The 72,089-nt window shown below is 37.8% G+C and overlaps 3 protein-coding genes across 6 annotated transcripts; 2 read left to right on the top strand and 1 right to left on the bottom strand.

Moving 5' to 3' along the window:
• Window positions 1-29,785: 29,785 nt before the first annotated feature.
• Window positions 29,786-35,494, top strand: TPX2 (targeting protein for XKLP2). 2 transcript variants are annotated; one of them, XM_086582333.1, is made up of 23 exons: window positions 29,786-30,032; window positions 30,154-30,236; window positions 30,322-30,362; window positions 30,447-30,540; window positions 30,624-30,685; window positions 30,778-30,860; window positions 30,963-31,146; window positions 31,240-31,336; window positions 31,430-31,543; window positions 31,648-31,746; window positions 31,846-32,010; window positions 32,091-32,153; window positions 32,234-32,317; window positions 32,419-32,495; window positions 32,597-32,675; window positions 32,762-32,893; window positions 32,981-33,061; window positions 33,143-33,262; window positions 33,338-33,504; window positions 33,615-33,723; window positions 34,858-34,917; window positions 35,015-35,109; window positions 35,206-35,494. In XM_086582333.1, the coding sequence occupies exons 1-23, from the start codon at window positions 29,879-29,881 to the stop codon at window positions 35,300-35,302; spliced, it is 2,340 nt and encodes a 779-aa protein (XP_086438459.1). In that variant the 5' UTR covers window positions 29,786-29,878; the 3' UTR covers window positions 35,303-35,494. The 2 variants fall into 2 exon arrangements, with proteins under 2 accessions (XP_086438459.1, XP_086438458.1); XM_086582332.1 differs by having other exon boundaries at window positions 30,957-31,146.
• Window positions 35,495-36,153: 659 nt separating this feature from the next.
• Window positions 36,154-37,152, top strand: DYL1 (dormancy-associated protein-like 1). Its single transcript, XM_086584136.1, has 3 exons — window positions 36,154-36,360; window positions 36,491-36,698; window positions 36,850-37,152. The coding sequence occupies exons 1-3, from the start codon at window positions 36,255-36,257 to the stop codon at window positions 36,887-36,889; spliced, it is 354 nt and encodes a 117-aa protein (XP_086440262.1). The 5' UTR covers window positions 36,154-36,254; the 3' UTR covers window positions 36,890-37,152.
• A 3,491-nt stretch (window positions 37,153-40,643) lies between these two features.
• On the bottom strand, window positions 40,644-46,366 carry DEG15 (protease-like protein). 3 transcript variants are annotated; one of them, XM_086582626.1, is made up of 14 exons: window positions 46,204-46,366; window positions 46,079-46,128; window positions 45,779-45,950; window positions 45,653-45,703; window positions 45,512-45,574; window positions 45,252-45,398; window positions 44,053-44,181; window positions 43,810-43,913; window positions 43,009-43,094; window positions 42,830-42,924; window positions 42,013-42,748; window positions 41,596-41,797; window positions 41,196-41,287; window positions 40,644-41,107 (listed from the first exon to the last, which is right to left on the bottom strand). In XM_086582626.1, the coding sequence occupies exons 1-14, from the start codon at window positions 46,267-46,269 to the stop codon at window positions 40,842-40,844; spliced, it is 2,259 nt and encodes a 752-aa protein (XP_086438752.1). In that variant the 5' UTR covers window positions 46,270-46,366; the 3' UTR covers window positions 40,644-40,841. The 3 variants fall into 3 exon arrangements, with proteins under 3 accessions (XP_086438752.1, XP_086438753.1, XP_086438754.1); XM_086582627.1 differs by lacking the exons at window positions 46,079-46,128; window positions 46,204-46,366 and having other exon boundaries at window positions 44,053-44,291; XM_086582628.1 differs by lacking the exons at window positions 45,512-45,574; window positions 45,653-45,703; window positions 45,779-45,950; window positions 46,079-46,128; window positions 46,204-46,366 and having other exon boundaries at window positions 44,053-44,291; window positions 45,252-45,461.
• Between the last annotated feature and the right edge of the window lie 25,723 nt (window positions 46,367-72,089).

Raw genomic sequence — 72,089 nt, 5'->3', positions numbered from 1 at the left:
AGCAGAGATCGTACGAAGATTTTGGGAAAGCCTGTGAGATAATGGAAGAACACAAACACTTAAAAGCAGATGTGATAGAATTAAAGGCACTCGTGGCGACCAAAGATCAGGAACTTAAACGTGCGCAAAAAGAGGCAGAGAAAAATAACAAGCGAATGACCGATTTAAACGAGCGGCTTGGCCAAGATCACGTGCAAATGGCACATTGTGAATCGTCCGTAAGACAATTGACAGAGACTTTAATAGAAACGGGAGATGAACTAGAACGTGAGAAGATGAATTACAAAGATTTGTACGAGTTGTATATGCGAAAAGTTTGTAAGGAACCATTGGATTTGCCCAAACCAATGAACATGTGATTTTGCGTTGGTAATACCATAGAGCTAAAAATTATTTTTGAATAAAATAAAGTATGTGTTGGCAATTGAATATCATTGTGTTGTTAGATAACATACCTATGGGAAACTGACAATGTTGTTGAATTATATAGATGACACGAAATAGAATGAAACGCCCCCAATGCTAACTTTAAGCTTGCAAAATTAGATTGAGCTAAAAAATGCTCCGACGCTAACCCAATTTAAACGAACGGGTAACGCCATCGATGATGACATAGCGTGAGTAACTCGACTAAGCGAGCGTAAAATCATTCAATTTAGATTTGACGAAATTAAACGCGTGGTAATTTTGCCATATTTTGTCGAGCGATATTAACGACCAAGCGGCGTAAAAGTGTTCGATTTTAGATCGAATCTAAAATTAAGCGTGGTAATTTCGTCGAGTTTGTTGTAGCGATAATACGACTAAGCGGCGTAAAAGCGTTCAACTTAGACCCGAAATTAAACGTGGTAATTTCGTCCGATTTTGTTGTAGCGATAGTAACGACTAAAGCGAAAAAAGCGTTCAATCTTAGACCGAAATTAAACGCGTGGTAATTTCGCGGATTATGTTGTAGTGATAGTAACGACTAAGCGGCGTAAAAGCGTTCAACTTTAGACCCATCGAAATTAAACGTGGTAATTTCGCCGATTTTGTTGTTAGCGATAGTAACGACTAAGCGGCGTAAAAGCGTTCTTAGACTCTGACGAAATTAAACGTGGTAATTTCGCCAGATTTTGTTATAGCGATAGTAACGGCTAAGCGAGCGTAAAAGCGTTCAACTTAGACTGACGAAATTAAACGTGGTAATTTCGCCAGATTTTGTTGTAGCGATTATAAGGTTCGCTAAAACCAAAATCATACCATTGGAACTGAAGTGAAATAACTGCTTCTTTATTGATTACCGAGTCTTAAAAAATGCAAAGATAACAACGGAAAATACATGCCTGAACTGGAAACAAACTAAATATTGTATTATTTTATTTCTCCAGGATAACGGAAAAACACAACTAAAATCTACTTATAGAACTTGCGCAGATGAAACGCATTCCACGGCTTATCGAGAACATTCCCATCTAAATCTCGGAGAAAATAAGATCCTTTGGTGGCAGGGCGATCTATGATGTATGGACCTGTCCAGTTTTCTCCAAATTTACCGGAATCTATCAACCTCGTCTTTCGACAGAGTACCCAGTCATCTTTCTCAAATACTTTAAGTCGAACTTTCTTATCATATTTTCGTTTCATATCAGCTTGATAACGAATTAACTGTTGAAGACCAACATCTCTTGTCTCATCTATCAAGGCTTTGGCTTGAGCAAGTGCTTGATCATTAGACTCCAATTCCACGTTAGAAGTTCGTGTGGTTGGTGTCATCAACTCTGTAGGCAAGACCGCTTCCGTACCGTAAGCAAGATTAAACGGAGAAAATCCAGTTGAATGTTTAGGTGTGGTTCGATAAGCCCACATAATCGCAGGAAGTTCCTTAGCCCAATTTCCTTTGGGCTGTTGAAGTCGTCGCTTGAGCATTGCAAGAATGGATTTGTTAGTAGCTTCAGCTTGTCCATTAGCTTGAGGATGGTATGGTGCCGAGAAATTGTGATTAATCTTCAAGTCAGAACAAAATTGTCGAATTTCTTCAGCATCAAATTGTTTGCCATTGTCGGAAGTCAATGATGTTGTTGGAATACGAAACGACAAACAATGTCTCGCCATAAGAATTTTTAACATCCGAAGCATGGATCTGGGCTAAGGGCATAGCTTCAGCCCACTTGGTAAAATAATCAGTTGCGACGAGTAAGAAACGAACACTGCCAGGAGCTTTCGGAAGAGGACCGACGATGTCAAGACCCCACTTTGCAAACGGCCAAGGGCTCAATATTGGATGAAGTTCCGTTGCTGGAAGATTTCCCATATTAGCATATTTCTGACAAGGAACACACTTCTCAGACAAACGCTTAACATCCTTTTGCATGTACAGCCACCAGTATCCTTGTGTCATTGCTTTATGAGCGAGACTTCGCCCCCGGGAGTGGTTCCCACATAGGCCTGAATGAATTTCCGCCAGGACGAGCAAACCTTCTGCTCTACTGAGACAACGAAGCATAGGGTTAAGACTTGTGCCTTTGTGATAAAGTTGCAACAGACCATTTGAAGTCGATATGAGACAATATTTCCAAGCATCGCGTTTTACACGATCACCCACTTTATGATCGGGAGGCAAGATGTGATCATGTAAATATGTGATATAAGGAAGACGCCAGTCATCTTCGTCACAAGGTGTAAGTGGAAAACTTAGCTCTATATCAGGAACCTCTGGAGCATTGTCAGCTTCATGATCGTCGTCGGTATGGACCGAGACAATATCATTGACAGGATCATTGTGGTCATCTGATAGCATAAGTTGTAGATTAAGCGTTTTCTCTGCAATGATAGCTTGCTTATCAAGATCACGCTTGCGCTTCCGAGTCAGCACATGAGATATCAAATTGGCATGACGTGATTCCTCAGAAAATGTCTTGATGAAAAAACAACTTTGAGTGATGTACATATCGCGCACATCCTCGATGGACAGATCGATACTCGGTTCCTTTTGAAATTCAATGGTAATCTGGCGAGGCTTATCTGACTTAACTGCCGCGGATAAATATGCGAGAGAATCCGCATGTCGCACGTCATGACGCGGACGCTGCACAATACTGATAGAATCAAAATTTCGAGCAATCCGATGAATTAAGTCCACATAAGCCGCCATTCTATCGTCACGAGCTGCATACGATCCACCGAACTGGCTAGCGACTAACTTAGAATTTGTGAATAATTGTAGCTTAGTCGCCCCCAAGTGAAGAGCAGTGCGTAAGCCGCAAATGACAGCTTCGTACTCGGCCTCATTATTTGAAGCGTCAAAACCCAAACGCACTGACTTCTCAATTTTTTCTCCATTCGGTTGCAAGATTACACACCCAATACCGGAGCCATACTTATTATGCGAACCATCAGTGTAAACAATCTAACAATCAGCAGATACATCTGATAAGTATGACAAATCATCATCCCTGAGAGGTAATGGGGTGTTGTTGACGAAATTCTCTTCGTCTAGTAATGCGTCAGACATAAGAATATCCTCAATTGGAAAATCAGCCATTAGCGAAGCCAAAGCTTGTCCTTTCTCAGCTGTGCGAGTTTCAAACACAATGCTATAAGCGCTAAGGTAACTTTCCCATTCTGCGAGGCGACTTGATTCCTGAGCATTGCGAAAAAGCTTTCGCAGTAGATATTCCGTATAAACTTTGACGACTCGTCCCTAAAAATAAGGTTTAAGACGTAGGGCAGCATGAACCAAAGCCAATGCAATTTTCTCCACTCGAGAATATCTTGTTTCAGCAGTTGTAAGAGTCTTGCTAACAAAGAATATAGGACGCCCATCGCCACCGTTGACAAATAAGACGGCACTTACGACATGATCAGTGGCGGCTAAATACAGACCTATAGGCTGCCCCGTTGCTGGACTAGCAAGAACTGGAGGTTGGACTAAGTATGCTTTCAAATGATGAAAATGCAAGTTCACAGTCCTCCGTCCAAATTGCTGCGTCTTTCAATGTTTGGAAAAAAGGACGGCATCGATCAGAATACCGAGAGATAAAGCGATTTAGGGCAGCCAAGCGTCCTGTAAGTCGTTGAATTTCTTTCTTTGACGTCGGAGAAGGCATTTCAAGGACAGCTCGAATCTGATCCGGATTTGCTTCAATTCCGCGTCTAGTCATCATGTATCCTAAGAATTTACCAGATGATAAACCGAAAAGAACACTTAACCGATTCAAACGCGATGTTGACATTGAAAAGTCAGTCGAAAACAGCTTGCAAATCAGTAAGATGATCAGGTGCTTCTATAGATTTGACAACCATGTCGTCGATGTATGCTTCGACTGTCTTTCCAAGTAGGTCAGAAAAAATAGTGTTGACTAGCTTTTGATATGTGGCTCCAGCGTTTTTCAGACCGAAAGGCATTTACAGTAAGCGATGAAATGCCTTGGTGCGTAATGAATGTAGTGAACTCTTGGTCCTCAATGAATAACGGAATCTGATGATAACCAGAATAAGCATCCAAAAAAGACAAACGCTGGAAACCAGATGTTGCATCGACCATTTCAGATATACGAGGCAATGGATACGGATGAACCGGACAAGCCTTATTGAGATTTGTGAAATCGATACAAACACGTAATTTGCCGTTCTTTTTAGGCACTGCGACAACATTTGACATCCATGTTGGATAAGTCACAGGCCTTATAAAGTTAACAGACAAGAGGCGGTCGATTTCGTCTTTCACTTTCATCTTTCTATCGGGGCCATCCTTCGGGCTTTTTGTCGAACTGGTTTTGCATTGGGATCAATGTCGAAGTTTATGACAAGCCACCGAAGGATCTATACCGTGCATTTGCTCTATTCGCCAAGCAAACACATGATTATTCTTCCGCATTAACAAAATAAGCTTTTGTCTCTCCTCTTCCGGAAGTTAAATTTGAAATAAAAGTAGTCTCTTCGGGGAGTTGGCCAATTTGAACTTCTAAAAGTGGATCGACTGTCGGGGGTCCTTCAACATTTCTATTTGCAGAGTAAACTGAAGGTCCCGGATGCTGTAATTGCTATTTGACGGCGTTGGAACTCAGAATAGTTCGTCCAACAACTTCAGACTTCTTATAATCATCGAGAACATTGTCGTGGCAAATTAGAGATGCCAGTTGATCGCTGCGCACCTTACATACTTTTTTATTGAATTGGAACTTGATGGCTTGATGATATGTTGAGACGACAACTTCCATATAATGAATCCAATCTCGGCCAAGGATGACATTGTAAGGGGATTTACAATCCATCAATAAGAAATCAATATTGACTTCCTTCTACATAAGAGTGACCGGGAGAGACACCTTTCCAACGCAATGAGTAGCGGTACCATCAAAACCAACGATAGGCGCATTTTCAGGGGTGACCAAGTTATCAATAAAAGGAATACTGCGATAACACCCAGAAAACATGACGCTAGCTGAACTACCAGTGTCGATCATTATACGTTGTACACGCATACAACTGATATACGCAGTTATCACGACAGCATCATAATGAGGAACATGCACGCCCATTAGATCTTGTTCAGTGAAACATAATGGTTCATCTTCAATAGTCTCCGATAAAAACCTTCCACCGAAATTGATCCCGTTAACCGTACAAATTAGACGGATATTTGACTTTAGAGCGGCGAAAGCGGTTTTCGGTGAGTATTGGACAATGAATCAATGATGGCATGTCCAACCTTAATGACATTGTGATCAGTGATAGTTAAAGCTTGAGTTGTTAATGGGAAACTTGATCAATATGTGCAGAAGACTCAAGCTTTTCAATTCTTCCCCGCAAAGACCGACAATTCTCCGTCTCATGACCATAATCATTATGAAATTTGCACCATAATGATTTATCGCGAGTTGATTTAGTGTCGTCGCGCAAGGGAAACGGCGGAGTGGAGCAGACTCTCTTATGATTTTGTCGTAAACTACCGCATATTTGGTATTAAGCGGAGTTAATTCAAAATCAGTAAAAGGCTTTCCAGTCCTGCTCGTGGAGTCTTCTTTCTTATACGGAGGCTTCTGACTGGGTTGCTGTTGATCAAAAGTCGGATTCTTCTGTTTATTTCGCTGATCATTGAAATCCTTTCCTTTATTATCTTTGTCACGAGAAGTTCGAGCAGCCGTGTCGTCTTCAACATTGATAAATTGTTGAACTCGCTGGTATAACGCACGTCGGGAAGATGGAATATCCCGAACAAGAGAGTTGTATAACCCATCTTTATCAAACAAGATAGCTTCTTTAAAAGCGTAAACCACCATTAGATCGGATTGCTCAGAAATCTCAGCTGCAGCTTGGCGGAAACGCGCGATAAAACTACGGAGAGTTTCCTCACGTTGTTGCTTGATGTTGAAAAGAACTCGGACTCCATTTGGACGTTTGAGATTATGATGAAAACGCCTTTGAAACTTTTTCGGTTAAGTCCTTGAATCGACGAATAGAGCGGAGGTAATTCGCTAAACCATACCAACGCTTCCCCTTTTAATGTAGAAGGGAAAAGTTTGCATTTTAAAGCATCATCACCTCCCGATAAACCCGGTTTGTTTGTGAAATTAATCACATGAAGCATAGGGCAACCCTCGACATCATCATATTGATCAAACTCGTTGTTTGAAGTCTTTGTTATGAGTAGCCCTTTGACGGCGAGAGAAAATTTGTCCAAAATACCATCTTCAACCGCCAGATTTTCTAGTGTCGATTCAAAAGGATCATTTGTCGGAAGAGCTTTTTAATCATTTCTCGACACGTTGAGGAGTCATCAAACCAGATCTGTTGGATCGTGATCATAGTCGCGATGGCGCCCTATGGGAGCTTAGCGAGCGAGAAGAAAACGACGAAGATTCATCGTTTCCGTGTCGAGATGATTGTGGATGGTACGTTGGGCTTTCAGTACGATAATGTTCGGAATGATAAGAACCGCGTTGCTGAAGTGTTTCACCATACTGTTGGTTCCGATCATGAGTGCCATCATTATTCTGTTCGCCATTCGAATTCCTCGGGACTTGCCGAAAATTTGTAGGATCGTGGGGTGTAGTCGGACGATTATTAGCAGTAACTTGCCTACCGAGAACGTGACCAAGTGGGTGGAGATTTCTCGGCGGAGGTCGGGGAATTCGTCGCCCATTACTCTTAACTCGTTGATGGCTGTTGCGAATATCGCGAATCTTATCCTCACCACTTAAACGATCCCACACACTATTATGTCGTTGGCGTGTGTGACGTTGTAGTGTGACAGATACAACATCATCTACGAGTGGAGCGCGTCGTTTAAGATGGCCTTTGTAGTAATTATTATGTTTTGCGGACGATCTTTAACTTTTGAAGAAGTGCTTCTCGAGACATATGACTTACATTATCCGCGATCGATAATCTTTGGAGAATCGTCGAAGCAATAACCTCCTCACTGAATAATTTGGCACATTGGTGGAACGACGATTATTATAAGGTATTATCTTTGTCGGCCGCCAAGTTGTCCTTGACCATCATGTTCATGATGATCGTCAGTAATCACATCGGGACCTTGAGCTCTTCTAGTATGCGTCATAACTTTCGCAGAACGTGATCGAGGGTGTAGTATAAGAACCGCAGACGGCGCCAATTATGTTTCGACCAAATATGATCAAAACACCAAGTGTTGATGAAAAAAAAGGCGAAAGAACGAGAAAAGTAATTAGAAAAATGATGGTGATCGGGGAATGATGAGATCAGTACCTTTGCGGTTGCCTACGTACCCAAATTATCAGTGGGATCAAGTCTCAAGAACGTAGTTCTTAATGAAAAATAGTTTGGTATTTATATAGGTAGAGTAGAGAGTCCTTGTAGCTCAAGTAATCTTGTAGCTTGAGTAATTGTGATATACTATAACTTTCAACTGATAATTATCTCTTTGATAAGAAACGAATCTGGACATAAATCAACGTACATTAGTGGCAAGCCATGTGGCTAAGGTTCAGCTTTAGCCACATGAGTTAATGGGCCTGTACATTGATCCATGATATTGTGAATTGGGCTTTAGCCCTGTCGATTAAACGAATAAAGTGGAGACTCCTACCAATGGATGTTTGCCACGTAGGTGGGGGTCGAAACAGTTGCATTGTGAGTTACTACAACCAACATGGATGTTGCACTGTAAACTCTCACTGCAACATGGATATTGCACTGTAAAATTCCATTACAACATGGATGTTGCACTGTAAACTCTCACTGCAACATGGATGTTGCACTGTCAAATTCCACTGCAACATGGATGTTGCACTGTCAAATTGACATCAAATAAATGAGATTGCATGTTAGTTTTGAATTTTAATTATGTTTTTTGTGCACTATCTTTTGGTATTAGTCGAATTGGGCACTAAATCAAGCAAGGAGGAAAAATTGTTAGATCTTAACTTCAAAATTGAAAGAGAAGTTGTTTCAAACGAAGAAGTCATGCGAATTGAAAATGAAAACCTGAAAAGGTTAATTGATGAATAGAGATATAATCAGAAGAAAGACAAGGAAAAGGTCGAAAATCTCAAGAAAGAGGTCCAAGTTTTGAATGAAGAGAATACGAGGTTGAAGGAGGAGAAGAGCGAGTCGTTCAATGATACTTTTATAGATGATGAGAAGCAATCAGAGATTATGCAGTACGATGATAGTGTCGTGCAAACTGAAGAAGAAAATGAGATTAGCAAAAGAGGTCTGGAAAAAAGAATGAAGAAATAGGTTCATTGGTCAAAAGGGTAAAGAAGAGAACAATGTTGGAAACAAGAAAGGAGAAAAAACCTGTGGGCGGTGATAACAAGAGCCCCAAAAAGAGGAGAAAGGCAAAGAAAAAGAAGTGGATGCCAAACCTATAACTGTGGATGACTGGCCTACTCCAATAGTCGACCCAATGTCATTAAAAATGCCTGATGTCACTATAAGCATGACATGGCCTTATTTGGAGAAAAAAGAGAATAAGGTGGTTAAGCAATTTTTCAAGAATGCAAAACCAGAGTAAGTAACAAAGCTTAAGAATTATTGTTTTTGTTGATGTATTATACTGGTGCGTGCGGCACTTAATAAATTGTTTTTCTTTCATTTTTGTTTATTTCGTAGTACTATAGCGTAGGAAGATGAGTGGAAAGAGTTAACACTCAGGGCAGCGATGGTTATGGACCTCATGTTGGGGAGATTCGTAGATAGTCAGGTAAGGATAACAATTATAGCCTCACTACTATTTTAAATTTGATTAGGCTCAATAGCAAACATATAGATGAGTTTTGTTTTGCATTGGATATCCCAATGCAACATGAATGTTGCTCTACTACCTCACATGGCAACATAGTTGTTGCACTGTTACAGTGGCATCAAATTAATGAGAGTAATATGATAATTAGATGTTAATGATTATTAGTTTTTCTCTGCATATTATTAATTGGTATGGTCGATATTTGCAAAAAAATGTAAAGGGAGCTGAAAAAGAGATATTTTTCTTCGATTCTTGTCTTTGGGTAAAGTTTGAACTTGTACTATCTTTTATTCTCTCCAAACATTATTTTATAAGGAGTACGTCTAACTTCATACTTTCATTTGTATTCAAGACCTATGTAAGAGACAATCTCACTGCAAGTGTGGAATCACACTTGATTTCCGAGATAGTCTTTGGGCGACGACGTCATCTTATGCTTTTTCCCTATGATTCATGGAAAGTACAAGAATGACAAAGTGGGAAATCATTGGACTCTACTCGTTTATAACATAATCTCAGACAAATGGGCTCACTACAATTCAATACTTCCAAGAAACAAAGAAGACATTTGCTTACAAGATGCAGAACAATTGGTGAGTTGAACTTAAATTTTGAAATGTAAAGTTGAATTGTGTTATCTAGTATCTAAATGATTGATTTCACCTATATTGCAGCAAAATCCATGTGTCGCAAGTGATCAATGACAAAAGGCGTATGTAATGCTTAAAATTAATAAACCCTAAGCCAACGATAAAGTCTGCAATTTGCACATAACAAGATCTAAAGTCGTAAGTGATTGATGAATTACTTGACTTACTTCTATTGTTAAATTTTGATGTAGAGCCCTAGAGTAGTACGAATGTTGTAATAACTGTTCTTAATTTTTTTATGTGGCAGGGTTGACTGCGCACTCTACGTGTGTCTCTTCATAGAAACTTTGGCAGCTAAGGGACAAATGCCACATGCAGTAAAAAAGGAAGTTATGCACCGCAATCGGGGGTCCAAGGCATACAAAATTTTGTCTGACAAACCATGTTAGGTGCCGAAACATTAATGCAACATGAATGTTGCACTGTGAACTCGTAGTTATTTTGATCTTGTTGTTAGCTAGCTAGTATCGTAGTTATTCGGGTCGTGGCTGTAGGGTCCTTTGTCGGCACATTTTATGTAAAATTTCTTATTAGTGCTATCAGTTTGATGTTACTCCTGTACCACTGGCACATTGCAAGTCTTTACATTGCAAGTCTTTAATACATAAGAGCTTCTACCTTTAAAGGTTCTATTTTTTGTTGCTCTTGTAAATTTCTTACCACATTTCAAGTTATATTAATTTGTCCCCAACTATTGTAAGATATAGTGAATAATCCTCTATTATGAATCATGTGTATTTATTGTAAGATATTATCTTTGGAATCATATACTCATAATCAGGTGGTGACTTGTTCTTAAACGCTAGTATCCTATGTATGTTCACGTTGAATACCTTATGATAAAACATAAAATTAAATAGTCTACCTACGAAATGAACGATGAAACTCAAAACGTAAGTAAACTAAAACTAACTTATGTGCCTATGATTTATCAAAGTTTCTACTATCAATTCTATCGAAATAGAGTGGAGTAACAAATTCGTTCCACTCCTAGTGCTCTAGCATGGAATGTTTTCTAATCTAATTAGTCGGTCTTAAGTCAATGAGAGCTTTACGAAGGGTGTTATACTACGATACAATATGAAATTGATTATGTTGAATTTAAACTACGAATGCTATGGAAATATGATTGTTTTTGAATCTAGATAAAGGATTAGAGGGGAATTGAATCCACCTCGAATCCAACTTAATAACCTAACATAAATTCTTGTATCTCGATTCTTACGTTCTTACGGCAAGAATTTCGAGTTCTAATCCCTAGTGTTCATGGCATTTTTACCAAATACTAACTAGCATGTGAGGTCATCCACCCATTCTCATGGCGAATCACGACCTTCTAGAGTGGAATAGATTCTACAATGCTTCTACACTATACCACTAAGTTTTCATCAAAGCTTCATCAACCCCTCTAATGGAGGTTTTAGCCTTGAATCATTCCGCAACCATTTCCATATGAATCTAAACTAAACATAATATCAAGATTCGAAATTTACTAATCTAAATTAAACGATAATTAAATTCTAATTAACAACTAAGAAATGGTAACCAACAATAATTAAAACTAGATCTAATAGATTGAAATAACAAAAATCGAAATAACAAGAATAATAACTATTTTATTTATCTAATGAATGATATTCAATGATTCAAGAAATTAATCTAAAAACAAGAAATGAATATCTAAAACTAAGTTCTAAAACTCATTAATGGAGGCTAACTAATCTAATTCTAATCTAGGTCTAACTATCTACCATTAACAAAGAGTTAAGCTTTGGTTTTTATATGTTCAGATCCAAAAATCGTGCATGGGCTTGGAGCCATGTTTTGGGCCAGAGAATCAGGCCCTAAACCCAATTCTTTCAGTCCAAAAAGGCCTCTTCAGCTGCAGTTGGCTTCAACAGACTTTTCGTCCACTTCCGCTCCTCTGATTGGATCATGGCTTAAACCATTGGAAAGCTCTTTCCGAGCCGGTCGTTTTGACATAAGGTAGGCCCCATTCCGAGGTCTGAGTCCAAAGATACGGTCTGCGGAAATTCTACTGACTTTGTGTGCTGTTTCTGCCCGCGTTGACTTTGACTTTTCAGCTTTGACCGGGCTTTAGAAAGGCTTTGTCTTCTTGAATCTTGGCCTTTAATCACGGAACTCCTTAGTAACCGACCTTTGCTCCTTTATCTCGCTAAAGTGGCACATTTCTGCACATAATGGACTTCGAAGCCTAAAATGCATAAAAACACATAATCAGTGTTAACTCTTAATTATTACTCACATAATTGGTCTAAAAGTATGACTGTTACAGGGTTAAAACTACAGTTTTGGGCTCTTATCAAACCACCCCAAACAGCATTTTGCTTGTCCTCAAGCAAAGATGAGAAATTAGAATAAGTGACCAAAAATGGAGTTCTATCTACTTTTTTTGAGTGAGCGATTGCATTAACCATATCAACAAGGTGCCTTTAAACCACTAGGAATTCCCTAGTGGACGAAGTTTATAGCCTCGTGAGAGTTTCCCAGTGAAGGTACTCACAAACTTCATCTATACTACAACGACTAAGAAATAAAACTATTGTTTCCTTACTCATGCTCTAAATTAACTATACCTCTCACTAGCAATGCATATAGAGTAATCAAGTCGAAACCTAAGCTAATATATGCATAATAATCAATCTTCTACAATAAATATATATACAATGAGTAATACTATGAAATGCAATAGCAGGTCCGTTTCTGAAACTCGGAATAGTCAAGATACAACACTCTAATTTTTTTTCGAGTTTAAGTTTTACTCTACTCAAGCTTGATGGGCACACTTTACCTTACAATCTCAATGACACACAAGGAAGCCGGAGTCAATCAAACACATCTGCCACTTACTATCACACTAACCTATTCCTAATTGAGCTAGAGGTCTTTATTAGGTGTTTCGGAGATTAGGAGATGGTTTAAGAAGGAAGGAAATGGATATTCAAAAAGGACAAGTCTGAGATAAAAGAGTCTTCATATTATGTAACTAGAGAAAACCTTGTTATTTACTTTTGCTTCTACACTTTGTTTCCATCCTTAGCCATATTTTTTTTTTCCTTTGGCTTTTGACTCCCTTTTATTCTATTTTTTATTTTTTTCTATTTTTTTCTTTTCCTTGGATGGAACTTCTTTCCTTTTTCTGAAGCAACTAACTAATTTTTGTTTACACAGGTTTTTCTCTTCTTCTTTCTTCACTCATTCTATTCTCAGACTTATTCTAGATTGGGTAAGTTGAATTTTTTATTTTGTTTTGTTTTTGTAACGGGGTAAAGGAATTGTGGGTTTATGGAAGGCTAAAGAAAGGCTCGAGGGGCGACTAGCGGAAAATAATTCATAGGGTTGAATTTCGGCTATATCGATCCAAAGAGGGGCCTAAATTCGCTTAGGATATGGCATAGTGATCAAGCAAGTGGACGTGTGATTTCTCTATCCGGATTTTACTTCTCCCTTGTGTCATTTCTCAAATGTTTTCATTTCATATAAGGCTTTAGGCTATATTCTCACAGGATTTGTAGAATAAGTACTCTAGCCTAGATTTCATAAACTTACTACTAACAATCATAGATACTCATGTAATATATTTATAGATAGATGCAAAGATTATTACCTACATATTAACCTAAGTTTCTAAAAATTATTCTAATGCAAAAGCTACTTGAGACTTCTAGATTATTAAGAGCATAGAGAAGGAAAACAATACCAATATTCCTAAGTGTATAACACGAACTTATTTATTTATATTTTTGAAATTTTGACTAGAAAATAAATGCATATTATACCTATCTATATCTTAACAGATGTCTTAATTACACGTGTTTCTATGCCCCCCCCCCCCCCCCAACAAGAATCATGCTTTGTCCTCAAAGCATTTAAATAAAGAGGCTAGGAAAAATACCATTGAAGCATGGAAATTCAGGGAACATCGCAAAACAAGGTTAGACGCGTACTAATATAGGAAATAAAAACCGACGCGAACTCTATAAGAGTTCCACCCATTATGGGGTTAACAAGAATCAAATTGCTTGGGACATAAGCAGACACTAAATGGAATTAAAAACTTACCTTATCTCCCGGACATGCATATTATCTACCCAATAGCACCATGGGTCTTGTATTTTAGCGGGCATGGCAAGTCTAAGAACAAATGCTAGCAAGAACCATAAGCGGTTGCCAGCCTACGTGTGTGATCAAGAATGGAAAAACCAACACCCTACCCCCAAACAAATTTTTGAAAACAGGTTGTAAAAATTTGTTTTAAAACGTGGGTCTTTTAAAGTCAGATTCCCGAGACTTGCTAGATTACTATTTTTATAGCTTTAAACTTTTTTATTTTTTATGAATTAGGTTTAATATAAAGTAAAACAATAAGCAGTAAAGACATAATTCACACCATAGAGAAACATGACTCAAAAACCAAGAAAACATGCAAGAGTGGAAAACGTGAATTATGTGAACCGTGGACTTAGGATCCGGTACTTACAACCACACACTCCATAGGGAGGGCCCAGTTACCTGAATGGTGCATTCACCAATATATGAAAATGAAAGGAATTGCACCAAACACAAAAATTGAGTCGTTTATAGTCAGATACCCGAGACTTATCTAAATATATGTATGAATATGTAGTTTATCATATATCAACAACCGAAATAGTTGTGGATCGTTCCATAAATAAATATCACAGAAAACATATCCAAACACAATCAAGCACCAAGATTTCCTATGACGCAGCCTAGTAGAATGAAAGCGAAGTCGGATAGACTTATAACATAATCGAGCATGCACCTTATGTTTCATCTTTGAACGAGAGGGTGTCCTAGTGAATAAGTGTGGAAAAGTGAATGGTTGTGGAAGATATGGTGGATTGGGATAAGTTTTAGAGGGAAAGCATGGAAAAAATGAGGATGTGGGTTTAGCACAAAACTCATTCATGGTGTAGTTAGGGACTGTCTCAAGTCTGAAAATGAAGGTGTCAAGTGGTTTATCCTTGGGAAGTGTTTCGACCCCCACATATGTGGCAAACATCCATTATTAGGGGTCTCTATTTTATTCATTTAATCAACAGCCCAATTCACAATATCATGGATCAATATACAGGCCCATTAACTCATGTGTCTAAGTCTGAACCTTAGCCACATGGCTTACTACTAATGTACATTGATTTATGTCCAGATTCATTTCTTATCAAAAAGATAATTATCAGTTGACAGTTATACTCCATTACAATTACTCAAGCTACAAGATTACTTGAGCTACAAGGACTCTCTACTCTACCTATATAAATACCACATTATTTTTCATAAGGAACTACGTTGAAACTTGATCCCTAGAGAATAGATCTTGGGTACGTAGGCAGCCATTATTTGGTTCAGTTTCATCTCCCCCAACATCAAATTCCTCTGTTTCTTAGTGCGTTCTTTACCATTGCTCTCGTTGTGTTGAAGCAGGTTATTGCCGAAACATAATTGGCGCCGTCTGTGGGGATTTTAGAATTCATTATCACGTGAAACAATCAAGATGGTAAGCACAAGAAGCAGACCAAATAGTCGACATATTCCTCCTGCTAATAATACTCGCAACCATCGAAATTCAAATCGGCCAATGCAAGAACCGTTGAACAATCAAGTTGCTCCTAGTGGTAGGATCAATTCGCAACATACAACTGTAGCAGCAGCGCCACCGCCGCCGCTACCGCAAACGGCGGTACAAACGCCTCCGAAAAAAGGCGTCGCGGAAGAAAGTATAAGGAAAAACTTCATCCCAGACTGGACCGACCTAACAGGGAAGGCCGACCTCGCAGATTTGCGGAAAATCGCCATCTTAGACAGGTCCTTCCAGACAGGGAAAAAAGGCGTCACGGAAGAAAGTATAAGGAAAACCTTCATCCTAGACTGGACCGACCTGACAAGGAAGGCCGACCTCGCAGATTTGAGAAAACCGCCATCCCGCATGTGTCCCGACCGGCAGGGATGGAAGGTGTCTGAAATAAACTAGAGGGAAGACCACAATCCCGCACAAACTACCGACCTAGATAGGTTGGTTACACACAAAAAAAAGACAATCACCGGTCCGGACTCGAAAGTGTGTACCGCTTAAAATCTCTAACTCTTGTAAGAGGTAATGGCGGTGTCATCTTCCACATAGGCTCTACCGGGCGCCTGCATGCGTTTAAATCTTCCGGGTGAAATGAATTTCACTCTTCAATACATTTTTTCCGATCTGGCTGGAAAAATAATGGAGGCTTATATCGATGATATAGTCGTTAAATCGAAGGATACGGTGATCATCTTTCCGATCTTTAACTTGTTTTGATAGGCTTAACAAGTATAACATGAGACTCAATCCCGCCAAATGTTCTTTTGGGCCTCTCTTCGAAAATTTCGGGATACCTCATGACTCGTAGAGGTATTGAGGCTAATCCCGATCGATATCGCCGTTATTGATATGCCATCACCCAAAAAATAAGAAGGAAATTCAATGACTTTATCGGTCGGCTTTGCCGCTTCTTCATAGATTTATTTCTAAATATTCCGATCGTTGTCATCCCTTCTTCCAGACTTTAAAGGGGGCGGCAACTTGGAACGTTGATTGTGAGATGGCATTGCAACAATTGAAGAAATACTTGGTCAGTCCTCCTATATTCACAAGTTCTTCAACGGGTCAACCTATTGGCATATACCTAGCAGCTACAACTCAACTCGCCGTTAGTCTTCGTTCTTTTCGTCGATGATGGTAGACCCGTCTTTTTTATCAGTAAGACGTTAACCAGAGCTGAGTCTCATTATTCAAAGATGGAAAAAATTGCACTTGCATTGGTTCATGCCGCTCGTCGGTTAAAACCATACTTCAGGGGAGGTTGGTCGAGTTTATAATCGAAAGTATCCCTTTACGCAAGATCTTTTCGTAATGCACAAGAATCAAGCAGATTAGCCGAATGGGAAAGTTATCTTAATGCATATAGCATTGTCTTTGAAAGTCGCATTACTCTTGAAAAAGGACATGCTCGCTTCTTTGGTAGCTGATTTTCCGATTGATGATTCTCCTATTGACGATTTTCGCGCGGGGAAGAATCTATGGAAGACATGCCGCCAATAACCGGGCGGCGAAGACCAACTTGAAAACGCAATTCCTAAACCCATGACCTATGTATTGTTTACTCGGATGGCTCCCATAGTAAAACTGGTCGGAATTGGATGTGTTTTGTTAAACCCGCGGAGAGAAAAGATTGGGAAATCAATGCGACTTGGCTTCACCGCTTCAAATAACGGCCAAGTATGAGGATGCCATTTGTGCCTTGAGAACGGCTTTTTTGACAAAGCTCCAGCTCCGGTTATCTGATTCTCGCCTTGTTGCAAATCAGTTTGGTGGGTCTTTTGAAGCAAGAGATGAGCGTATGGCGGCTTATCTTAGTTTGATACATAGTCTTGCTCGACAATTTGATAGCATCTCTATCACTCAAAGACCCCAAAATGACTTACGTCATGCAGATTCATTGGCTTATCTCTCCGCCGCCGTTAGAAGCGAAGGGCTTAACACATCACTTTTGCAATCATCTTTTCGTCAGTCTAAGTTTGAACGTTTTTACACTCGCTTACTCATTACTATCGCTACGACAAAATCTGACGAAGTTACTACGTTTAACTTCGCTAGTCTAAGTTTGAACGTTTTTACGCTCGCTTAGTTCGTTAATATCGCTACGACAAAATCTGACGAAGTTATCGCATTTAACTTTGTCAGTCTAAGTTTGAACGCTTTTACGCTCGCTTAGTCCATTACTATCGTTAAAGAACAAAATCGACGAGGTTACCACGTTTAGCCTTCGACCTAAGTTTGAACACTTTTATATGCTCGCTTAGCCTAATTTTGTAAAGTTAAGCACGATTGGGGTGTTTTTCTCTACATGGGGGCGCCTCGCTCTATTTCATTTCAATTACATAAATCTACAACATTGTCGGTTTTTTCCTTGGTATGTTATCCGACACAACAACAATATTCAATAGCAAACCCATCTTTATTTTTATTTTTCATCAAAAGAACTTTTAGCTCTATGGTATTACATTCACACAATTACCTAATCAATTGTCTCTATCAATTGTCTTACGGTCGCTCTATTAAATCTTCGTTTTCTTCTTCGAAATCTGCATTTGTTTCGCTAGCGCTTTCGGTTAACTATCTTCCGATTTTTTTAAACATTGTACCGATCTTTCTCCGAAAAATTTTCCGAGCGAAAATTTTCGTCAGCATCATTATTTTTTCTAAGGCATTCTGCCGATCTTTTTACGCCGTCAGCTTCATTATTTTTTCTAAGTCATTGTGCCGATCTTTCTACGAAAAAAATTTTGACGAAAATTTTCGTCAACGTCGTTATTTTTTCTAAAGCATTGTGCCGATCTTTCTACAAAAATTTCGAAAATTTTAAAATCAACGTCGTTATTTTTTTCTAAGGCATTCTGCCGATCTTTTCTGAAAATTTTCGAGCGAAAATTTTCAAATTCCTTCCATTATTTTTCTAAAGGCCAGGTCGATCTTTCTACGAAAAAATTTTAAATTTAAAATTTTCGGTCAACATCGTTATTTTTTTAAGGCATTGTGTCGATCGTTCTCTTTAAAAAATTTTCCTGTTTTAAAAATTTTTCGCCGCCTTCATTATTTTTCTAAGGTATTGTGCCGATCTTTCTCTGAAAAAATTTCGAATTTAAAATTTTTTTAACAGCGTCGTTATTTTTTCTAAAGCATTGTGCCGATCTTTCTATGAAAAATATTCCGAGCGAAAATTTTCGTCAACTTCATTATTTTTTCTAAGGCATTGTGCCGATCTTTCTACGAAAAATTCTCCGAGCAAAAATTTTCGTCAGCGTCATTATTTTTTCTAAGGTATTCTGCCGATCTTTCTACGAGAATTTTTCCGAACGAAAATTTTCATCAGCTTCATTATTTTTTTTCCTTAGCGAGTTATGTTTTTGTTGTGTTCGTCCACTGTTCCAAGTTACGGAGCTTATCACTTCCTAATCTTCATTATTTTTTTTCCTTCGCGAGTTATATTTTTGTTGTGTTCGTCCACTGTTCCAAGTTACGGAGCTTATCACTTCCTAATTTGGATTTAAATTCGTGCTTATCACTTCCTAATCCGGATTTAAATTCGTTGCATGAATGTGGTTATCACTTCCTACCTTTGTTTGCTTAATAGCCCAGGTTTAGGAATCTTTGAAATTCAAAATGTGGTTATCACTTCCTACCTTTGTTTGCTTAATAGCCCAGGTTTGGGAATCTTTGAAATTCAAAAATTAATTTGTCCATGTGGAGACTCGAACATTGTTCACCCCTCTCACCAACTAGTGGGTGTGCCACTACAACCCAACCACTTTCTTGAAAGGAATCTATTTTTTTTTTTTTTTTTTACTTCTATTAATACTAGATCTGCCAATCCGGGTTAAAAATGGATTTTCTTTATCGATTTTTTGTCACCTATTTTACTTCTTGCTTCCCCCTCTATCAATTAATTACATTGCAGCCTCATATAAATTAGTTTAAAATTATTTAACGCACAATATTTCAGGCATTTTTTTCGACATTCCATTTTTCTATCATTTCCTTTCGATGATACTTCGTTATACACTCACGCCTTTTTTTTCTTATTCCATTTTTCCTTGCTTTTTTTCTCTTCTTTGCCATGTGAACTTTGTTCGCATGACAAAAGAAAGCGATGTTCGACCCCCGCGTCAAGTGCAAACATCCATTATTAGGGGTCTCTATTTTATTCGTTTAATCAACAGCCCAATTCGCAATATCATGGATCAATATACAGGCCCATTAACTCATGTGTCTAAGTCTGAACCTTAGCCACATGGCTTACTACTAATGTACATTGATTTATGTCCAGATTCATTTCTTATCAAAAAGATAATTATCAGTTGACAGTTATACTCCATTACAATTACTCAAGCTACAAAATTACTTGAGCTACAAGGACTCTCTACTCTACCTATATAAATACCACATTATTTTTCATAAGGAACTACGTTGAAACTTGATCCCTAGAGAATAGATCTTAGGTACGTAGGCAGCCATTATTTGGTTCAGTTTCATCTCCCCCCAACATCAAATTCCTCTGTTTCTTAGTGCGTTCTTTACCATTGCTCTCGTTGTGTTGAAGCAGGTTATTGCCGAAATAGGAAGTATTTGTTTACTAGGTGGATTTAAAAAATCATGAAGCACAGGAGAAACTAAAGGATCGAGTGCAAACTCGAGGTTCCTTTGAAAAGGTGGAGGGTAGGGAATATTGGTGATGGAAGGTGAATGATTCTCAGCTAGAGCTCTCAAGTCCATATCATCAGAAATCTTGATATATGCAAGACATTCCTCAATAGGTGGGTCAAAAGGATCATTGGGATAGAGATTGAAAAATTCATCTTCCGTCATAGCATCAAGGGATGAATGGTTGTTGGCAAGGGGGGACTCGCGAAGTGGTAAAGAAGCGGTGCAAAAGAGTTGCAGGAATTCTTCTTCGATTTCGTCTACTACCAGGGAGTCATTGTTAAAGTCGGAATTTCCGAAGGAAAGGAATTTGTTATTTGGTTTTTCCGGAAACATGTTTTTGAAGTAATCTTGAGCTAAGCTCTCGATCATGCTAACCTCGCCATTTGTAGATGAATCGGGATATCGCGGTCCTCGTTTTGAAAACATTTACCTCACGAAAGATGGCCAAAAGGACAAGGACATCGAACCATCGCGTGGCAGTTTATGGCTGCGTTAGCGATGTAGAAGGGACACCCTAAAATGATAGGTACAGAGTCGTTAGTGACTTTCGCGGTCGAGGATAACGAAGTCGGTGGGTAGTAAAATTTTGGACTTTAACCAAAGACGTTTTCAACCACACCCTTAGGATACTTAATAGACCCGATCAGCTAATTGCAATGTCATTTTAGTAGGTTGCATCTCCTCTAGACCTATTTGTTTATACAAATAAAGCGGGAGTAAGTTAACACTAGCCCCCGTGTCTAGTAGCGGTCGTCGTGTGAGAATCTCCTAAGGTGCAGACAAGATAAGGCGACCGAGGGGTCCTTGTACTTAACAATTCCATTATTTTCGGATAAAGTTGGGAACTGTTCAGGTTAGAAAGGCGCCTTTAGGTATGTTGGTCTTACGCCTAGTAGTGCACAACTCTTTAAGAAACTTAGCGTGGTTAGGTAGCTTTTTATAGCTTCGAGAAAAGGAAGGTTTATCGTTAGATTTTTGAAAACGTTCCTAATCTCCTCAAAGTTAGTATCCCGGTTAGCATGGCTAATTTCGAGGAACGGTGGTTTAAGCTCTATATTTAGCATATGGCTCGACTTGATGTGTAACCTTGGCTTTGTTTCTTAGGTTGTGGTTTAACCGGTACCTCTAAAGTGGTAGGTTCTTGAGTTTCTATTCGGTATCTAGTTCGATATCCTATGCAAGGAGTATGATGGGGTAACTATAGGCATAGTTACTTTGTTATCAACCACTCTTCCGCAACGTAGAGTGGTGATGGCATTTAGCTCACCTACGGGTTGTAGTTTCCGTACTAGTATTACCGTTTACCTCAAAGGCGTGTTTTCTTTGTTCTAGGGTTGGGTATCGCCTTGGCCGGAAACGCCTTTTGGTTGGGCTTTCTCTTGGGCTAACTGTTGGTTTAAATTATTAACGGATTGTAGAATGTGTTGGTTAGATTGAGCCATGGTTTGGAAAAGTTGTTGGCTCACTTGTATGAAGGTGTCAAGACGATCCGGTTGTGTGGGTGTAGTAGTCACGGGTGGTGTGGATTTGGAACTATCTCGTTGATTATTTATGGGCGGATTGTGATAGTTATTATTTACGGAATGATACCTCTATTAGCATTATAATTATTATAACTACATTGACCTTGTGCTTGACCTTGTCGAGGTTGCGCGCTTGGTTGTTATAATTATTATAATTACCCAGATCTGTCCTTGTTGTGGTGGAGCTTGGTTATAACGTGCGTTGGCCTAACATATTGATTATTGTACCACTGTAGGTGTGACTTATTGGTTATTTCTCCAACCGAAGTTGGGATTTTGTCTCAAAGGGCGTTAGGTTCACTATTAATGGAACAAGAATGTTCATAGGCTATAGGGCGATGGGAGTTAGGGATGCTCGTAACTCCAAGCCGAAACTACATGGATTTGAATTTACATTCATGTGGGGATAGGCTTTTTGTTGTCTGAAATGGCCTCTACCTTTTTGTGAGGGATTCAATTAGAGTTTTAAGCTCGGGATCTGATTTGACCTCAAACATCTTGGTATTTTAACTGTTGAAGAAGAACTAGCTTGATTTGGAGTAATCGTCACTACCCCCCAATTATTATTACGCTTTAGTCCGATCTTCCAAAAAATTTATATGCCTCGAGGCTCCTTTACTTAGGAAACTACCCCCATTCATTATGTCTAGGACTTCTTTATGGTGGTGTAGAAGTCCTTTGAAAAGGCACGAACTAACGTGTCTTTGCTAGGTGATGGTGTGTACACTCTATAAGGAGATCGGTGAAACGATTCCAAGCCTCGAAAATGATTCATGAGGATTTCGCCGAAAGAAGTGAATCTTGGAAAGCATTTCATCCGTCTTTTAGGGGGTGGGTAAAAATGTTCCATAAACAAATTTGAACAAGTTTGGCCCACGAGTCCATTTAATTAGGGCTTTGGGCGAGTTAACCAAGACGCTGCCTTATCGGCTAAGGTGAAGGGAAATACCCTCAATTTAATTTGTTCCGTACCAACCGTAGGATGATGGAATGTTGTAAGGACTTGTTCAATCTTACGCATGTGTTGGTAAGGTTTTTCATGGTCTAAACCATGGAAAACGGGTAACAAATTAAATATGTTTGGGGGAATTCGAAAATCCCCCACTGGGTCTGCTAGAACGATGCAAGATTTAGGGCTATCGCTCAAGGCTTTGTAAAAGTCGGAGAGAGGAGTCTCTCTTTCTTCAGCCATTATGTCCGGTGTGGTTGGTGGAATAGTAGCTAGAGGTGTAGTGATTGGTATACTCGATAGATTTGTTTGTTGACGCTGACTGTTAATTACGTTCGGTGTTTTTCTCCGACCAGACCTTAATCTCATGCAAGTCTAAGTCTAAACACGACAACACTCCAAACAATCTTGATATATTAATATGAACCTCTAACTAGAGATGCGAGGTATGGAAGAAAGGAATACCTGATAGCGTCCTTGCTTCGCTTATGAATAGCATCTTGTTTACGCGTGTTCAGTGTAAATAACAAGTTAGAACACTGAAAAACTTAAAAATCGAAGTTCGAAACAAACCTGTAGAAATCCGGAAAATTTGGCTTAGTGGTGTATGCGCAGAGAATGTGATGTCGCTCCATGTAACTTGAAATTCCAGTGTTTAAGGTATGGTCGTGCTTTCGTGTTCAATAACTTAAAGGGTCGCTTAGAATGGGGCGGCTCAGAATGGGGGCGGTCGCGCTCCGTGTTCCAGGCTATAGGACGCAGGTGCGCTCCTTATAGGCGCGATCGCGCTCAGTGTAATTTTGTCGCGGAATTTTTCAACGCTGAAACGGATAACCACAGTATGAATCAAACAAGGGTGGGTGGGTTTAATGGGACTTAAAAATGACTAATTCTACTATGAAAACAATGCTAAAGTGAACTAAGATGGCAGCGGCGCCATTTGATAAAACATAAAATTAAATAGTCTACCTACGAAATGAACGATGAAACTCAAAACGTAAGTAAACTAAAACTAACTTATGTGCCTATGATTTATCAAAGTTTCTACTCTCAATTCTATCGAAATAGAGTGGAGTAACAAATTCGTTCCACTCCTAGTGCTCTAGCATGGAATGTTTTCTAATCTAATTAGTCGGTCTTAAGTCAATGAGAGCTTTACGAAGGGTGTTATACTACGATACAATATGAAATTGATTATGTTGAATTTAAACTACGAATGCTATGGAAATATGATTGTTTTTGAATCTAGATAAAGGATTAGAGGGGAATTGAATCCACCTCGAATCCAACTTAATAACCTAGCATAGATTCTTGTATCTCGATTCTTACGTTCTTACGCAAGAAGAATTTGAATTCTAATCCCTAGTGTTCATGGCATTTCTACCAAATACTAACTAGCATGTGAGGTCGCCCACCCATTCTCATGGCTTAATCACGACCTTCTAGAGTGGAATAGATTCTACAATGCTTCTACACTATACCACTAAGTTTTCATCAAAGCTTCATCAACCCCTCTAATGGAGGTTTTAGCCTTGAATCATTCCGCAATCATTTCTATATGAATCTAAACTAAACATAATATCAAGATTCGAAATTTACTAATCTAAATTAAACGATAATTAAATTCTAATTAACAACTAAGAAATGGTAACCAACAATAATTAAAACTAGATCTAATAGATTGAAATAACAAAAATCGAAATAACAAGAATAATAACTATTTTATTTATCTAATGAATGATATTCAATGATTCAAGAAATTAATCTAAAAACAAGAAATGAATATCTAAAACTAAGTTCTAAAACTCATTAATGGAGGCTAACTAATCTAATTCTAATCTAGGTCTAACTATCTACCATTAACAAAGAGTTAAGCTTTGGTTTTTATATGTTCAGATCCAAAAATCGTCCATGGGCTTGGAGCCATGTTTTGGGCCAGAGAATCAGGCCCAAAACCCAATTCTTTCAGTCCAGAAAGGCCTCTTCAGCTGCAGTTGGCTTCAACAGACTTTTCGTCCACTTCTGCTCCTCTGATTGGATCAAGGCTTAGACCATTGGAAATCTCTTTCCGAGCCGGTCGTTTTGACATAAGGTAGGCCCCATTCCGAGGTCTGAGTCCAAAGATACGGTCTTGAAGTTCTCACGACTTTGTGTCTTTGTTTTACGCCCGTTGACTTTGACTTTGACTTTTCAGCTTTGACCGGGCTTTAGAAAGGCTTTGTCTTCTTGAATCTTGGCCTTTAATCACGGAACTCCTTAGTAACCGACCTTTGCTCCTTTATCTCGCTAAAGTGGCACATTTACGCATTACATAATGGACTTGAAGCACGAAATGCATAAAACACGTAATTAGTGTTAACTCTTAATTATTACTCACATAATTGATCTAAAAGTATGACTGTTACAGGGTTAAAACTACAGTTTTGGGCTCTTATCACCTTATCAACCAGTTGCTTCCTAAATTCTAAGTTTCTAACAAATGGGCCGGTTTAGCTTTGTCTGCATTATGAGTACATGATTCCAAAGACAAAAACACCAAGTTTAAATGGAAGCATCAAACTATGTAGTTGTAGTACATAGCATGGCACCTGTAAAATGGAGAAGTCACATTTAAAAGAGATGGGTTCAATGAGTCTCACGCATTACGATTGCATGCAATATGAATGTTTCACTCTCAATTATGACTGCAACATGAATGTTGCACTCTCAATTACGACTACACAAACTGCAACATGAATGTTACACTCTCAATTACAACTACAACATGAATGTTTCTCTCTCAATTACGACTGCAACATGAATGTTCCACTGTCAATTACGCCTGCAGCATGAATAATTTTACAGACTATAAATTTCATTATAACAAATGAAAAATAAAACAAACCGACTAGCGAATAATCTCAAATAAGTATCAACATTCCATAAAAGTATACAATGAGTATCAATTTCTCATTAATAACTGTCAGAAGACCAAACTTAATCTCAATTAAGATAACTAAAAACATATGGTTTGCCGAGAACATCAAAACTGATTATAGACTAACGAATCACATTGGTGCTTTCAATTCTTTTCTTCTTGGGTCTACTAGAACCAATCTTCGGACTACACGGATAAACCGCAGGAGAATCAGGCATACATCTTGGCATAGAACCATTCAAAACTGGCTTGATAGAATGTAAGTAACATTGCCTGAATGCGATCACCGTATATCCTTCATCAATGTAGCCATAAAAGGAATCACCCTTACTACCAATACAGGCGATAGCATGTATGCAAGGGAAATTATCGATACGCCAATAGTTACAAGTACATGTTCTATTCATCAAATCAATTGAATGAATAGCGTCGCTATGAACTAGAAACTGATTTTCATTGGATCTAACCACCCTCAAAGTCCTTGTAGCTTCAACCTTGCTAGCCAGTACTATCTCCATTTTTGGACATAAAACGGAATTCCATTTCATAGACTCCTCCAATCTGTTCCAACTCATTTCCATCATTTTTTTCATGATTCCAAAAAGCATAGGAGTAATAGGCAGGAAGCGCTCCTTAGTGATCCATGCATTGAAACATTCAGCTAGTGTCGAGCACATCTCACCGTATCCGCGGAAGTATGCATTTGCCCAATTTTCCAATCTAATATCTGTCAAAAACCTTTGCACAGGAAGACCGCCATATTTCTTCAACTTTTCAGCACAAGTAAAAAATTCATGATGAGAAGCTGCATAAGCACGATCAGAAAATAGCTTCACAACATATTTCCTCAACTTGTTATCTTTACGTATATCATAACCAATATTGTTCTTCAAGTGTCAAAGATAATACGAGTGAAATGACCTCGGAAACACAATTGGAATATTTTTAACTAGTCCAACATGCCGATCACTCAAAAATGTCAAAATTCTCTATCACTTGAAATAAGAAGTTTCAATTGTTCTAGGAACCAAAACCAATTTGCATCAGTTTCAGTAACCACTATAACAATGGCCAATGGAAAAATCCCTTCAACAATGAACAAAATAGAAAATAAAAATAAAAATGGTTAGTCTCATATGCATTAACAAACATTATAGTTAGTTAGTAAGCTTCTCAATAACAATATAATACTATTTCATGTTTATATAGATAACAAATAATCAATGCATTCTAAATGATATACTACGTTACCTTGATTTCCATTTTTGGCGGTTGCAACTAACAAACATTCCTTATGCTTATTCTTCAAAAAAGTACCATCTAAGTACATTATAGGACAACAATGGTTAAAACCATAGCTGGAAGCCTCAAAGTAGGGGTGGGAATTTGGCCCTAACGACCCTAACCCGGCCCTGACCAACCCAACCCTAAGCCCTATAAAGCCCTCACAACTAAATCCCTCACAAAGTTTACGGCAGGGCTGGCTCGACCCTAATGCCTTCTTGGGCAGGGCTAAGGCTAAGGTTCTAAAACATAGGCCCGGCCCTAATTCAGCCCTCATTAGCCCGACCCTAACCAAGCCTTAACCAGCACTATTTCACACTTTCACTATAAATACACATATCATAATTGTTCAATTCTTTGTTAAATATTTTCAATTAAAATAATATTGTCTTTTGTAATTTATCACTTACACCCAAGGGTACTTTCAATAACTTGTCTTATATAACAAAAACTTGTCAACTTAGCAACCATGAAGAACAATGAGCACTAGCCTAATAAAAAATAAAACTTTATTCATTTAATCATCAAGTCAAAGTTCAGAATTTATTATTCTCAATTTCTTTTCCCACTTACTTCTTATAAATTATATTTTTATTCACATCCAAGCCAAGTCTAGAACTAAAGGTTTCCTTCCACACCATTAAAGCGAAATACAAAGTAGACATTTGTAACATAGAAACCAAAAAACAACCTTTGTTAGAAAAATGACATTTGTAATCTCAAACATTTCTCCATCACTTGTTCAAAAACCAATATTTTCATTTCCACATATACAGCTTGAATCACTTTTAAATTAGCAGAAAGGTAATATTATATTTGTTTGAATCTATTATGGAAACAATTTATGATATTGGAAACAGTTTAACAACTTCCCTGGCCCTTAACCAAAGCTATTATGTTTCTTCTTTGTATCTATTACTTCTTCCTTTAAAATGATAATATAATTATTTGTCTATGTATTTCAATGTTAAATGTAATTTTAGTGAGGTTTGAGTACAAGAAATAACAAATTCCAAACTCTCGATGTACTTTAGTTCATTAGATTGTGGATGTAGATTTTAAATTGTTGGACTTATCTAGGATTATTACTAGATTGGTGGGACTTTGAGTTTGTAGATCATTGTACATTTTTGTAATATAAATGAGTTTTAAAACTGATGTAGTAAAAAGAAGAAAATATATAGGTCCGGCCCTAAAGCCTTTAAAGAGGGCTTAGGATAGGGTCAGGGCTTGAGATTTAGACTTGTGACCTGGCCCGACCCGACCCTATACTGACTTTAGGGTCGGGCTGACCCTGCCTTAATATCTGAAGGGCTTTAAATGTTTAGGGCCGGGCTAGCCCGACCCGATCCACTGCCCACCCCTACCTCAAAGCATATGAACATTCTTTCAAACTTTTTTGTAGAGTCATTATCCAGAATAACGCGACTTCAAAGATTACGTACTTTCTACGATTGCATTCTTTAACCATTTCAACTAGTGAAAACACAGTCCATCTATACCATGAATCTCCTCCAAAGCCATCTTTTTAGCCGTGTACACATAGTAATATATAATGTCAAGCCTGTAGTCAGTCTTGAACGTAGTCATCAAATCTCTTGGCTTTACCAAAGGCATACCGCGCACAATCTCTAAAATAAGATTTTCCACTAGCTTGCTCGACATCAAATAACTATTAACATCTTTGCAGACGAATCCACAAAAGTGCTTAGAATGCATAGTTTTTATCACAAAAGAGTCAAATTCATAAATTACATGTACACGCCACAAACAACTAGTACTCTTCCTCTTAGCACAATAAACCGTAACTCTCTCCAGATCATTCTTTAAAAACTGATATTTGTACCCAGTCTCAATAGAATACTGCAATACTTTAAGACGGAAATAATTAACATCAACAAATATTTGACCAACATGTTTGAGATTAAAAGCCCATAATCTACTCTTCAATTCTTTAATAGGCACTATTTCACTACCAGTCCCACTACCAAAAGCACAAGAGCTACCATAAGAATTAGAAGAATTATCACAAGATGTACTACTCTCACCTACTCCATAAGCAAGTTTCAAAGAGACATCAATGTTAACTGTAGAAAAGCCCTTTGCAAAGCTGTAGCACGCTAAAGATTGAAGTTCTGTATCATTTTCTATTACAAATGACTTTTCATCGCAAGTGAAAGAAATATCAAAGCATGATGGATTTAGCTCGGGCCAATTTGTTGAAATTTCATTTCTGAAATCGATAATGGAAGAAGACGAACCAATACGACTTGCGAGAGTCAAATTTTTGTAGGATATAACTCCAAGAACAGTAAAATCCATCGTACAACACAAAATTTCTTTCACTCGAGTTAAATCACGATATGAGAAATCACCATCGCCAATTTCTTTCCAAATTCAAGATGATAAAAACCTAAATTGAGAAAGAAATAAACGGAGTAACAAATTTCATATAAAAAGGGTATATACGGTATTTTGAAAAAACTAATAAGGTGCAGTTGGTTTTTTCTCGCAACTTACTGAAAATGAAACCTTTATTTCACAATTTTAAAAACCGGATGGGTTTAGACGTAATTCATAAAGTCAACGGGCTTTTGACTAATAAAGACCGGAATCAGGGTTTTGAACCTAGTTTTATGTTAAAAGTATGATAACGTTCGTTCCCATTCTAGTCCGGTTTTTTTGTTTAAAAAACCATTCAATTCCGATTTTATATAATCCGGTTCCGATTCCGGTTAAAAGGGTACCCATCGACACCCTTAATTGTTAATTGTATGTAATATTTAGTACAGTCGTTACATTTTTTGTATATCAATCAACATGTCATGTGTAACTAATAGGCCAGACTAAGCCCAATGGGCTATAAATATGGGCCTCCATGTATGTATGGAAAATAGCCGTTGGAACAGCGTCCCTTTTCTTTCCTAATATAATTTCAAATATTCGACCGTTGATCTCAAAACGTTATTACTCAATACTCACTCTCTTTTCTCTCTCTTCATTCCTTCTTCTCATAAAACTTTCAAGACCAAGAAAAAAAAAACACAACCAAACATTTCAAGATGGGTGTGGAAGAATCAGCAAACACAACAATGATTGACGAAATATACGAATTCTCGGCACCGAAATTCTTTGATTTCATTAACGGTGAAACAAATGATGAAATGAATATAGCAGAGAATTGGTTCGGCACTGCTCTTAGCTATGCCCCTTCACGTAAATCTTTCTTTATTTATACTTTTTATTAAATTATTGACTGCCCCTTTTCTTGATTTAAGGTTTTACAATTTTCTTTTTAAGGAAAGTTAAGGGTTTTATGAATCTTGAATTATTGCAGCATTTATGCCAAGAATTAGGGAAGGGAGATCGGTTAAGATTGAGACTCTTTGCGATTTCAGTGAAGTTGAACATACTAAAAAGGTGATTATTTTATATATTTTTTCATTTCTTGATTGTTTGGATATAAATGTATTGAAATTTGAGTGGTGTTTGATTAATTGCGTAGGATGAAGGAGCGTCTTCGTTAACAGAAGAGGAGGCGACGGGGTTAGTGGATCAGTTTTGTTTGATGAAAAGCCTGAATTTGATGAAGAGTGGTACTTAGAATTATTTTTTTATGTTATGATGTAGGCTTCAATCTGAAGATGTAGCTTCAGCGGAAACTAGAGTAGAAAACAAAGCTTGCCTGTATGAAGAAGGAAAGGGAATTAGTATCACTAAAGAGGTATATATGAATTTATTGAATTTATTGTTTGACACTCTATTTTAATTGTCGAATTGTGTTAACAAGTTAGTTTGATTCATCAGATAGTTGTCACTACGAAGCCTTGTAGCGAAAATGGGGGTCACTGTATTCAAGAGAAACAAATGTATGTTTACTTTCTTCATTATCTTAAATAACCAGAAATTAAAATTTAGTTATTGAGTTATGGTAATCTTGCTTATATATCGCTGGTTTCAGTGGCACTGTAAGAGAGGTTGCTGCCAAGGAGAATACGAAACCAGTTGAGGTGATGACTACCACTGAGGTTTATGTAGTCCAAGGTTTGTGTCTTTTCTTTCTAAATATTCAGCTATATAGCCTTATGTTGACACTTTAGTTGTTTTAAGTCATTGTTTTAACTAACTGGATTGTGGCAGGACCAGAAGTATGCACTCCACAACCCCAGATGGTTAAACAGAAAGATGATCCCCAACTCCTCACTGGTTTGAAGAAAACCCAAACAGCTAAAAAGATTGCTAGTTTGGTTAGAAATCCATCGACTCTAAAACCGAAAAATCAATCCCAATTATCGCAAACTAAAAGTGAAAATCGGTCGATTGCAAGAAGGTTGGCACATTGTATAACCGTGTTCTTACGAGTTTTATTTTATTTTTCAAATAAATGTACTCAGTGGACTAATACTTCCTGTTAACTCCATAGTGCTATGACTGCAAAGAAAACCGTCAGAACTCCTGATTTTGCACAAGAAAATCAAGCAATTAAACGTCAGAAACTGGATGGAGGACAATCCAGACAGGTAACTACATTTTTCATGTCTAGTCTTGTTACATTTCTAAGTTGAGCTTATTTTGTCATGTATTAATAATGGGTACATAAATTTGAACTTCAGATTCTAAATGTCAAGCCTCAGAATCTACCTCACAACAAATCAAGGTTGGGTTTAACCAGTGGTGCTACCAATAAGTGTCCTTCTACTAGTAAACCTCGTAAAGAGGATCGAAAGGTTTGCATTGGAATGACTACTTGTATGTTGTACTGCAGTAACATGTCAAATGTCCACTTTTGTGGTGGTTACTAATTTGTATGAAATTCTCTTTCATTATTAAGCTTTATGTTCGGGAAGGATCAGCACCCGCACCTTTCATTTCTACAGCCGAAATGGTGAGGAAGTTTGAGTCCAGTACAAGGGACAGTTCGGTCTTGCATGTAATAATCGACTTCTGACTTTGTGTTTCCCGCTTAACTGTTTCATCCCGTCACTAGCATGTTCAACCTAATGTAAATTGTGTGGCTATTTCTGTACAGGCAAACACCGCTTCTAAGCCAAAACTCACATTGACGAGACCTAAGGAGCCTGACCTGGAAACATCTCACCGTGCTCGGTCTGTCAGGGTGAAAAGCTCTGCTGAGCTTGAGGAAGAGATGATGGCCAATATTCCAAAGTTTAAGGCCAGACCAGTTAACAAGAAGGTTTGTTAACTTTGACATGTTTTTTATTTTCTGTAGTCCACTTTATATTTTTCAGTTAAATTGATCTTTGTTGCTTACAGATGCTGGAAGCTTCAACATTGCCTGCATTGCCCAGAAGTACCCCTCAACTGCCAGAGTTTCAGGTACTCTAGTTTTCTATAGATCTTTCGGATAGGAATGAAAATAAATGGTTAAGGTCATAAAGTAAATATATTCTGTTCAGGAGTTTCATTTGAAAACAACGGAGAGGGCAAACCAGAACGTCGAAACATCATCAATTGTCTCATCAATTGAATCATCTTACCGGGTTAGTTATTTTCATTCTAGATTTCTAGTCAAAGTATCTCCAGAAGTTTTACTCATTGTTAGAATTAACTGATCTGGAAATGGTGTTTACGTATATAACAGAATCATTGGAATCCCCACAAGCTTACAGAACCGAAACCACCACGCCTTGAAACATTACTACGAGCACGTCCTCCCAAGTAAGTTGTCTTGAAATTTGAACTTTGCTGTAAAAAGTTGTCTTCAATTTGGGTTGACATATATGTGATCTGATTTCTAATAATGATATTAACTTATATAGAGTTAAAAGTTCCCAAGAACTGGAGCAAGAAGAGCTTGAGAAGATACCAAAATTTAAGGCTAGGCCACTAAATAAAAGGGTCAGTATTTCTCTCGCACTGTTAGCTTATGATCTGATACAAAGGACAATCAAGAAAGCTTATTGCAGCAAAATACTGTTTTACAGATTTTTGAAAGCAAAGGAGACTTGGGAATATTTTGTAATCCAAAACGCCAAGCCACAAGACCACAGGAATTTCATTTTGCGACAGATGAGAGGATCCCACCATCAAAATCAGTTACTGATCTTTTTGATAAGGTAATTACAAATGGAATGGAAATATATGATCAGATTCATTGTTAAGCCTCCACCATTGATAGCTAAATATAAATCATCCTTTTACAGCTCTCTTTACATTCGGAATCTCGCCATGATCATCAGATCCCTAGAATCACAACTCCAAGTCCATTCCATCTGAGCACAGAGGTTTGTCCAGACAATATCTTTACTTCTGACACCAACTTTTTCTCTGGATCGTTGACTAACTATTTTACGGATTATCATCAGGAAAGGGGAGCTGAGAAGGAGAGGAAACTGGTGGTGGAAATTCTGCAGAAACAGTTGGAAGAGGAGCAAGCTAGGATTCCGAAGGCCACCCCGTATCCGTATACGACTGATTACCCAGTGGTAAAGAATGGAGTGCTACTTCGACATTGCTGCTATTTGGTTGAGAAGTACTTTTCTAATTTCATTTCCATGCAGATACCACCAAAACCAGAGCCAAAGCAATGCACCAAGCCAGAGCCTTTCCAATTGGAGAGTTTAGTGAGACATGAAGAGGAAATGCAGAGAGAAATGGAAGAAAGGCAGAGAATGGAAAAAGAAGAGACTCAAATGAGAAAATTTAAGGCGCAACCAATCTTGAAAGAGTAAGCTTTGACATGATCTAGTATCTTTATAAACTATTCTAGTAGTGTAAGCTGCTGTTATTGTTGAAGAAACATATTCTTAATTGTGCTTTTCTCCGCTCTTGGTGCAGTGATCCACTACCAGTTCCTGAAAAGGAACGGAAGCCCCTCACTCAGGTAGAAGAATTTGCACTGCATGTTGATCATAGGGCTGTTGACAGAGCAGAATTTGATAAGAAGGTAGCTAACCTCTTCATTTTTACTCATTAAGGCACAACTGATCGTGTTTGCTCTGATATATTCAATTTCAGGAAATATGCCTTTATGTTCAAATGTCTAAAGTTAGTCGTGTAGCACCAATAATATGTCACAGCATGATATATTCAATTTCAGGAAATATGCCTTTATGCTCAAATGTATAAAGTTAGTTGCGTAGCACCAATAATATGTCAGCATATGTGCATGTTGTATTTATATGTGTATTTGCTCTATATATAGAGAGAGAGTGTGCAAGTGTACATGTATACTTTTTTTTATCTAGACTTGGACTGTTGAGTTAGAATATGTACGTTTTGTAGGTCATGGGGATGTTTGCATTCACCTAAATTCAGATTAATGGGGTGTCTTTGTTAGTGTGTATGTGCATTCCAAAAGTTTATTTTGTTGAATATCACACATAGAAATGTAGGATAGAAAAGTTTATTTTTTGTATAATGAGTGACAGACGAACATAAATTGTTTGTAGTCGGGTTAACCAGGTGTGAATGAACACTCGTAAGAAATAGGATAGAAAAGTTTCTTTATTGTATAATCAGTAAGTAAGAACACCAAGTAATGTAGGCATATTTTCTTTATTACATATTCGTAGTCAGGTTAAGAAGATGTGAATGAACACTAAGTAAGAAATAGGATGGAGTAGTTTCTTTTTTGTATAATCAGTAACAGACATATGTAAATGTTCTCATTTTGGGTGATCTGTGTCTGCATATACAAAGGTTATATGGAATATAGTTTCATTTTGTATGCTCTGTGTAGGCGAATGAAATATGGTCCTTGTGCACTTAAAAGATTTTACATTTACATAATCAGTAACAGACATACGATGGAGTAGTTTCTTTTTTGTATAATCAGTAACAGCCATACGTAAATGTTCTCATTTTGGGTGATCAGTGTCTGCATATACAAAGGTTATATTAGGTGAATGAAATATGGTCCTTGTGCACTTAAAAGATTTTACATTTATATCAAGGTTAACTAAGTAAGCTTTCGGGACTGGAGTTATGAAGTTTGTTTGTGGAAGTTTTCTCACATTCCTCACATATTCTGTTCAATTTTTCCATGCTTGTTGACACTATTTGAGTTGGTGTTTTCCAGGTCAAGGAGAAAGAAACGATATATAAGAAGTATCGTGAGGAATATGAGTCTGCCAAAATGGTAAGATGTTGCGTACTTAATAGCATTTTCCATACGTATGAAGGAATACTGTGAACGTTTGTATAACATTCTTTTTCTTTACTTGGGGCGTATACAGATGGAGGAAGAGAAGGCACTGAAACAGTTGAGGAAGACATTGGTGCCCCATGCAAGACCTGTGCCAAACTTTGATAGCCCCTTCCTTCCGCAGAAGTAAGTATTATAGTTGGGATTTATGAATTCGTATTTGGGCCATGTCCCTGACGGTATAGTTTGGACGACTGACAGCTAACTGATTATGTGCTGCAGGTCATTGAAGGAAACCACAAAGGCAAAATCCCCTAAACTGCGTGTGCTACAGCGTAAACAAAGGAGAACAAGTGTTGCTGCTTCTCACATGAGATGACAATGTGGCATATTGATTGATCGTGACTATCATCGTTCATTAACTCTTGAACTTAGTCCCCAAGTGTAATTTGTACTGTTCTTAAAGAAGTATAATATCCATATTGTATTCAACATTAAAATAGCATTTACATTTTTCTGTAGTCTTTTCTAAGATCAAATATAGTGTACGAATCTGTGTTATTTGAGAATCTTTTCTGAGCGTGTGTGCAACTCTCGTCTCAGTGTCTCGCTATACCAAGAATATGTGTCTGAACTTTTCAGACCACGAGTTCACCTCACCATATTGAGGAAATTGTCTAAGCAAATGAAAGTTTATATGGAGGCATTGAGCTGTGTACATGGACAGATGGTGATGGACCTGGTTACTGCTCTTACATCACCACCTCAATTACACAAAAAAAGAGTAAAAGACAGAGGACAAGTTAACGTCTTTTCTAAGATCAATTAATCCATAATTGATTGAATCAAAGACAAAGTCGTTGAATGGGACCAAATTTTATATGGACTAAGGGCCCATTTGTTTAAAAAGATGACAAATTCTACACTTCTCTCGATCTCAAAATGGACCCGCCTTACTCGACTGAAAAGGACGAGCTCTGTGCAAAACGTGACACCTGACAAACAACCCTTGATCCACTCTTATGTATGGAGATATTATTTTTTAGCCCCCACCATTTCATGCTTATCCGCCACCTATTCACCTATTTTCTAACACAATACTGATATTGACTGCATGTAGCAAGCTAATAAGTTGCTACCTTCATGTCATCAGCCCTCATCTAATACATTCAACTGCCAAGATCAAGGTATATTCTTATTACGTTACATCCTTACGTATGCAAGCAAACGAAAGAAAAAAGATATTTAGATTATAAAATAAAATAGCTCCACTCAAGATATATATAAGTTGAGCTTGTGTATCAAAACAAAGAAGTAAAGAGAGAAAGAAAATGGTTCTCCTTGATAAACTTTGGGATGATGTTATAGGTGGAGCTCACCCTGATCATGGCCTTGGTAAGCTTAGAAAGGTTACCCCAAAGCCCATAGTTCTCAAAGGTATTATCTCATGTCCATATATGTTACTATATATATATATGGTTTATGGTTTTTCTTGCTCCTGTTTTTTGTTACGTTGTTGTTGGTACTATGCTACCACGTACTAACTTTGGGTGATTTTGTTATAAAGATGATGAAGGACAAAGTAGTAAGTACCAGAGATCTCTATCTATTCCAGCAAGTCCAGCGACACCTGTCACCCCGGTGACACCTTCAACACCTAAGAAAGAAAATGTTTGGAGGAGTGTTTTTCATCCTGGTAGTAATATTGCTACCAGGAGCATAGGATCAAATGTTTTTGACAAACCAGAACCCAACTCCCCTACCGTTTATGACTGGTACGTAATATGCCATTATGCATGCGCGATATCACAATTTTATACGTTCTAGCATAGATCTAGTTACTTAATTATTAACTTCTGTCAAGGATCTTGACCTTTAGATCTGAATATTATGATGAATAATTATTTTGATCTGATGGATTTCCAGGCTCTACAGTGGTGAGACTAGGAGCAAGCATCACCGTTGAAGTGGTTCCAGAATTGTGGAGAAGTTGCACTAATGTCTCCTTGTAAATAGTTTCCTTTGACATGTGTACGTGTTGTTTCAGGTTCTGTTTGTTTAAGCAGGTTTTGTAGTACTACTAACTAAGCTTGTAAAATTGTGGCAAGGTGTTCTGCTTTTGTATGCTTTAGGGGTCATCTGTTTCGATCCTAAAAGACTAGGTGTTTGCATGATCAAGAATTGGAAGAAATTAAAATTAAAATAAAAGGTTTGCAGTTTTCCCACGAATTACGTACAAACACACTACTGTAGTAAAATTGTAAATGAGATCAACTCCTTTTGGTTCTTGTTCGTTATTTAGATCGGTGTTTTACATTTCATCAAAACACTTGAAAATCTGTGAACTATATGGTTCTGTCCTACATTTATTTACACCAATGATGGTGTGTGAAATGATTGATTAATTGTTAAAATGCGACGGACCATTCCCTTTACCAGGACCTTCAGGGTCCTCATCAAACGACAAACATGGTAAATATGTTCCAATGTCCCAATTGGAAGACAGCAACTCGTTGTGCGCAACACTGATTCAGCAAACCACCAGATGTAGCACAAGTCCTAATATAAGTTTTAGCACTCTATAATTCAGATCTAAACGAAAGGCTTTCTCTGATTATTTGAATTTTATTGGTTTGGGTCAATCCCCACCAATTTAATTCCCTACCAACAATTCCCGCGCTGAAGCCGGATATATATGGTCCCGTCCTTGGTGCAATACCCAAAAATAGTTTAGGCCCTAGAAAAATATTTGAAAATGAAAAGCCACGGCAGTACCCAACAATTACAACAAATCCTGAGCAAAATGAATCAGAGTATCACACTTGTGAATCGACCTTAATTGCAAGTCATACTCCTGTTACTCTGTTAGTCCTCTAGCCAAATGATGTCAAAATTATTTCATGTATTATTACTCCACAGTCCACACCATCGGACTTGAGTAGTGATAGCGAGACAGCTCCTCTAATAAATATACATGACAGTCCACTAGTGTTTTGCCACGTTTGCAAGTGGAAACTGGGTACCCCCAAAATGGATGGTCTTTGTTTGCGAATTAAAAAGATTGGCATAGAAAAAAAAAAAGGGTAATTTTGACTTAACCCCCCACAGATGGGTAGCGGTTTGACTAAACCCCTTATTTTTAAAATCATTTGAGTTTGCCCCCCCACTCCGTCAATTTTGTGTGTAACAGACGTTAGTATTTTAGCTATTGACCATTTTACCTTTATGAAATAGATGCCAGATTGCCCCCACATTAACACGTTAAACCTGGCTTTGCGAAAACCCCCCAAACGTTGCCATTATTTAATTCTTGCACTCTCTCTCTCTCGTATTTTACCTATTAACCATTTTGCCCTTTCTGACAAATTAAGGTTTTTTTTTTTTTTTTTTTTTTTCCTTCCTTTAGTTAAAACAAATTAAGAGGTTTACTATTAGTTAGTGTAAACCCCCCAAACGTCAATATGATATTTGCATAAACCTCCCCAATTTTTTAGTTAACAGTAAACAAGAAGAAGAAATCTCACGATTGGGACATAGTTGTTCAGTTTCCAAAGTTATCACAATTGGAAGGGTACTAAGCTCTCATGAACATGATGAAGAAATATTTTCATGGCTTCATACGTGGACCAGCATATGGCAGCTGCAGGAGCATGAAATAACACTCTTGCCTTCAATTTAGTGAAAGTTTGATGATAAATGGATGGATACACCCCATATGGCAGCTGCAGGAGCATGAAATAACTTACGAGCAATTCGGTACCATATTCTGACCTAGACTAATTAGGAGGTAATAAAAGTTGGTTTTGCAAACTGCTAGGAAGTTACCCTACCAGTCATCACCCAAACTTATTCTGAGCACTAACCTGGCAGAAGTGAAACACATACACAGTTACCATTTAATTATGATGAGTAGCAAAATTTGCAAACAGTGGAAAAATGAATATTTAGTTGTCAGTTGCATTCAATAGTTAGAAGTCATTACATCAACAGCTTTTAAATTATACTGACATTTTTACTTAGTATGCTTATAACCTGGATCTGCAAAATCAAGTTAGATAGTGTTGTATGCATTGACAAAAATTGTTGAATGACTATGAGGTTCATAACCAGGTTATCAGACATTTTTTGGAACTCAGCCAGTATAGAATGAATTTTGCCATGATCAGCTTCAATTGTTATCGGAGTGCCCCAAAGGGGTGACCTGAGAACACATGTGACAATTGATATTTTCCTGCGGCACTATCACCACCATCACTTGTGTTTCGTCAGCTCCTATTGGTTGTACTTGATTGGATGTAGATAACGATGCTTCATGTGGTGGAAGACCAAACAAAGGATTTCTGTAATTGCTCGTAAGTTAATTATCATATTGAAGGCAAGAGTGTTTATAACCAAACAAAGGATTTACGTAATTGCTCGTAAGTTATTTCATGCTCCCGCACCGCCATATGGGGTGTATCCATCCATTTATCATCAAACTTCCACTAAATTGAAGGCAAGAGTGTTATTTCATGCTCCCGCGCAAATGCCATATCTTTGGTCCACATATGAAGCCATGAAAATATTTCTTCATCATGTTCATGAGAGAGCTCATTACCCTTCCAATTGTGAGAACTTTGGAAACCGAACAACTATGTCTCTCAATGAGATTTCTTCTTCTTGTTCGCATCGTTAACTAAAAATTGGGGGTTTATGCAAATATCATATTGACGTTTGAGGGGTTTACACTAACTAATATTAAACCTCTTAATTTGTTTTAACTAAAGGAAAAAAAAAAAAAAAAAAAAAAAAAAAAAAAAAAAGGGCAAAATGGTCAATAGGTAAAATACGAGAGAGAGAGAGAGTGCAAGAATTAAATAATGGCAACGTTTGGGGGGTTTTTGCAAAGTTAGGTTTAACGTGTTAATGTGGGGGGCAATGCAATATCTATTTCATAAGGGTAAAATGGTCAATAGCTAAAATACTAACGTCTATTACACATAAAATTGACGGAGTGGAGGCAAACTCAAATGATTTTAAAAATGAAGGGTTTAATCAAACCGCTACCCATTTGTGGGGGGTTAAGTCAAAATTACCCAAAAGAAAATAAAAAGGGGCAAACTTCTGTTTCATCTTCTTCTTCCCATCTCCTCAATGGCTCCATTCGGCTATCTCATTCCTCTCTGCATGTGTTAATAATTGCGAAAACAAACATCTACTTTGTTTGAAATTGAATGTGAAAATATCAAAATTCAAGTGAAAGAAGATTAAAAATACAAAAAAATAATAGTTTGATGAGTGGCAAAAAGTTATTGCTGTCCAAATTTTAACTAAATTAAGGTTTAGGTAAAAGAATATTAAAAACACAAATTCATTTATCAACCCAGAAAAAAAAATTGTTCTTTTCTAAAATTACAAGTCTGGTAATCCAATTTGATGACAAAACTTGGAACTATCAATTAAGACTTTCAATGGATTATTCTTGAATTGAGAAGATAAAACAACCACGCCAGTCACTCTCCTCTTGGTTCTATATGTTTTTTTATTGGATGATTAGTGATTGGGTAGAAGCTGAGAACCGATTTGCAACGTGGCAAAACACAAGTGAGCTGTCACATAAGTTTGTGACAGTGGCTGTCTCGCTAGCATTTTCGATCCGACTTTCATGGTAAAAATAAGTAAATGAAAACACGAAAGAAATAAACTCAGACTTGCACATGCAGTTCTAAAACAAAAATATATCGTACATGGGAGAAATTGAATATTGAAATTTGCTACTCATAAATCGTTACATACATGTGTATAACCCCAGTCGACCGTATCAATGTTATTCCAGATGTGTATTGTTGCTAACAAGATGCAGATACAAATTCACAATATGGGCATTATCAAGCCCGTAAGATAAGGCAAATGCAGTACCACGTAGACTTCCTAGACAGTCACAATTTACTTGAAATTAGTCCCTTAGATGTGTTTCCTTCTTTCATATGGTGATTTGATCCCAAAAATACCTCGCCGTTTCTTTCAGCAATAAACTTGGCGAAACGTGAACCTTTCTTTTCAGTGTTGTTCTCCTGCAGAGATTCTGGCTGACGAAGAAAGGGGGGAACCTTCCTAGGAGACTCTGGTGGCGTCAATGCCCATACCGTAGATAGGTGTTCGTCTGGTCTGTCCAGATCCTGCAAAACTGATATATCCTGCATATCTACTCGAGGAATTGGAAATTGTAATTAGATATAACTTCCAGTTAAGAGGAATGAACCCTTTACCAACTCAAACAATGAGTAACTGACCTTCTGAGAACTTGAAGACAGGTTCTAAAGCTGCACAAGGAATGCTGAAATTCATCTGTGGAATTACATGACCTTTACCGAACCTTGCATTGCTGTATCAAAATCAACAATGCATGAGAATGTGCTGCAACCTTATTCTATTTATGCATTTATATGACAAATAGAGCGTGCAATTTACCCATTTATAAGTTTCATTATGATGCTTCAAATTTCTGAGGTAACATATGATATTTCGGAATGCTACCTCTATGAAACACGTCTTTCCTGTTTCTTAGGTCTATAGGCAGCAAAAGGCATCATCGACACGGTCTCGAGCCTTGTGATGAAAATTTCTTTCTATAAAAACTCTGATGATTCATTTTCTCACTTCGTTATCTCTAAGGTTGTTTAGAGATAGTACCTTGTTACAAGTCCAATCATTTCGCCATTAGAATTAACAATAGCGCCACCACTGCCCCCACCGTACACTGAAGCTGTAGTCTCAAGCATTGCTGGTAAGTATTTGGTAGTAGTCTTCTCCGACCCAGGTTCAATGGGATGGATATGCCCCTGGGACTTAACTACCCGCGCTACTACACCAGAGCAAACTGATGGGGAGAGGTCTGATGAAAAGCCAAAAAACAGAAGCATTTACACCGCATATAATAAGAGTAACATATAAATAAACCTTTTACCGAGCAAAAAAATAAAATAAAATAAGAGTAAAATGCACATAAATATATGCAGTAAGCATAACACGCATATATAATAGATTGTTTTGACTATATCTAGTCAAAAGATTGCATACATTGTAAAGGAGGTGCAGAATGCTTCTCACCTGATCGGGGTCCAAAGAGTCCATGTCCAATAACATATGCCTTTGATCCAGGAGATGGGCAAGTGAAGTCTGGAACAATAGGACACACATTTTTCGGAAAAGACTCGAGCTGCAGTAAGGCAATGTCCAAAGGACCATTGGATATATAAACCACCTTAGCGTCACACCAAATCCAAGGGTTCATATGATCCAGGCGCACACATATTCTTTTAAAGCTCTTGTAAGACCCCAGTTTATATCCACCTGGATCATCACCCAGAGATGTATTTGAATTGTTTACCAAATTTGGAAGTAAACTCTGTCTCTCCTGTTGGCCTTCACTTTCTTCCTGCAACACAGAAGCACAACTCTGGAAAGAGAGAGCAAAAGAGTCTGATGTGGGCACATCACTACCCTGCACATTTGTTTTATGGAACCTCCCTGGCTCCAGAAGGTGTGCATTAGTGAGTATCAGGCCATTGTTGTTAAGTACAACACCTGAAGCCCAGGTCCCTTCACCAACAGTAACAAGAGCAACTGAAGCTATGGCCTTTTCAATACGCAAAGCTAACAAGTGATGGCAATCCTGTTTCTTAGTAACAAAATTCAAGGCTCTATTTGATTGAGGACAGTTCGTTGAACATTCATTTCCAAGAGCATTTATTTTTTCTATGTTACTCACGACCCCTTCTTTTGGAGCTCCATTCTGCAGCAAGTCACTTAGTGCAAGTGCAATAGCTTCCCATGGTATCACCAACTGTGATTAAGCCAAACCGAGTCATCAGTCAACTAGTTAGAATATGAGAATTAAAAGAAGATGTAAGTAACGACTAATGACCTGTATTTCAGCACCGCTAGCTATTACTCTCAATGGTCTGTTCAGAATACCAATAAATTCTGCATGTTCACTGAATATTGGACCGCCTTCCATTCCTGAGACATTCAATAACAATGATATCAGAATTCAACAGCAAAAACTAATCTTAATATCTTTGCATCAAAAAGAGATTTTCGCACCAGCAAAACAACGAATGTCGGCCATCAGTAGTGAGCTGTTATAAGAACTTGACGGACAGAAGTTTGAAATGGATCCCACAGATATACTGTTTAAAACAATAGGTGGAAAATATCAGAACAATGATACATACACAATCATAGGTAGTAATCGAACAGAGAAAATTACACTCTACTATGAAACAGAAATTGTTCAATTGAAACACGCTAAACATTTTATGCAAACAAAAACCAAAGTGTGGGAATGCATTTCCCAGGATAGAGTATATGGCAGTTGATAACTTGATCAACTTAAATGACATGCAATCCAATTTCCATCTTATAAGTGGAACATCCCCTAGCCCACCGGATTTTTATGTACACCTTCCTCACTTTGTGCAACAGATTCGAAGTAGAATGAGCTACGGAAACGAAAAATTCAAACCATTGTGCCTGTTATCACCAATTTTTTGTTCTCCTGGATATTTTATTGATTTTTAAGGCTCCTTGTCACAACAAAAGAAGGAAACATATCCATAATGAGAAGTACATGATGAAGTCAATGCATAAAGGTCTCTATTCAAGCGTAACTAAATTTTTTTGGCCATATGAGTTTCAATACATAGATAGGACACATAATGATTTTTGCGGCACCTCATCACGTAAAAAGAAGAAAACGTACCCACAATGAGAAGTACATGATGATGCCAATACATAAAGGTCTCTATTCCAATGTAGCTAAAACAGTTGGCCATACGAGTTTCAATACAAAGATTTGGAAATGGAAGATCAAGTGCACTGAGAGGGGATGCCTGATGGATATACCTATTAATGAAGTGAGCTGGTGACAGCAAACCAAAAGGAGAACCCATTGCTAGAAGAAGATCCCCTCTCTTATTTGATCGCGATATATTTATGTTCGGAAGACCCTAGATAACCAATGATTCACCCTGTCATGCTTATGAGCACATTACTGAAGTCAAATGCATGAAAATTTTCAAATTCTTGAGTAGCTTCCTACATGTATAGGATTACAAGCTTGTAAAGTAGGTAGATGACGTATCTTACCTCAGTAGTTAATGAAGGGACTCCAAGAAAAGCAACTCTTATGGTTGACATAGCAATATTGGGATTTCTTGATTTACTCTTTCCAGAATGGCTAGGTTTCTCTAGAGGATATCTGATATCATGCCCAACCTGGATGAGTTGAAAACAAGTCCACCAACAAGACAACTTTGAGATCAGAGAGGATGGATTAACATAACTTCCACCAACACAAATCTCCATATTAACACCATTCATTAACACTGCATAGAAGGGTCGTGGGTGAAACTGATTTAGAAACACAGTTTCAGCAGCCCAGAAACTAATAATAGAGACATGATAAGAAGTTGGACTATTCGAGTTTCTTAACCCACCATTTAATTGCTTTCTGCTTAATATATTTCCGAACAAATTTTATTTAGGCACATCTATACAACAAGATACGCTTTTTGCTAGCACTAAAAGACAAAATAACATTTAGGGAAAGACAAAGAACGGTCCAGATTGATCTCTACCACCATCGAATGCCTGCTGTGCAGCCAAATTCCGAGAGATGCGTGTTTAAACCTGTTAGTTAGATATTATCCCGCTAATTTATAGTGTTGCAAGCGGAACCGGTTGTAGCATCAGCTTCTATCGAGTTAGTCACGGGGGCAGGTTTGGCAACGTCAATTTTGTTCATTTTTTTATTTTTTATTTTTTTCATTTTTCAATTGCAACAGCATTAAACTGGAAAATGCTGAAAAAGCCAAAACTGTAACAGTTGGGAATCGAACCTGGTCACAAATTGTCAGAGATGAGCAGCCTTGCCAGTCTGGCTATTATTTCCCAATGCTACTGTTTTACATACTTAAATATATTACCATAAGTAACTGTATGGGTGTGAAGGGAAGCATGCCCAAACCCAAGTGCCCACGGTGCATTTCTATATGTATGGGCAACAAAGTGGAAAATCATAAGCAGCATTCATCTATAACCGTACTATGAAACTTTTTAAGGAAGAAAAGACTATAATCAAGGCACCAACTGGTGTAGCTTTTAAATCATCCAGAGCAACAGTAGTTAAATATTGGGTGGTCTAACATATTCCAGATCTGTTTGCTAATTTAGTAAAGGTTTCATAACTAGATAATACGTGTCGTGCACTAATCTTTATAAATAAATAAATAACAAAATAAGACAATAATTATATTGATGCAAGTACAATACATTTGCACACAAACCTCTGTTTGATGGCCATCCATTAAAGCTTGAGGACTGTTGTTCAATGAGGCCAGGGACCAACCAACTTCCCATGAACTAACTTCAGGGTAGCCACGAGTAGCTTCAATAACAGATTGTAGAGCAAAGGAAGATGCAGGGACATCAACCTACAAATAAATAAGTTACATCAACCTACAACAAAATGTTATTAAAAAGAAAAATCCCAGTGAACTATGCAACCATGTGTACACTATCATTGCTAAAAGTTTGGACGACTCGCCAATGCTAAAAGTTTGGATGGAATCCATGAAGAAGGTCCTTCCTCTCGCTCGTTGAGGTTGCTCTGCCAAACCATGCATATTAGAATATTATTATACGTCACAATGACTCTCCGGTCGTAAATTTATATCTTGTAATTTACCTCTACCATGACATCAATCTGAGCTCCAGGAATCAATTCAGGCACAACTAGCTACAAATTCGAACAGAAATCAATACCCATCGCATACTCCAAACATAAACAAATCATCAAAACAATTGCTTCAACCTTCAAACTCTTGTCTCGATATTGCGGCAATACAAAAGGTTCCACAATGGATGCGACAGTGACAACCACTGCCGACGCATCATGACCATCCTGAATATGTGTACCAATCAACGGTCTTCCACAAAATTCAGGTAACAACATCCCTGATGCCGAAATGGCTGTTTTTCCAGATCTAAATGTGAACAACATTCTATAGTTAAATAAAGAGACCTATACAAAGAATGAACAAATAACAATTGACAACATAACATAACATAACATAACACATATTGAAGTACAAAATAAGGAATAATAGATTACCGGGAACGACGATGAAATGCGTGTTCCTGCATCTTTAAACCTTTTGGGTCCTGAAATCACAACCAGTTTCAAGAAAATGTTTGAACAAATGCCACAAAGAAGAATAAAGAAAGAAAGAAACTTACTGGTCCGTGGGTTCGAACCATGACTGCAAACTTACGAGCAAGTTCAACGACTTGAGGTAACTCCATTTTGGAGAAAATGACAAGGAGGAGAAGAAATGAGGTTAAGGAATTTTTTTTTATCAGTGAAAGTTTTTATTTATGAGTGGGAATGTTAGCTTGGGCAGCGGCTAGTGACACGTGTGTTTTTAGTTTGTTATATTTGTGACGTGTAGTGGGCACTCAACTCAAGGCCATGATTACTTATATATTTCGGAGGAGAAATTTGATATTTCAATGTTTTAAATATCGAATCATTTGGCCCCGGCCGTAATCTCTAAAATTGTTATAAATGTTAAAAGAAAGTAAGTATTCGTTTAAAATGTTGCATATTAAAAAATTAATTAAGTTATTTTGAACTCAAACAATTTTTTAAAATGTAATACGTGCACAAAGGTCTTGTTCAGTCTAAATGTATTAATGAATTTTAGTGCGACAATCACACTGTCAAAGAATTTTCAACCATTTGGGAAGTATTGTGTGCAAAATATACCACTTACTCAATTCTCACATCCGATTTAGAAGTTAGAATATGCAAGTCTCGGCGGTCTCTTTGTTGATTGACAATTTCTATTATCAGATATTTCGTATTATAGTGGGAAAGAGGCTTAAGGATAAATTGGTAATGATAGAATGACAGTAGTAGGTGATGATGTCACGAGATGAAGTCGAGTGAGGAGTCACTGATCTGCTGAATATGCGAGTGTTCTGATGTAGCGAAAACGATGAGTGTTCGTATGTCTGGGGATCGCATTATGTTGAGGGAGTCGTTGTGCGTGCACATCACGTGACTTTATGGGATGTCCCTTACAAACTATAATCATAACAACTAATTCACACAAAATATTCAATGCACACATTTCTTTTGAAACCCTTCAACAACCCACCTCAAAATACTATAGGGTTAGTCAGTGTCCCCCCCCGAATATGCGAGTGCTCTAATGTAGCGAATACGATGGGCGTTCGTATATCTGGGGGTCGCGTTATGTTGAGGGAGTCGTTGTGCGTGCACATCACGTGACTTATGGGATGTCCCTTACAAACTATAATCATAACAACCAATTCACACAAAAATATTCAACGCACACATTTCTTTTGAAACCCTTCAACCTCAAAATAGTATTAGGGTTAGTTAGTGTTAACCCCCCCCCCTGTGTGTACTTGGGGGGAGACCCTAATTTTCCCATCTGGTGGGGGAAAATCCTAATTGGCTCATCTAGTAGGGGGGCAATACTAGTTAACCCAATACTATATGAACTTTAATATATGGCCTTCTGGAAAAATAACAAGGTTAAGACTTGGGAAAGGAATTTATGTGGTTATGGGATAATATCATAGAACTCTTTTACATAAACTTTGGTTCCTTTTGAAAAGATACTTGTATAAATTTACATAAATTCCAAAATTGATTATAGCTTAACAGTTGATAAGGTTTTCAGTTTTAACACCTTATTAATCCATATTTTATGTCTGTCCACTCAGGTGACAATTTTTATTTATTGTTTTTGTGTTATTTTGTTTTGTTTTCTAATCACTTCAAGTTTTTATTGATTTTAGGTTTTGAAGATTTTGGTGCTGGCAAAGGTCGCGCTTGAGGTTATCAAGGCGTTGCGGGGGAGAGAAAAAACTAACTCTCATATTATAGTGCCACATAGGAGAGAGAAAATCCTCCATTAGAGGTCTCTGCTTTATTGAAACTTCGAGATGTGAATGAAAGATAATATTGAAAGAGGTAATTTTAATTGAGGAGAAACCTAATTACTCTAGTAATATTAATTTCGAATACACGTACGGATTCAGCGTGGGTTTTGTTGATTGTAAGGAAAGACTTTAAAGTAAAGAAAACATAAAGTTTGAACAATGGAAAATAGCAAAACAAGAAATAAAATTTTAAATAAAATAAATCTATATATTATTTACTCATAGTTATTTTCTAAAACATGAGTAATGATCTCAACCCTTGGGTTGTCAAGCCAAGAATTGGTTAATGATTTATCTGTACATTTTTTGTTTATATACCTATACTTTTACATTTACAAATTTGTCCTCTTCCTCTAGATTTATGACACCTTTTACAATTGTTTTTTGCTTTATATTTTATTTTTTATTCAATTCTTGAGCAAGCTACGGAAGAAAGAGCAAACTAATACCACTTTTTAGATAATGACATCATCTCCAGTCTTTTAAGTTAATGACAAATCTTAAGATTTTTGGGGTTGATGTCACAGTTTGACGTGTTGTTGTCTTTTTGCTAAATTATTATGGTAATTTGTTGTAAATTACCAAAATTTGGAGGCAATCAAAAACCCTCCAAATAACAATAAATATTAAATTATGAAATAAAAATCCTAAAAACATACTCACCGACAAGGTTTATCGTTATTCTCCAGCACCTCAGGATGCAAATATACTTAGTCATGACATGTGATATGTCTCATCTTTTCTCGAAAATTTGCAATATAAACACTTCATGGTGCAATACACATATATATTTGTCAGATATAAATTATTTTCGTAATTTGTTGTAAATTAAATATTAAAAAAAAAACCCAAAAATGAATATGTTGAGAATCTAGTAAATAAATAAATGAAGAAATGTTATATTGCATACTATTTGAGTTATAGTTTGAAGAACATCCAAATAAATTAAACATGTAAGAAATCGACTAACACTATTAACAAAACTTCTCGAAAGGCATAGTATTTTAAATGGGCAACCAGTGGGGTATTTTAAAGGAGAAAGAGACATAAGGCAAGGGGATCCGCTATCCCCGTGCCTATTTGTACTGATTATGGAGGCTCTAGCAGTGAGGCTAGAACAAGGAAGGAAAAAAGAGAAGCTTTAATGTGCACCCAAAATGCTTTAACCCCCCTATAACCCACTTATGCTTTGCCGATGACCTGATGATTTTCTGTAGAGCTGAACTCTCATCAACTCAAGCCATAGTACAAATTTTTGAAGAATTTGAAGGTTTTTCTGGGCCCCACATGAATAGCAGGAAGAGTAACGTTATTGTTGTAGGACTATCAACTGAAGGGGCTCAAGACCTAGCTAAAGCCATTGGAGTTAAACTGATCACACCACCAATCAAGTACCTAGGTATGCCACTGGTAGCGTCAAGATTAAGCATTGATGATTGTAATCCTCCTATTGAAGCTATGTCGAAAAGGATAACATCATAGAGGTCGGGCAAGAGTACTGTCATATGCGGGTAGATTGCAACTGGTGAAATCAGTACTTACCAATGTACAATCCTACTGGGCCAGGATTCTGATACTACCCAAAACAGTCACAAATAGACTTCAAAGAATATGTACCACCTTTATATGGGCAGGATCAAAGCTGAACAAGAAGATACACCCTGTAAGTGAGGAAGTTCTATGTTAAGAAAAAAGCGATGGAGGGTTGGGAATCATTAAATTGGCAGCATGGAATAAGGCTGCAATATGTGGTTTAACATTCAAACTCATGACTGAGGAATTGAAGAGAACTAATGGGTCAAATGGATGCATGCGCAAGAATAACATCAAATCGAAAGAGTTTTGGACAATGAAAGAGCCCCGAGACTGCTCATGGTCATAGAGTAAGATACTGCAGAATAGAGTAGTTGCACAGGGGATGATAAAAAAGCTGATAACTAATGGGAAAGACATGTCATTTTGGCATGAGAGATGGGTGCTTAACAAACCGCTAGTGCAGCTAGTTGATCAACATACTAGACAAGCTTTAGGAATACCCGACAAAGCCAAGGTGAGCTGCATTCTGCAAGGGTAGCGACAATGTAAATTTATCACCTACCATCAAAGAGGAAATAAAGAAAACAAAGGTCTACAGAGGAGGCATGGGAGACAGATGGCACTGGACAGAAACAAACTCAGGGAAATATACATTGAAGTCTGGCCGGGTATGAAGCCATCACGAGGAAAGATCGAGAGGTGACTTGGAGTAAATTGGTTTGGTGCAAATGGGCCTTACGTAGGCACAAATTCTTGAGTTGGCAAGTTTACTCTGGAGCTCTATTGACAGAGAACAAACTAATGCAATTGAATATCATTGATCATTCAAAATGCATCTTATATATACAATGCTGTGAGTGAGAGCACTCAACATCTCTTTTTTTAATGCAAGTACTCTGAGAGGATTTGGAAGGATGTTAAAAGCTTGATGGGTATTGGGTATACCAAATGTTAACAGAAGCACAACAGAGGAATGGAGATGGATCATGAATGTAGCAAAGAGGAAGGATGCGCAAGCTAAAGTATTCAAATGTAGATTAGCAGCTACCCAATACTGGGTGTGGAGAGAAAGAAATAATCGAAGATTCAAAAAGCAGAGAACCGATGCACGAGTGATCAGCAAAGGAGTACAAGAGGAAATCAAGAGAATTTTGAGGAGCAGAGCCAAAAATATAGAGGACACCCCCTAAGAACAGGGACATAGCACGAAGATTGGGTATACAAGCACAATTCAAGAGGCGTAAAATATTCCTACTCAAATGGGAACCACCAGATCAAGGAATCATTAAGATAAACACGGCAAGTAGTATTGAGAAGGACAAAACAGGGAATGACAGCAATCTTAGAAATCACAAAGGCAATCTTGTAGCATGCCATGCTGCAAGAGAGGGGGGGGGGGAGAGAACAACACTACACCAAGAACTTGCTGCCATATAAGAAGGGATCAAGCTATGCAAACAAGCAAGATACAGAAGAATCAAGATAGCCTCTAGTCAAAAAAGAGTTATAGAGATTTTGAATAGGAAAACGATGATCCCTTGGATAGTTGAGAATGAAATATATGCAATATGGGATATGTTTGGGTGAGAACTCACGCAAACACACTAATGATCTTGTTGGAGAGGTTGATATGGAGAGAGAGACTTGTACCACCAATGGCTGCCCACGATCCAAATTGTTCTCTGGAATCAAGTCTCAAAAATGCACGTAGTTCTTTGTTTGAAATGATTGTTGGGTATTTATAGGAATCTTATTGCTAAAAATACCCTTTCCTTATTTGACGAGATATTTCCCTCTTTGTATGAAATCTTTCCTAAAGCTTCATATGGAAAAATCCCTTGACATATCTGGGACCGCTATATATAACTTGGGTGTCATATTAGTGGGCAAAGTGTCATTGCTTTAATAGAGGGCATGCCCGAATGCCACATTAGTAGACAAAGCGGGGCTGCCCACGAAGCGGGCTAGCAAGCCCGCCTCATTAGTGGCCGGCTCTTTATAGTGGTACCCAATGATTGTCGTTCGTAGGGGTACAAGTACGATTGGTACATACGCCCCTCTTTGCGGATGGAATCTGTTCCTTACGGCGAAGAATAGACATCATATTACTAAAAGAATGAAACAAAGTGTGGTCACAATTTCTGCGATGCCGCGAATAACTTAGTTAAGGTACTTAACTTAGAATGCTTTGAATTAAGTGTCGATCGTGTAACAACCTCTTTTATCTTGAAGAACACCTAGGTGATAATGTAAAATTTGGGAAACAGAAATTTCATTTTGTTGATAGACACCGCGATAAACCCGGTTTGCATTTATATAGTCATTCCGCTTTGATTGCTATGTGATTTGTGATGAGTGGGGTAAGGTATTGTAAATGCTAACCCCACGATTTTTCCAGTGCGTGGGTCAAGATATTGCATATGCAAGTCCCGTGACTTCTTGATGCGTGGAGTAAGTGTGTTGCAGGCGCGAAACTCCACGACTTTGTGATGCGTGGAGTAAGGTTTTGCAAACGCCAACTCCACGACTTTTTGATCGTGGAGTAAGGTTTTGCAAACGAAACTCCACGACTTTTGATCGCGTGGAGTAAGGTTTTGCAAACGCAAACTCCACGACTTTTGATGCGTGGAGTAAGGTTTTGCAAACGCCAAACTCCACGACTTTTAATGCGTGGAGTAAGGTTTTGCAAACGCAAACTCCACGACTTTTGATCGCGTGGAGTAAGGTTTTGCAAACGCCAAACTCCACGACTTTTGATCGCGTGGAGTAAGGTTTTGCAAACGCAAACTCCACGACTTTTTGATGCGTGGAGTAAGGTTTTGCAAACGCAAACTCCACGACTTTTTGATGCGTGGAGTAAGGTTTTGCAAACGAAAACTCCACGACTTTGAATTTGTGTAGGTTAAATACCAACCTCACCTAAACTAAGGTGGTGGTGACTGAACTAGAGTGCTTTGCTGTACATTGCTTTTGAGGAATTTATATACACCGTATGTCTTCTTTTGAATGGAAGTCAAATATGGAAGAATGAAATTTTATTGATGATTTCGAAATTTGAAACAACATAGCTAGTCTGTCTCATGGACAAACACTAAGGAGCTGTCACTCAAGCTACCAATTTGTACTAATGGGAAACCAATTTAACGATAAAAACGCCTAAGATGGAGCGATTCCATGGTTTCGGGAGGGTTCCCAAATTCAGCGAAGGAAATATCGCCCTTAGAGGCAGAGACGGTCAATGATAAGAGGTCCTTCCCAGTTTTCGCCCTAGCTTCCTGCCTCGATGATCTTTGATTGTCTACACAAGACCCGGTCGCTGGATGAAAAACTTTCGCGAAGCTTCTTGTCATATTGCTTCTTCATTCGGCTTGGTAATGGAGGAGACGAGCAATACTTTCCTCAAGACTTCATCTAGATTGGCCTTTGAATGAGCTACTAATTCGTCATTATGGCCATCATTTAAAGCAGCGAAAATGGTCGCCTCAAAGAAAAATTTCCGTGGGTAATACCGCCGCTCCATCGCCCGGGTTAAATGGTGACATTCCTGTCGAGCGCTTTGGAGTTGTTCTATACGCCCATAGAACGGCTGGTAACTCCCTTGTCCACTTGCCTTTAGCCTGTTCGAGTCGACGTTTGAGGATTGCTAAGATGGATTTATTTGTCGCTTCGGCCTGCCCATTTGCTTGGGGGTGATAGGGTGCAGAAAAATTGTGCTGAATATGGAGACTAGCACAAAGCCTGTGTATTTCTTCTGCATCAAATTGCTTTCCATTGTCTGATATTAGCTCAGCGGGGATACCAAATCGGCAAATTATATCCTTCCATAGGAACCGTCTGACGTCCGAAGCTTGTATGTGCACCAAAGGTTGTACTTCTGCCCACTTGGTAAAGTAATCTGTAGCTATGAGGAGAAAGCGAATGATAAGAGCCCAAAACTGTAGTTTTAACCCCTTAATAATCATACTGTTAGACCAATTATGTGAATAATAAGTAAGAGTTAACACTGATTACGCGTTTTTATGCATTTCAGGGCTTCAAAGTCCATTATGTGCGAGAAATGTACCACTTTAGCGAGATAAAGGAGCAAAAGTCAATGAGAACTTCAAAGCCGTATCTTTGGACTCGGACCACCGAATTGGGCATACCTTATGTCAAAACGACCGGCTCGAAAAGAGCTTTGCAATGGTCCAAGCCTTGACCCAATCAGAGGAGCAGAAGTGGACGAAAAGTCTGTGGAAGTCAACTGCAGCTGAAGAGGCCTTTTTGGACTGAAAGAATTGGGTTTTGGGCCTGATTCTCTGGCCCAAAACATGGCTCCAAGCCCATGCACGAATTTTGGATCTGAATGTATAAAAACAAAAGCTTAGTTCATTGTTAATGGTAGATAGTTAGGTTAGAAAATAAATTAGATTAGTTAGCCTCCATTAAACCTTAGTTCTAGATCTAGTTTTTATATTAAAGTAATTAGTTTTATTCTTGTTTTAAATTCAGTATTGAATGGTTGTTCTCCCTTGAATTAGATAATAAAATAGTTGTTCTTGATTCAATTTCGATTTGTCAATTACAATTGTTAGATCTAATTTCATTTACTACTTGTTATTCAATGCTTAGTTGTTAATTAGATTTTTGTTATTGTTTAATTTAGATTAGTTAAATTTCATAAAGTTAGAATCTTTATATTATGTTTAGTTTAGATTCAATGGGAATTGTTAGTTTGATGAATCAAGGCTAAATCCTCCATTAGAGGGTTTGATGAAGCCTTGATGAAAACTTAGTGGTTAGTATAGAATTGGTTGTAGAATCTATTCCACTCTAGAAAGTCGTGTTTCGCCATGAGAATGGGTGGACGACTTCACATGCTAGTTAGTACTCGGTAGGAATGCCATGAACACTAGGGATTAGAACTTCGAATTTCTTGCCGTAGAGCGTGAGAATCGAGATACACAAGAATCTATACTAGGTTATTAAGTTGGATTCGAGGTGGATTCAATTCCCCTCTAATCCTTTATCTAGATTAAAAAACAAGCATATTTCCATAGTATCCGTAGTTAAATTCAACGTAGACTCATTTTAGTTTCATCGTAGTATAACACCCTTCGTAAAGCTCTCATTGACTTAAGAGCGATTTCTTAGACTTAGAAAACAATCCATGCTAGGGAACTAGGAGTGGAACGAACTTCGTACTCCATTTAGTGCAATTCGCATCGAGAGTAGAAGCTTTGATAATAGACTCGTAAAAGAATAGTTCTAGTTTACTTACGTTGAGAATTCATAGTTCATTTCGTAGGTAGACTACTCATTTTACATTTTATCAAATGGCGCCGCTGCCATCTTAGTTGCACTTTAGCATTGTTTTCATAATAGAATTAGTCATTTTTAAGTCCCATTTCACCCACCCACCCCTTGTTTGATTCATACCGTGGTTGCCGTTTCAGATTGGAAAAATTCGAGAAAATACCTGGAGGCGCCAGCATAGGAAGAGAGCGACCGCTTATGTATGTTCTGGAATTTCATCAATACACCGAACCCTGGCGCTTCAAAAGAGAGCCACCGCTAAGTTCTGTAACTTTCTTCTACCACGTACAAGGCGCCTTTAAGATAAGCGCCAGCTTTTAGCTGAAATTTCGGATTTCCCGGGTTTGATTCGAACCCGAGTTGTCAAGTTTTTCGGTGTTCTAATCTCTTATTTACACTGAACAGCGTAAACAAGGCGTATTTATTCAAACGCGTAGCAAGGAGGCATTCAGTACTCCTTCTTCCACTCTTCCCCTTCTCCGGAGGAGTTTTAATTCTAGTATAATCGGGGCTTGTTTTTCGTAGAAATAAATACAACACGCCTATCTAGAATTTCACACACTACACGATATTATGGTTTGAAGAAAGAAAGAGACTCCTCTCTCTGACTTTTATAAAGCTTTGAGCGATAGCCCTAAATCTTGCATCGTTCTAGCAGACCCAACGGGGGATTTTCGAATTCCCCCAAACATATTTAATCTGTTACCCGTTTTCCATGGTCTAGACCATGAAAAACCTTACCAACACATTCGTAGGATTGAACAAGTCCTTACAACATTCCATCATCCTACCGTTGGTGCGGGAACGGATTAAACTAAGGGTATTTCCCTTCACCTTAGCCCGATAAAGGCGTCTTGGTTAAGCTGCCCCAAGCCTAATGCGTGGACTTCGTGGGCTAAACTTGTTCATTTGTTTATGGAACATTTTACCCACCCCTAAAGACGGATGAAATGCTTTCCAAGATTCATTTCTTCGGCCCGGAACCCTCATGAATCATTTTCGAGGCTTGGAATCGTTTCACCGATCCGCTTATAGAGTGTCCACACCATAACTTAGCTAAAGACCGTTAGTTCGTGCCTTTTTTTCAAAGGACTTCTACACCACCATAAAGAAGTCCTTGACATAATGAATGGGGGTAGTTTCCTAAGTAAAGGAGCCAATGAGGCTTACAAATTTTTAGAAGATCAAACTAAGCGAAATAACAACTGGGGGTGGTGGCGATACTCCCGCTCCGCTAGTTCTTCTTCCACGATTAAGGCTACCCGGTATGTTTGAGGTTAAACCCGATCTAGAACTTAAAAATTTAATCGAATCTCTAACTAAAAAGGTTGAGGCCATTTACGTACAACAAAAGCCTATCCCGTCATGAATGTAAATTCAAATCCATGTAGTTTCGTTTGAGTCCACGAGCATCCGACTCCCAGCGTCCTATAGCCTATGAACATTCTTGTTCTATTAATAGTGAACCTAACGCCCGCTTGGAGACAAAATCCCAACCGGTTGGAGAAATAACCAACAAGTCACACCTCCAGGTACAATAATCAATATGTTAGGCCAACACACGGTTATAACCAAGCTTCTCGGGACAAGGGGCGAGTCGGGGTAATTATAATAATTATAACAACCAAGCACAACCTCGACAAGGTCAAGCACAAAGGTCAATATAGTTATAATAATTATAATGCTAATAGAGGTATCGTTCGGGTAAATAATAACTATCACAATCCGCCTATAAATAATCAAAGCGACATAGTTCAGTCCACCACCCGTGACTATTACACCCACACAACCCGGATCGTCTTGACACCTTCATACAAGTGAGCCAACAACTTTTCCAAACCATGGCTCAATCTAACCAACACATTCTACAATGTTAATAATTTAAACCAACAGTTAGCCTAAGAGAAAGCCAACCCAAAGGTGTGTTTCGAGTCGGCGATACCTAATCCTAAAACAAACAAACACGACCTTTGAGATAAGCGGTAATACTAGAAATGCGGAAACTACAACCGTAGGTGAGCTAAATGCCATCACCACTCTCCGTTACGGAAGAGTGGTTGATAACAAAGTAACTATGCCTATAGTTACCCCATCGATACTCCTACAGCGGATATCGAACTAGATGCGAAATAGAAAGGCCGAAGAGCCTACAAGTTTGTAGAGGTACCGGTTAAACCACAACCTAAGAAACAAAAAGCCAAGGTTAAACATCCTGTTGATTCATATGCTAATTATAGAGAGAAAACACCGTTTCCCAAAAAATTAGCCATGTTAACTAGGGATACAAATTATGAGGAGATTAGGAGCGTTTTCAAAAAATCTAACTATAAACCTTCCCTTTCTTTCGAAGCTATTAAAAGCTACCACACCATGCTAAGTTTCTTAAGGAGTTGTGTACTACTACTAGGCGTAAAGACCAATATACCAAAAGGCGCCTTTTAACAGAACAATTCAATTATTTATCTCGAAAATAATGGAATTGTTAAGTACAAGGACCCCGGTAGCCCCCTCTTGTACAATGCACCTTAGGAGATTCTCACACGACGACCCGGCTACTAGACACGGGGGCTAGTGTTAACTTACTCCCATTTTATTTGTATAAACAAATAGGTCTAGAGGAGATGCAACCTACTAAAATGACATTGCAATTAGGCTGATCCGGTCTATTAAGTATCCTAAGGGTGTGGTTGAAAGCGTCTTTGGTTAAAGTCAAAATTTTTACTACCGGCCCGACCGTTGTCCTAGACCACGGAAGTCACTAACGACTCTCTGTACCTATCATTTTAGGGGCGTCCCTTCTTGGCTCGCCAACGCGGCTCATAAATTGCGTGATGGTTCGATGTCCTTGTCCTTTTGGCCATCTTTTACGTTGAGGTAAATGTTTTCAAAGCGAGGACCACGGTATCGATTCTTCTACAAATGGAGAGGTTAGCATGATCGAGAGCTTAGCTCAAGATTACTTCAAAAACATGTTTAGGAGAAACAGTTAACAAATTCCTTTCCGCCGGAAATTCGACTTTAACAATGACTCCACGGTAGTAGGCGAAATCGAAGAAGAATTCTGCAACTCTTTTGCACCTCTTCTTTACCACTTTCGCGAGTCCCCTTGCCAACAACCATTCATCCCTTGATGCTATGACGGAAGATGAATTTTTTTAATCTTTATCCCGGTGATCCTTTTGACCCACCTATTGAGGAATGTCTTGCGTATATCAAGATTTCGATGATATGGACTTGAGAGCTAGCCGAGAATCATTCACCTTCCATCACCAATATTCCCCACCCTCCACCTTTTCAAAGGAACCTCGAGTTTGCTCTCGACCCTTTAGTTTCTCCTGTGCTTCATGATTTTTTAAATCCACCTATTAAACAAATACTTCCCAAGGATAAACCACTAGACACCTTCATTTTAGACTTGAGGCAGGTCCCCCTAACTACACCATGAATGAGTTTTGTGCTAAACCCACATCCTCATTTTTTCCATGCTTTCCCTCTAAAACTTATTCCAATCCACCATATCTTCCACAACCATTCACTTTTCCACACTTATTCACTAGGACACCCTCTCGTTCAAAGATGAAACATAAGGTGCATGCTTTCGGTTATGTTATAGGTCTATCCGACTTAAGCTTTCATTCCACTAGGGTCGTGGTCCTAGGAAATCTTGGTGCTTGATTGTGTTTGGATATGTTTCTTTGTGATATTTATTTATGGAATGATCCACAACTATTTCGGTTGTTGATATATGATAAAACTGCATATTCATACATATATTTAGATAAAGTCTCGAGTATCGACTATAAGCGACTCAATTTTTGTGTTTGGTGCATTTCCTTTCATTTCCATATATTGGTGAGTGCACCATTCAGGTAACCGGGCCCTCCTATGGAGTGTGTGGTCGTAAGTACCGGATCCTAAGTCCACGTTTCACATAATTCACGTTTTCCACTCTTGCATGTTTTCTCGGTTTTGAGTCATGTTTCTCATGGTGTGAATTATGTCTTTATCGCTTATTGTTTTCCTTTATATTAAACCTAATTCATAAAAGTAAAAAAGTTTAAAGCTATAAAAATAGTAATCTAGCAAGTCTAGGGAATCGACTTTAAAGACCCGTTTTAAAACAAATTTTTACAAACCTGTTTTTCAAAAAATTTGTTTGGGGAATGTAAGTGTTTGGTTTTTCCATTCTTGATCACTCAAATTCCTATTCTTACCCCACCTCGCTCCCTTGAAGAGTAGCTAGATTTCTACTTGTTTGTTGTTTTGATGTTGTCTTTTTATTATTTTTAGTAGATAGGATGTTACGTTGTTAAATTCCGTAGTTAATTTTGACTTTTTGTAGTGAAATGTTGTTTGAATGACAATATGAATATAATGTCGTTATTTTTTCATTGTGCGTGATTAGTTAATGTTGATCCCACCTTCCCAAACTGTTTGGGGGTGGTGTTATCTATTCCAAAGATGATTTTATATAAACTTCATTCATTCTACACTCACAACCCACATTACACCTAATTTCCATCACTCACCTTTCACTCCCGCGTTTCGTCTCAATTTTCAATTTTCAGCAACTCCGAAGCTTTTCGCTACTGAGGCGCACTTCAAGGCTCTGTATATTTTATCTCGAATTTTGCTCAGAGCGCCGCTTAAGCCCAATTTGGCCGACCCATCATCATCGAACCTAGAAGCTGGCGCCGCATACAAGTTGCGACCAGCTAAAAACACTGGAATTCTAAAAATTTCAGGCTGATTTCAGCGCTATATCTGGCAGCGCCAGCGCTGACTTCCGTGGACCAGAAAAATTCCAGTTTTTCACGGGTAGTTTTCAGATCATTCATAGCTATTCAGGCGTAATTTTAAGATGACATCTCCTATAATAATACGGAACAGTCTTTCAAAGATTTGTTCCAAAGCACTACTTATGGTCTTTGGTTTTGTGAGTGATCACCTGCGTGAGCTAGGAACCGCTTATGGGTCTTGCTAGCAATTGTTCTTGGACTTGCCATGCCGGCTGAAATACAAGACCCATGATGCTATTGGGTAGATAATATGCATGTCGGGAGTGGAGGTAAGTTTTAGTTTACATTTAGTGTGCTTATGTCCCAAGCAATTTCATTACGCTAACCCCATAATGGGTGGAACTCTTATAGAGTTCGTCAATTTTTTATTTCCTATATTAGTATGTTCTAACCTTGTTTTGCAGATGTTCGAATTTCCACGCATTTCCATGGTATTTTTCTACCCTCTTTATTTAAATGCTTTGAGGGACAAAGCATGCTTCTTGTTTGGGGGCATAGAAACACGTGTAATTAAGACATCTGTTAGGATATAGATATGTATAATGTGCACTTGTTTTCTAGTTAAAATTTCAAAAATTCAAAAATATAAATAAAAAGTATGCTATACACTTAGGAATATTGGTATTGTTTTCTTTCTCCATGCTTTTAACAATCTAGAAGTCTCACATAGTCATTTGCATCGGAATAATTGTTAGAAGCGTAGGTTAATCGTAGGTAATAATCTTTGCATCTATCTATAAATATATTACATGAGTATCTATGATTGTTAGCGATAAGTTTCTGAAATCTAGGCTAGAGTACTTATTCTACAAATCCTGTGAGAATATAGCCTAAAGCCTTATATGAAGCCGAAACATTTGAGAAATGACACAAAGGGAGAAGTAAAATCGGATAGAGAAATCCACGCGTCCACTTGCTTGATCACTAAACCATATCCTAAGTGAGAATTTAGGCCGCTCTTTGGATCGATATAGCCGAAATTCAAACCTATGAATTATTTTCGCTAATTAAGCCACTCTGAGCCTCTTCTTTAGCCTTCCATACACCACAATTCCTTTACCCTGTTACAAAACAAAAAGAAACAAAAAAAAAAAAAAGAATAAATCAACCTACCCGATTTAGAATAAGTCCGAGAATAGAATAGAAGTGAAGAAAGAAGAAGAAAAACACCGTGTAAACAAAAATTGTTAGTTGCTTCAGAAAATAAAGAAAAAGAAGTTTCCATCCAAAGAAAAGAAAAATAGAAATAAAATAAAACTCCAAAAATAGAATAAAAGGAGTCAAAGCCAAAGAAAAAAAAAAAAAAAAATGGCTAAGGATGGAAACAAAAGTATAGAAGCAAAAAAAATAACAAAGGTTTTCTAAGTTACATAATAATGAAGACTCTATTATCTCGGACTTGTCTTTTGAATATCCATTTCCTTCCTTCTTAAACCATCTCCTAATCTCCGTAACACCTAATAAAGACCTCTAGCTCAATTAGGAATAGGTTAGTGTGATAGTAAGTGGCGGATGTGTTTGATCGACCGGCTTCCTTGTTGTCATTGAAGATTGTAAGGTAAAGTGTACTTATTTTAATTTTGGAGATGTGAAACTTGAGTGGAAAAATCATAGTGTTGTTTCTTGACTATTATTGTGAGAACCTACTTAAGGGGCAGCTATTCGGAGTTCTCGAAACAAACGCTAAACATTTGATAGTACTACTCATTGTATATATATGTTTATTTTAGATGATTGATTATTATGCATATATTAACTTAGGGTTTTGACTGGTTATTCTTATGTAATTGCTAGAGAGATGTATAGATAGTTGAGCATGAATAAAGGAAACAATAGTTTTATTTTTCTTAGTCGTTGAAGTATAGATGAAGTTTGAGTACCTTCACTGGAAAACTCTCGCGAGGGCTATAACTTCGTCCACTAAGGAATTCCTAGTGGTTTAAGCGCCTTGTTGCATATGGTCAATGCAATCGCACTCAATGTAAACGAGAGTAGTTAGAACTCCATTTTGGTCACTTATTCTAATTTCTCATCTTTGCTTGAGGACAAGCAAAATCTTTGTTTGGGGGTGGTTTGATAAGAGCCCAAAACTGTAGTTTTAACCCTTAATAATCATCTTTGTTAGACCAATTATGTGAATAATAAGTAAGAGTTAACACTTGATTACGCGTTTTTATGCATTTCGGGCTTCAAAGTCCATTATGTGCGAAATGTACCACTTTAGCGAGATAAAGGAGCAAAGTCAGCCAGAACTTCAAAGCCGTATCTTTGGACTCGGACCCGGATTGGGCATACCTTATGTCAAAACGACCGGCTCGAAAAAGAGCTTTGCAATGGTCCAAGCCTTGACCCAATCAGAGGAGCAGAAGTGGACGAAAAGTCTGTGGAAGTCAACTGCAGCTGAAGAGGCCTTTTGGATCGAAAGATTGGGTTTGGGCCCGATTCTCTCGCCCAAAACATGGCTCCAAGCCCATGCACGAATTTTGGATCTGAATGTATAAAACAAAAGCTTAGTTCATTGTTAATGGTAGATAGTTAGGTTAGAAAATAGAATTAGATTAGTTAGCCTCCATTAAACCTTAGTTCTAGATCTAGTTTTATATTAAAGTAATTAGTTTTATTTCTTGTTTTTAAATTAAAGTATTGAATGGTTGTTCTCCCTTGAATTAGATAATAAAAATAGTTGTTCTTGATTCAATTTCGATTTTGTCAATTACAATTGTTAGATCTAATTTCATTTACTACTTATTATTCAATGCTTAGTTGTTAATTAGATTTTTGTTATTGTTTAATTTAGATTAGTTAAATTTCATAAAGTTAGAATCTTTATATTATGTTTAGTTTAGATTCATAGGAATTGTTAGTTTGATGAATCAAGGCTAAATCCTCCATTAGATTATGAGTGTTGGGGGTTTACTACACAAGACATAATGGAAAGGTTGAGCTGATTGGGCACCAGTTAGTGATGGAACTAGGTTTTTGGTAGATTTTGGGTAGTTCCGGGTTAAAATGGATGGGAACCAATGCTCGTTCTAATTGTTGTAGGTACCTTGTCCTTGTTCGAATGTATTTGATGGTTGATATGATGATATGTTGGTGAGAAAGGGACAATTGGTATCTATATGGTTTAGCTGATGCAACACGGGTGATACGATCGAATCTTAGTAACACATAACTGATCCTCAAACCATCTTTAGAAGAATGAAGAGTCGCGTACTTCTAAGGGTTGGTCTATGTTGAATCCATTGCCTGTGTTTTGGTTTTAGAAAATCACATAACTCTTGGTGTATTGAGAATCTTTCATAATGAGAATGGAGAAAACAACTATTTTTGAAAAAAGAAATGTAAAAGAAAAAAAAATAAAATTGTAATATAAACTCCATAGGGTCACTTACTCAAACAATGAGTAAAAGCATTTTACAAAGAATATGCGAGATATAATGTGGACTAAGGTTCCAACAAACACAACCACACACTCCAAGAGGAGAGTGTTTGAGTTACAAGGATGCACTCCCATGGAATGTATCGAGAAAACATAACATGAATCTTTTATAGTCGATATTCAAGACTATATGTAGGGGTTGTTTTAAGTCGATTCCCAAGACTATGCACAAGATAGATGATATGTTGATAACTATATACTAATAGCCTACACAGTTGGGGATCTTTATAGAAAAACATATGAAAGCATACCTCCCAAAACGAATGAAATGATGTATTTGGAGTGTAAGATGCAGAAATGATAAGAGAAAGCTTACGTAACCCATCAATGGAATTTATGTAATAACCCCGTCATAGTTGAATTATCCAAAAGAGTGAGAGGTTGGTAGTAGATGTCCTTCATGAGGCTCAATTGATGGGGAATAGGACATACCAGGTTTCTCAACTACTGAATTGATGACTCTTGTATTAGTATATTGGGCAAAAGTCTCTTTCTTGAGAAGGTTTAGAAAATTATTAATGATCTCAAAGGCAATTGGCTTAGGTGCCCCTTTGAGGTTTTTTTAAAATAGTTTTGTGGTGTAATCTTCAGAAATTGTTGGATTATTGATAAATGGATGATGGATTTCAAGAGGTGTTGAATTGGGTGGTGATGGTTGGGTGGTGGTTCACACATGATCTTAAGGACTCGAGAATTCTTCATCTAGTTTTTGGCATTTCTATAAGATTATGATTCCTATCAGAATAGTAAGGATGTTACAAATTTGACCCATCGATAAGTCTTTAACAGCCAAACTAAATTGAAATCCACTTTTCACCATAGATTTAATTTCCACTTTTCCAAGCACTTCATTTTCTTTTGTCCTCTCGCCTAGATCTTCATAAATTTTTCAATGCCATTTTCCAAATGTGTTGAGTCCAATACATACTCTTGAGTTTCTTTTCCGCCGAAGTTTTCTCATTTATAGGTAATGATGCATTAAGGCATGTGAGAGAAACTGTAACTTCAGCATATAGTCATTGTCACAAGATTTGGAATTTTCACTATAGTCTAGTAGGGTTGATGGGGATTTAATTGGTCGCATTATCGGGATGGGCTTTAGTAATGGGCTTTCTTATAGTAACACCTTGTTTCTTTTTGGATGGGTTAAGACCGGGGAAGAATATTAGTCTCAGATATGGCCTCTTGTGAATCAGATTGGAGAAAATATAAGGTAGTTGGTATTTGCTGAGTTAAATTGTTTGCTTGGCCACTTCCTAGTAGAGTTGGTCTATATATGGATGGTGATATGAATGGTAATGGGCTTTGGGTGAAACTGCACTCTAACTGACCAGGTGGGTATATGAATGGTGGTTGACTACTTATGGTGGAACTCCATGAATTGTTGACATTACTAGAAAACTCTTGAGTGTATGGGGTGCTAGGGAAGTTTGAAAATTGAGGTTCATAATCGTAAGGATTTCTCGTAGTAGACTCGAATTCAGTATATGATGGACAATGAGATAACAAGTGATAAGGACTACCACAAAAAGAACAAGGTTCTGGGTTTGCATTATAATTCCATGACAGTTGCGATGCATATTGATAAGACATGGATGCTCAATCAATGATGATGCACAAATAGTAGAAATTCATTTTTTTTTTTATTTTTGAAAATATTTGCTTGGTCTATAATTTATTATGCCCTGTTCAAGGGAACAATTGGGTGTGAGACTAGGATGGCTCTACTACACGTCTCAGAAGAATAGGCAGTCACTTCACCAAGTGGTGCACTACCAAGAATCTCACTCATGATAAATCTGGGGGAGGGGAGTGAGAAAGGTAGTTAGTCCATCAGAATCTGGTAACTGATTACTATAAACCCTCATGGCTATATTTTTGTCCTTTTCTAGAGGAGTGTGACTACTTTGGGCTCTAGTTGATTGATTTTAATTCATTTTTTTTGTCTAGGGCTTCAAGAATCAAGCAACGTCCAATTTACCTACATTAAGGAATGACTTCCCAATGGTTGTTATGTGGCTCGGTTCAGCCTTATGCACGAATGTAAATTGTAGTGTGAAAATTAAATTTCAAAAAAATCACGTAAGAATGCTTGAACACACAAGATATCCTCTTACTTGGGCTTCGAGGAGGTTTAGAATTTACCTCTCAAGCGTGCTTACATGCTACTTGAGGAGAAGGCGGACGTCTGTTGGTGCGTGATTAAAAAAATCACTTCCTAACCTTTCAAGCTTTACCCTATTTTAAGTTACAATAAAGGTCCACTTAAAAAGCCCACAAGTTGGGTTTTGATAATTAAACAACTTTGCATTCAAGGGCCCAAAACTTAAAACTAACTAATACTATACTAATCTAATAGATTAACTAGTTTAGATTGATAATCTAGATTAACTAGAGTTAATTAGACTTAGAGTGTTGATTACTGTTGATTCAAAGTGTGTGAGCTATGATTCACAACTAGGCTCACACACTTGAACTTCCCAAGGCAATGAAAACTCTAATCCCTTGGTAAGTATACAACTTCAACCAAGTTTAACTCATGTTCATCCACAAAAATCAATCAAAAACCATTTTTCCTTATTTTTTCATTTTTTCTTTTTATCTCTAACTATTACAAACAAGTTCCACTGGTTTATTGTACTTTATTATAAAATCCAGGCTCTTAGATCAAGTTAACATCGAAAAACATCTGGATCTAGAAAAAACTAGACTACGGTGTGCTGAGGTGGATGGGCGGTCGCACACAATGCCTAGCGCGGTCGCCCCCTGGCTCCAGCTAAGTTGTGTCGTCTCTTAGTAGTAACTGCAGCTCCTCTCCATATTTTGATTTCTGAACTTGGTATTGCAAAAAAGTAAGTCAGTAGAGAAAAATAACACAATAAAACAACAAAAATGAAAAAAACAAAAAACAAAAAACAAGGAAAACAAGAAGTGAAAAGATAAGAAGGATGCTTCCCTCCTTAGATACTTAACCAAGCATTCTTTCTCCTTTAATCCCCAACAGTGGCACCATTTGAAGGTGTATTTAGTGGTAGTAACTTGAAAAGATTGTAAGAAGTGAGGTTCCCCATAGATGTTTAGATATTGAATGGTTGGGAGTTGAAGAAAGGAAGGTAGGATCTTAGTTAGGACAAGTTTTTGGTTCTAAGTTATGAAGAACATTGAAAACTAAAGTCGTTTTGAAGATTGAAAAGACATAAACTCGGAAGCAAATAAAAGGAAATGATTGATTAAAGAAATAACATAAAAAAATAAGATTGATTGATTGATTGAGAATGTAAAAACAATAACAAGATTGAATTGAAAAAACAAGAAAGTAAATGACTTAATTGAAAAACTAGACAAAAAAATAAATCCTACATGACACTAGATTAAGTCTAGGTGCATTTTACTCCTACAAACCAAATGGTTTGGACGCTAAATGCAATGGATGCCTTCTCTCTCCCTAACTTTTAGATTATATATCCCTTCTTTTGCCTTTTACTGATTTGCCCTTCTCCATTATAATTGAGACACCTCACACTTCACTTTTTGCTTTTATTTTTCCTTTTTGCTTTTTGATTTCTTCTTGACCAAAATAGGTTTTGGAGAATGTCATATTTTTGAGATAAGGGGCCTCCATCTCTGGTCTTCTGAGTTGAAGGCTTTGACCTTTGACTTTGACCGCTGACTTTGACTTTTTTATCACTTTTTCATAGCAGCTTCTGGTCTTCATAATAAGCGTGATTAAAGCTCCTTTTGGTGCTAAGACGCAGCTTTTATGATAAGTGGTCCAATTTCTCAGAACTCAAAAAAGATAATAAAAGCTATGAGTTGTCTTTTTATTAAACGTAAGAAGGGCTATACTGCAGTAATATAAGGGTAATAAAATGCACATTTGGGAGCTGATCAGGTTTCACATCCCAAATCTTGTTTGTTGTCTGTGATGGCCTAAAAGATGTTAGTGATGCAATTTGTCAAGTGTGTACTGCAATGTGGTATGTGAGGTCATCTCCATCTAGGTTTGCCAAGTTCATTATGTGTGTTAAGGAAGAACAAATAGGGTGCACAAAATGATTATGCTTAGATGTGGCAACTAGGTTAAATGCGACATACATGATATTAGAGGTTGCCGAAGTTCCAAAGTGTCATTACATCATTTACTTTGATGATGACAAGATCAAAGGGCCTCCAACCACAGCTAATTTGAACAAAGGCTAGAGTGTTTGTGAAATTTCTTAGAGTGTTTTTAAGGAAAAATTGTGATTGTCGTTCTCATTATGTTACATCAATAATTTCTTTAGTGAAATCCATATCATTTAGAAAAAAATGATTCAATTTAAAGGAAGTGAGGATGATCGCTTGAGATTGATGGCAATGTATGCAACTTAACTTTGATAAGTATTGGGATATGGATAAGATTAACATTTTGTTATATATTGTTGTTGTGATTGATCCCCGATTCAACATGAAGTATGTAGCGTATTCCTTTAAACTGTTGTATGACGAAACTAAAGCTACAAGTGAGAAAGATAAAGTGAAATATGCTTTGGTTGAGATGTATGAGTAGTATGTTGAGCAATATTCTTCTTCAAATTTGCCATCACTAGATGTGAATGTGAGCCAAACAAAGAAGTTTAATGGATGATGATGAGCAATATCCTAGTTTATTAGCCTCCCAATTTCAACAATACTTGCTAGAGGAAGATAACTTAGAGAATCAGTTCAAGGTTGAGAGGTTCTTGTCTGAAAATGTTGAAGTTGGTGAGATAAATTTGATATGTTGGGTTGGTGGACTCCATCAACGCTTCTAGGTACTCGATCCTTTCTTTTGTTGCACATGATGTTTTGGTAGTCCCAATATCTTGAGTCTGCATTGGGGTATACTAGACCCTTTAACGTAGTTTGTTAGCTCCTAATTTGGTAGAGGCCCTTATTTGTGCACAAGATTAGCTTCGTTTCCTAATCTTTGACAATCAATAGATCGATATCGAAAGCAATATGATAAACTAGGCTGCAAGTAATAATTTGCATTGCAATGGTTAGTTTATGGTTATTTTGTTCTATTAGGATATGTACATGTGTTGTTCGACTCTTACGTGTGTCATGTTGATATGATTTTAACCGACCTAAATAAATAGACTAATTAAACCCAAATTATAATACTCACAAGTGCACAAGGTCTATTGTAGTAGACAAGCAAGAGCGAGGTTGACCGATCCCACAGATAATGCAATTGGGGACAATTTTGAGTTTTAAATTATTGCTTAGCCTAATCAAAACAAGGTTTGTTTTATAAAGATTTGAATTAACTATTAATAAACCTATTTAATTAAACTACGAAAGCAATAAAAAAAATTGAACAATAAACTGGGGTTCTGGCCTACCCCTAACCTGCATTAATTAAACCTCCTATATATCTTTCCTCCATATCATCCTTTATAATAGTCTCAACTTTTCGCATTGAGGGAGGGGTGAAGATTATACAAGAGTCAGCTACCAACTCTGAATGGTCATCCAAGGATGCCTAATGATCCACTACTTTATTGGTTTCCCTAAAAAGATGTTTAAATTCTATGAACTCAAAAGCCACTCCCATTCTCTGGATGGATACTACCATATCTACCATCTGCCATGGAGGAGTTTCTATCTTCATTATAGCATGAACTGCTCTTAACAAATCAGATGCCACTGACACTTTTGGGATTCCAAGTCGCATACATAACTCCAACCCTTGGTGTATTGCATTTAACTCCTGATATAGAACTGAGCTATTCAAGCTATGGCCTATGTAAGCCACCATTGTATCTCCATTGCTGTCACGAATGATTCCTCTTGAGCTAGCACCTCGACTATTCACTACCCCATTTAGTGTTCAATTTCACAACTCCCTCATCAGGTTTAGTCTAGTAGCATGGAATTTCGGTGTTCTCCTTCAAATTCACTTGCAACCGGAGTGTTTGTAAGAGTTGTTTTATCTCAGAAGTACTGACAATGTCTTTAATTTCTGCCTGCAGATAGAGTCTAGTATCTTTTACAATGAGTTCAACCAGCTCCTTAGCTTGGAGGTGAGGGACAGACTAGAACCTTCTCCTATTCCGCTCAGCCCAAATCTCATGTACCGTAGCACAAATGAATGCCCGATAAATGTCTGCTAAGTCTTTCTTCCTTTCACACAATCAAAAAATTCTGGACCATTCCCTATTAGCATTGACAGTAGCAGTGTAAAGATTTAACAAAACTTTAATCCCATCTATCACTTCCCTCGAATATGGGCACTCAAAGAACAAGTGTTTCGAATTCTCTTTTGAACAGTGACAGAAGCAACATTCAGAGAATTGGAGGACCTTTAAGTATACTAACCTGTCTTGTGTTTGAAACTCCCCGAGAACAATTGCCAGGTGCAGAAGGCATGTCTCGGGTGAACCCATCTTCCCCATATTAATGAAGCCTAGTGGACTGTTGGGGATTCCCTAGTGAGGGATGTATATGCTGAGCTCGAAGTGTATCTTCCTGTATGAGACGGAGTCCATATCACTTCATCCTCATGAAGGTTCGAGTGGATATGTATACTCCTGATGTGCTCTCGCAATGCATAATCTTGGAGAAGTTCAATGTGGTCATTCCATCTTCCATTTGTAATAAGGTCACTTACTTTGGCATCAAATGGGAGGATCTCATTCCAGGAATCATGTGCATGCATGTTTTGACTCAAAGGTACGTCTGAGCACCAAAGATCATGCCATATGAGTGTGTTGGAGCCATTTGCAATTCGACTCCTTATAAATTGAGCTGCAATGGATCTAGTAGCAAGGACCTTTCTCCATACCCAAGAACAGTCAAATTGGACCGGCATTGACCAAAAATGTTTCCCGTGAAGATGTTGCTCATAAACCCATTGGACCCAAATACTTTGCTCTTTGGCCACAATACTAAACACTATTCCACAATAAGTTGCTTGATTCCACCTGTGTAGGTTTTTCAAGTTCAAACCCCCTACCTCTTTGGATAGACACATCCTTTCCTAGTTGGCCTGATGCATCTTCCCTGACAACTTTGGTCCACTCCAAATGAAATGGGCACAAATACTAGAGATAGTATCCAAAATGCTTCTGGGAAGCATAAAGGATCTTGCCCAATATACATGGAATGAGGATGTGGCTTAATAGTTTTCAATCTCATCCCTTCCTGCAAAAGGCACCCAAGGATTTCCATGACTAACACAAACAGATATGGGGAGATAGGATCCCCTTGTCGAGGCCCTTTTTTCCCTTGAAAGAATCCTTCGATAGAGCCATTTTACATGATAGAGTAATGGGGAGTTGTCATACACATTGATATTCATCAAATTAGCTTAGGAGGAAAGTTGAATCTAACCATCATTGCTATAATTGTGTCCCAGTTCACCATGGCATATGCTATCTTGAGGTTTACCTTGAGTGAGCATCTAGGAGAGAGCCTATTTCTGGTGTAGCCTCTGAGCAGTTCATGGGACAACAAGATGCGTTATCTTGATAATGATCCCGGATAAAAGTTGTTTGATTGGGGAAATCAATTCCTTAATCACTCCTTTCGAGTCCGTTTGTGAGTACCTTTATGATGCACCTATAGATGATATTGTAACAGTCAATGGGTCGATACTCTTCCACCTTAGAAGGGTTCTTCACTTTGGGAATAAGGCAGAGTAATGTAGCATTAACTCCTCTTGGCATGTGGAAGGAAGTAAAGAAGGTAAGCACTACACTGGTGAAATCATTGCCTACTATATTCCAACAATGCTTATAGAAGAAAGCATTGAATCCATCTGGCCCTGGTGATTTGGAGTCATCCATGGAAAAGATAGCTTGCTTTATTTCTTCAGGACTCACATCAATGTCTAGGGTAGCTGCTATTTCATAGGGAATAGTATTTCTGACATTCAGTTCATGAAAGAAATCTTCACTGACCTGCAATAGAGAGTTAGTACCCAAGAGTTCTTGATAATAGTTCAACACCTCATTGGTTGGTTACCTGGTCTTGCGTGTTAAGCTGCACCCCATCATGCGTGGTAAGGGATCTTATGGCACTTCTATTCTTCCGCTCCTTTAGGCAATTAAAGAAGTAAGTCGTTCATTTATCTCCCTTTGTGAACCAATCTCTAGAAGCTTTCTAAGCCAATTCAACATATTCTGATTTAGCCAATAGTGCATACTCTTCCATTGCAGCTTTTTCCCTTGTTACTACAAAAGTGTTCAAGGGATCATTTTAAATCTGTTTCTGAAGAGTGAAAATAACTTATTTAGCTTTCTCTACCCGTGAGTGAAGATCAGAAAAAATTCTCTTAACCCAAGGTCTCAGCTGAATTTTGAGAAGCTTGAGCTTCTGAAGCAAGATGTACATGGGATTAGATCTGATAGGCTGATTCCATACATCAAGCAGCAATGCATTATACTCTGGGTAGTTCACCCAAGAATTGAAGAACTTAAAAGGGCTCGCTTTCCTGCTTTTGTCATACCACATTACCTCGAATCGGGCAAAGTCGGAAATACCATGAGGAAGGAATTCGGGCCAACAAGCAAGGAATCTAGTGAGCCAAGTTGAATTAACTACACATCGGTCAATCTTAGATAGGATTATGCTTCTCCCCTACAAAGTTGTTTGACCAAGTGTAAAAAACCCGAATATTTCAAGTCTGTCAGTCCTATAGTTTGCAAACAATCCACAAACTCTCTTGTGTCTCTCGGGTGTATAAGAGCTCCACCACATCTCTCTCTAGCATTTGTTACATTATTGAAATCTCCCATCGTACACCAAGGATCAGAAGTCTGTAATGTGACCAAACTCTGCCACACTCTCGTTCTTCCTGGCTTGTCATTCCTGGCATAGACTATGGTTAAAAAGTAGCTTATGTTTGTAGCCAAAATAGTAATCTTTGAGTGAATATATTGGTCGCATGAACTTATGGCTTGAATGGCTACTTCATTAGATTCCAAAGATAGCCACACTCTACCACTCGGATCATAGTCATAGTTATTCAAACAACTCCAATCAGTAGGCAAAGATTATTCTATAACTTTATCAAAATGTTCTTTTCAGACTTTGGTTTCAAGCAAACCCAT

This window comes from Coptis chinensis, chromosome 9 (assembly GCF_015680905.1).
Source record: "Coptis chinensis isolate HL-2020 chromosome 9, ASM1568090v1, whole genome shotgun sequence".
In the NCBI taxonomy this organism is placed as follows: domain Eukaryota; kingdom Viridiplantae; phylum Streptophyta; class Magnoliopsida; order Ranunculales; family Ranunculaceae; genus Coptis; species Coptis chinensis.
Note: the sequence above shows the minus strand (reverse complement) of the source record. Positions and strands in the feature narration are given on the sequence as shown.

Bases quoted from the DNA above. Each gene is read 5' to 3' on its own strand.
- TPX2 (XM_086582332.1), top strand. From the start codon at position 29,879: ATGGGTGTGGAAGAATCAGCAAACACAACAATGATTGACGAAATATAC. The intron at 30,363-30,446 runs GTTAGTGGATCA...GTTATGATGTAG, and splicing joins ACAGAAGAGGAGGCGACGGG to GCTTCAATCTGAAGATGTAG. The intron at 30,686-30,777 runs GTATGTTTACTT...CGCTGGTTTCAG, and splicing joins TGTATTCAAGAGAAACAAAT to TGGCACTGTAAGAGAGGTTG.
- DYL1 (XM_086584136.1), top strand. From the start codon at position 36,255: ATGGTTCTCCTTGATAAACTTTGGGATGATGTTATAGGTGGAGCTCAC. The intron at 36,361-36,490 runs GTATTATCTCAT...TTTGTTATAAAG, and splicing joins AAAGCCCATAGTTCTCAAAG to ATGATGAAGGACAAAGTAGT. The intron at 36,699-36,849 runs GTACGTAATATG...ATGGATTTCCAG, and splicing joins TCCCCTACCGTTTATGACTG to GCTCTACAGTGGTGAGACTA.
- DEG15 (XM_086582626.1), bottom strand. From the start codon at position 46,269: ATGGAGTTACCTCAAGTCGTTGAACTTGCTCGTAAGTTTGCAGTCATG. The intron at 42,925-43,008 runs GTGCGAAAATCT...TGAATGTCTCAG, and splicing joins CGACATTCGTTGTTTTGCTG to GAATGGAAGGCGGTCCAATA. The intron at 42,749-42,829 runs GTCATTAGTCGT...GCTTAATCACAG, and splicing joins CTAGCGGTGCTGAAATACAG to TTGGTGATACCATGGGAAGC.